The sequence below is a fragment of the Artemia sp. Qi Xiang Cuo genome, chromosome 8 (assembly GCF_049724085.1).
Source record: "Artemia sp. Qi Xiang Cuo chromosome 8, ASM4972408v1, whole genome shotgun sequence".
NCBI lineage: Eukaryota > Metazoa > Arthropoda > Branchiopoda > Anostraca > Artemiidae > Artemia > Artemia sp. Qi Xiang Cuo.
The window spans coordinates 50,147,026-50,219,114 of NC_142801.1; the positions used below are offsets into that span (position 1 = coordinate 50,147,026).

Genomic DNA, 72,089 nt, shown 5'->3' on the forward strand with positions numbered 1-72,089 from the left:
TCGTTTCTCTCAATTCGACCCCATTCATCTGAACCTTCGTTCAATTCAACACCCATTCATCTCACATTTCATTGAACTCAAACCCAGTAAACTAAACTCCCATGCAACTCAGTCCCTTGGAAACTGTGCCCCATAATTCAACTCAACCCTTACTGATACAATTGAACTCCCATTACTGAAAACTAGAAAACTGAAAACTCCAAAACTTTTCACTTTGTGAGGGAAAGCGCTCAAGGGGGAAAATATTCTATATGCCCCCTCTCCCCCCCCCCCCGCTCTGCGAGTGCCTCTACATAGACAAATTATGCAATTAAATATGCAGGCACAAGAGTTTGTCAGGAATTATAGAAGCCGAATGAGGAAAAACTATTTTGTGGACATTCAAAAGGTATTTACATTATCTGATCATTATATTCATATTTAAGACATTCTTTTACAAGCACTGAGCGGTTAATTTTTATCACGAAGCTCGGCTTGTCGGGGGGTCCAAATGTAAAATATACTCAACTGTATACTGTTTTTAGTTTTTCTCATCTGAATCCTTATACAAAAAGAAATTCCCATAAAACCTTCAAAAGCTGGATTTCACTTAGAGCTTAATTCCTATAAATTATTAAAACGTAAGATATGACCTTAAGCTTGGAGTACTGCACTATAAGGTGGAATCTGCGAGCGAAGTGAGAAGCAAATTCTGAGCTTCTAATCAGCAATGATTAAAACTTATCAAACAGTTTGTGGTAACGAACAGTAAGGAGCGATGCGGCTAAATAGTAACCAAAGCTCTAAAAAATGAATTTTATATCAATAGATATATCAAACGAATCGGATTATTATGTTGATTTCAAATATATAAAAATCATTATGTTTAGTGTTACCCATCAAAAGTCACGAGCCTGAGAAAATTTGCCTGATTTTCGAAAAAGAGGGGGAACATTCCCTAAAAGTCAAGGAATCTTAATCAGATCCAGCGTATCCGAGAACCCTATTATAGAAGGTTCAAGCTCCTATCTGTTAAAATATGGAATTATGTATATTTGCCAGAAGAAAGGTCACGGATGCGTGTTTATTTGTTCTTTTTTTTTCCAGGACTGATCGTACCGAACCGATCGTGTCGTATCGAATAGTCTTAGAATATCAAGAAAGGACTCATTCGAACGGAAATTATCAGTTCTACTGCCCTTTTTAAGTGACCAAAAAGATTGGAGGGCAACTGGCCCCCCTCCCATCCACCTTTTTTCCTTAAGAAAACCTGATCAAAATTCCGAGATAGCCATTTTGTTCAACATAGTTGAAAAGCCCAGTAACTATGTCATTGAGGACAACATAACCCTCATAGCCCCTAGGGAAAGGTTTGTAAGTCATGAAATTCTCCCATTATTTACATATTAATTAAAAAAAAACTTTTTCAACAAAATAAGATCGTAAAAAAAATTATAGAACTCCATTAAACCAAAATGAACAAAAATAGAATCAAATAATCTACCAAAAATACAACTACCACAAATCAGTATCAATAAATAAATGAAACCCAAAACAAACAGAAATTAAAATAAATAAGAGTCAAACTCAAAATGAGCAGAAATTAATACGAGTATGGTTCTAAACCCCAAGCTTTCTAAAAGCCAGAATATAATTTGTACTTTCCTGAAAAAAATTTCAAATGAATTTACTGGAAAAAATCTGCATAGTCAGTTTATTATATATATACTGATATTTATTCCTTAAAATCTTAATTGATTTTTGATTTCTTAAAGTTAGAAAAGTGAAAACTTTTAAAAGAATTTTTTTTCTTAAAGAACTCTTAAAAAGAACACTACAAATCCAATGAGCCCCCTCCGAAGTTTATATGCCAATGCTTTCTATAGAAACCTTATACAGAGCGTTCTGATACGCTGAACAAAATGGCTATCTCAAAATTTTGATTGGAAGTGTTTGGGGAAATTATGGGCATGGGGGGCATTTGCCCTTTGATCACTTTCTACTAATAAAAAAGGCACTAGTTCTCTAAATTCCAATCAAATGAGCCCTTTTTAAGGCTTCTACGACAAAACTTTCTATAAAAACCTTATCTGCCCGAAGGGCATAACTTTCGACCCTTGTCATGAAGGCTATGAAGGCAGGAGGTTGTCATCCACAAAGGCATGATTTCCAAACCTTACAACTACGTTGAACAAAATTGTCATATAAAAATGTTGGTTCGAAATATTTGGGGGAATGATGGGCGTGGGGGGGGGAGGATTCTCCCTCCGAATACTTTTGACTGTTAAAAAGGGCAATGTAGCCCTTTCAATTTCCAATCGAATGAGCCCTTTTTGAAATTTTTACGACAACGCTTTCTATAAAAAAAAAACAATATATGCCCCCAGGGCATAACTTACAACCTTAGCCTTGAGGGCTTGTCATCCTCAAAGACCTAATTTCCAGAACTTTCAACTACGTTCAACAAAATGGCTATCTGAAAATTTGGATTGGAAGTGTCTCGGGATGTGGTGAGCGTCATAGGGGGGTTAGTTACCCTCCAATCGCTTCCGACTATTAAAATGGGCACTAGCCCTCTCAATTTCCAATTTAATGAGCCCGATTTGAAATTTCTACGACAACGCTGTCTATACAAACCTTATATGCCCCCAGGGCATAACTTTGCCCTGGGGGCTCTTAAGCTTTGTCATCCTCAAACATATAATTTCCAAAACTTTCAACTACATTGAACAAAATCTCTTTCTTAAAACTTTGATCGGATGTGTCTGGAGAAATCGTGGGCGTGAGAGAGGGTTAGTTGTCCTTCAATCACTTTCGACCATTAAAAAGGGCACTAGCCCTTTCAATTTCCATTCGAATGAGCCCTTTTTGAAGTTTCTACAACATCGCTTTTTATAAAAAAAAAAACCTTATATGCCTCCAGGGCCCAGCTTACAACCCTTACCTGGAGAGCTGTGGGGGGGGGGAGGTTGTCATCCTCAAAGACATAATTTCCAGAACTTTCAACTACGTTGAAAAAAATGGCCATCTCAAAATTTTGATTGTATGTGTTTGAGGAAATGGTGGGCGTCAGAGGAGGGTAGTTGCCCTCCAATAATTTTCAACTATTGAAAAGGGCAGTAGCCATTTCAATTTTCAATCGAATGAGCCTTTTTTGAAGTTTCTACGAGAACGCTTTTTATAAGAACCTTATATGTCCCCAGGGCATAACTGACAGCCCTTACCCTGAGGGCTGTGGGGGGTTGTCATCCTTAAAGACATAATTTCCAGAACTTTCAACTATGTTGAACAAAATCGCTATCTAAAAATTTTGATTGGATGTGTTTGGGGAAAAGGTGGGCGTGAGAGGAGGGTTAGTTGCCCTCCAATCATTTTCGACTATTAAAAGGGGCACTAGCCCTTTGAATTTCCAATCGAATGAGCCCTTTTTGAAGCTTCTACGACAAAGCTTTCAATAAAAACCTTATAGTCCCCGGGGCATGACTTATAACCCTTTCCTTGAAGACTGTGGGGGGATTGTCCTGTTCAAAGATATAATTTCCAGAACTTTCAACTGCGTTCAACAAAATGGCTATCTTAAAATTTTGATTGGATATGTTTGGGGAAATGGTGGGCGAGGAAGGGGTATTCCTATCACTTTCGACTATTAAAAAGGGCACTAGCCATTTCAATTTCCAATCGAATGAGTCCTTTTTGAAGTTTCTACGAAAACACTTTCTATAAAAGCTTTATGCCCCCAGGGCATAACTTACAACCCTTGCCCTGAGGGCTGTAGGGGGTTATCATCCTCAAAGACTCAATTTCCAGATCTTTCAACGACGTTGAACAAAATGGCTATCTCAAAATTTTAATTGGATGTGTTTGGGGAAATGGTGGGCGTGGAAGGGTTGTTAGTTGCCTTCCAATCACTTTCGACTATTAAAAAGGGCACTAGCCACTCAAATTTCTAATCGAATGAGCCCTTTTCGAAGTTTCTACGACAACTCCTTCGATAAAAAGTGCCCTGGTTTAAATGAAAAAAAAAATATATTGTGCCAACATCGTTCTTTACTTAGGCAGCGCCATCGCGCTGCCTATGATATTTTTTATTGGCTAGTGTTCAGACATTTTTTCAGGGGGGGGGGTGAGTTTTCTGCCGGAAAAATTTTCCGTGGGGAGCAAAGTATAATCATCTACTGAACAAGTACAGTCAAAACTCTGCAAAAGTGACCGCGCATACCTCAGCGCCTCTCGAAGGTAAATGTTGTACTACTTAATTGCTCCGAGCCAATAAATCAAATTTAATACAGCTTTTACGGAACAAGTATAATCACCTATGGAACTTGTGATTTAGTCGCCAGGCTCGCATAGGTATGGAATCGTCTGCGGAGACGCGGACAAAGGGGCACTTTTTTTGTGTGGAGAGGATAGGTTTTGTCAGTACTTGTTTAATATGTGTTTATACTTTGGTGGGGAGTTAAGTTTTCGTGGGGAAAATTTTCGAAGGGAAATTTTGTACTGGGTGAATTGTCAGGATTCCTATACAAAATTCTTTTTATTTGTCTTACTTTCTCTTTGCCGACTCAATTATATATGTGTAGATATTAAGGAGAATTGACCGGGGGAAAAATATTTACCCGGGTTGAAATTGTCTATATTATCTTTCCATAGGTGGGGGTATTTCCCACGGGAGAAATTCTCCAGAAGAAATTTTTGCGGGGGCATCTTTCTATTAGGAGGCGGGGATGAATTTTCTACGGAGGGGAATTTTGGCATGATTCTAAAAACAATTCGAAATGTCTTTTTCAAATGAAAGTGGGCTAAGAAAATGAATTTATCCATAATCGTCCGCAAGAAATTTTCCGGGGGCAATTTTCAGCTAGAATGGAATTGTCTGGGGGGGGGGGGGTAATTTCCCGGGTCGGGGGGTATTATGTTGTAAGAACTTCACATGGAAAGAAGGAATTTTCCATGGAAGGGGAATCCGGATTTCCTGACATTATTTACAAAAGATAAAAAAACAGGTTTCTTCAACTGAAAGTGAGGAGCAACATCAAAACTTAAAGCGAACAGAAATTATTAAGTTTATGAGGGGGTTACTCCCTCCTAAATACGTCGCTCTTGATGCTACTTAATGAAATTGTTAACTAATTATTTCTTTGATCTATGAAGTTGGAAATGGCTCTAGAATTTGCCAGAACGACATTTCCTGAAACTATTTTAACAGGCATGCGATTATGTAGTCGTTTATTATCATCAACAACAACATATCTATCTGTTTTGTTTATTACAGTTTTACAGCAAAGAAAAACAATTTCATGAATTTATTATTTCAGCTTTTAGGAACATTGTTTTGTTAGCTTTTCGTGTGGTGCCAATAAAACTTTTTTGTGGCCCTAACTGATATTACAGAGCCTAAAATTAGTGAATTCTCCAAAGGAGATTTTACACAGGGGGGGGGGGGGTTGCTATAATCAATCTGCGAGTTTCGTTTTAATTTTTTATGTACGGTGAGCCAAAATTGAACCTTCATTAGTTGAAAAACAATCAGAAATAAAATAAAAATAAGTCTTTTTTAACTGAAAGTAAGGAGCGACGTTAAAACTTAAAACAAACAGTAATTATTCCATATATGAAAGGGGCTGTCCCTTCCGCAATGCCCCGCTTTTTACGCTAAAGTTTGACCCTTTGTCAAAACTCTACTTTTTAAAGTAATAAAAACTTATAGCATAAAGAGAGGGGCGTTGAGGAGGGGATAGCCCCTTTCATATACGGAATAATTTCTATCCATTTGAAGTTTGAATATCGCTCCTTATTTTCAGTTGAAAAAAAAGTTTTTATTTAATTCAAAAAGAGCCGTAGATTTATTCAGACAAGTAATACTTACTCAAAACTTAGGATAAAATTTATCTGAATGAGGGTGTACGTATGATATTGAATTGCAGAGCTGCTCCAAAGGGAGGTTGGGTATGAGATGAATGGAGTGGAGTTGTGGGAGGATTAAGTTAGACCACGCCCAATAAATACCCGGAACAAGACAAATGAAATATGTCAAAAATGAAAATACTAACATTAAAGCCATCGAGACTTAGAACCCAGTCTTTAAATGTAATGGTTCTACCAAGAATAAAATATTAAATCACTTACTAATGAAAAATTCAACCAATTGGTAAAATACAGTACTCTCTCATCCCTATATTTTGAAAAGTGATATTTCAGCAAATTGCTGGAAGTCCCAGCTTAATTTCTTATGAGTGATTAGCTTTAAAGGTTGTTCCCGAAAACAAGAAAATACAAAACTAAGCACAAAAAAATGCCGGTAAATAAAGAATTTAGCAGTGCCTTATTTCGGGGCGCATAAAGAGAAAGGAGGAGGGAAGGAATCTTTGATGGGGGTGGCCATGAGGGAACTTGATCTTTAAAATTCACGACATTTTTTCGCAAATTTTTCCTCCCAAATGCATCCACCATTTGACAATGAATCCATTTCATTTCATGAATAAAATACTTTTCATGAATACATTTGAAAATGTATTCATTTCATGAATACATTTCATTTCATTTCATGATTACAATACAATTCATTTCATTCACAAATTGTATGCCAGCTTACTTCTTCGTATTCCAGTATGACGTCAAAATTAAGATGTGCATACCAAATCAGCTACTGTGTATCTAAGGCCCTCCAATTGCAAACTAGGAATGGGGGATATGTTCACAAACAAGTAATTGGGGTTAATCGGTTATAAAATAAGCAAGAAAACGTCAAGCATAGGTTAAACATCTAAATATACTTTCAAAAATCATTTAACCGATTTGAATAGGAGCCTGACTAAACTAGTCAGTAAGTGTAATTGTATATAAAAGCATTGTTTTTTCTTGACCATGTCTTATCAATTCCGGATTCTATGCCTTTTCCTTTCAGGATACTAACTTTTTTTTGGGGGGGGGGGATCTAATGATGTGGAAACCAGAGGTGTTACGTATGAGGACGGGACAAAAAAAGTCTACATATATGGCATATATTCAACCAGTTGGTAGACTAGGCCATGCGCAACTCAGCTATTCCTAAACGTTTTTAGAAGAGCGTCCCAGTTGTGGGCCACAGGCCAACGGTTTGTAAAGATTTTTTTATTGGATCAGCCATTTATAAAAACAGACTTCATCATTCGCTCTGTTCAGGAGCATTAAAGACGTAGGTCTTGCCGCACTTTCCACAATACTGACGATCCTTGTGTGCAGCCATAAAAACACCAGCACCACAGGATTCACTCTTGCACTCGCGCCGGAGTCTATGGATTTTTCCATTTTCATCAACCTGGAAGATACAAAATAGGTACAAATTCAGATTCAAATTCAGTTCGTAAATTCGCTAGCTTAGATCCATTGAGTCTTAGTTCTAATTACTTCTAAGCGATATCTGTGCTATCGTAAATTTAAGATATACGAACGAAATACCTTAAAAATTCATACATGGGAAAACGAACATCATTTATTATAACACCTAAAAACACTTGCAAATACCAGGTACTTTAAAGAGTTCTCCGAAAAATTATCCTTGGCAATTTCACTTAATGCTGTCAAAAAGAATAGAAGAGGAAAACGTTTACCATGTGCACTTTCGATTTTACTGAGATTAGTTCTGGCACAAATGCCACGGGATGTTCAGAACCAGGGATGTACCAAGGTTTTCAGACTCAGTATCCGCCAAATATGATAATCTTATGGATAATGTCAATGGTTCTTAGAGGTTTTAAAATCTTTAAAACACATCTCCTTTCAGCTTGATGACGTCTGGAATGAGACTGATGACTTCGATCGCATGTCTCGTTTTAAATTCTGACATCCATCATTCCAGAATAGGCTGTGAATAGACTATGTTCTTCAAGGCTGAGCCTTGAAAAACTTAATTCATTTCTAACTTACTTTAGAATCAGACGCTTTACATGAAAGTATTTGATGACTCCGTTTTTTTAAACTTACATTTTCGTGAAAACTACTTCTGGTTGGGCTAAAATGTCGTTGATTAAATACTGTGGATTAAAATTTGAAATTTTTTTTTTTCATACCTAATGATACAACACCAACAAATAAAATTACCCTAACAATCTATTATTCCTGATTTTTTTTCTTTCTTCTCTTTCGTCATTAATCGATTAACACCAGATGTGTGCAGGGGAGGAAGTGACCAAGGGATCTCTAATTTATTTACAAATCTGTTTCATTATTTATTCGCTTTTTTTTTTTTTTTTTTCAAAATCGCCCCCATCGCCCAGACTAAACTCTTGCATTGGCCTACGTGTCCGGGTGCAACCTAATCCTACGGTAATTTACGTATCTATTCACGTCTTTTTTAATGACTAAAATATAGATTATTTTACAAAACTCATGTACTAACAAACTCAATGAATGCAGACTGAAACCTGACCAAATACATTTAGACTTCACACAAAGAAGTCTGAAAGTATGAACATTCAATTGAAGCATCGGGGCTTTGTCTTTCTAGCCCAGTGGTTATATTTTGACATTCTAATTTGGCTAATCAATGGAGTGAGCAAATTATAGTTGACAATCAATAATCATTGATACACAACTATCTTATCGCAAGAAGGTGATACTGCTACCTAAAGTCTTATACTTTTTTTCGATACTATAAAAATTACAAGTATCCATAACATCAGGAATTGCGACACTATATCACATAACCCTAGGATGAACCTAGATATAGAAACCCAGAGAATGAACCCTAGCTCATTCTCAAGCTTCCATCCCTTACGGGAAATCTGCACTACTGTATTAATCAGTTCTTTTACATAGGGGAGTACATCTTTTAATTTTTGGACTTGACTCGCTGCATAAAATGTCTTGTAAACGACATTGCTGATTTTTCAACAGAATTTTTTATATTACTATCATTCGAGTTAGTTAGACAGGTTTGCCAAACCTGTCCTGCAAAAATTAATAGTTAAGCCAAGTTGTATAAGCTCAGTGCGTCCAATTTTCTATGTTAAAAATACAACTACCTAAAAAATTTCCCATAAGCAATAAGAGTTCTTTAAAATTTCCGTCACCATTTTAGTAGCAATCAAGGTATAAATATAAATGAGGTGGAAACTTGATATGACAATTAAAACTGGGCTTATCCAAGGGGTTAAGTTAATAGCCATCAAAAGTCAATATCTTTCACTGAAAGAAAAATACGAGAGCATTCAGTTAATTCACTCCATACAAGTACCCTAACCCTCCCCCACCCAACAAAAAACAAAAAAGGTCACTCTTAATCAATTTTATCTTTATTTAACATAAATGTATTAAATTCAAATTACATTTTTTTTTTTAAAAGATCCTATTCAACATTTGCTGTGAAGTTTCTTCCAATATTGAATATTGCTCAGTGTGTTTAAATATATTCTAACAAAAATTTATTTCTAAAACCAGATTCTCTTTTTTGGTAAATTTCCTGATGAAGCATTAAAACAGATTCTCAGTTTACCCCTGATAGAGTAACTTAGTTTTACGCACCTTGTAGAATTTCAATACAGCTAGATTGACCTTCTTGTGCTTATGCTTGTTCTTCTTTGGGGTGGTGTAATTCTTCTTCTTTCGCTTTTTGGCACCACCACGAAGACGAAGCACGAGATGAAGGGTGGATTCTTTCTGAATGTTGTAGTCAGACAAAGTGCGGCCGTCTTCTAGCTGTTTACCAGCAAAAATAAGACGCTGCTGATCAGGAGGAATGCCTACAGGATATTATTTTGATTAAAAAACAAAGTATTTTTAAATAATATTGAAAGTACAATAGCATTGTTCTTCAGATAGAGCTAATATACGAATCTCTCAGGATATCAAGTATGCAAAAATTCATCATATGAATTTTCTTAAATTAAATTGTACTTTTCATGATGTCTTGGCTAACAAACAAATAAATTTCAAAGAATACAAAATGGCACGTTTTCACTAGAACTCCGGCTACACGACTCCAACACCAGCCAACAATTAGCTGATATAGAAAAATAAATCAGGCGGCAAGTGGAAGTCCAAAAAGAAACATCGGGTGTAAATGTATGACCATTCCACCTCATGTTAAGAAAAACATTTCTTACTTCATTATATGCAAAATAATCCTAGTTAACATATTTTCCAGCGTGGGAACCTTTTATCTTCACTTCTTTCCTTCTTTTTCTCAGATTTTTTTTTTTTAAGAAACTCATAATTTTTCACAATAGCATTTCGTTTAATTTTGAAAAATCGGCTAAATGCCGCGCCATCTTGAAAAATGATTCATATGAGCCGCTATCGAAACACAGTGGCGGAAGTACGGAAATTTACGTGCTATGGCAGATTATTACTAAAAAAAAAACTTTTAGAAACTTTGTGCGGCAAGGATTCGGCTATCTATAAAAAAATTTGTAGAATGGCATATCTTTCAGCATAAATTTGAAAACAGACAAAACGCTTATAAAAAGCATGGCTTTTTTCAAAAATTTTATTGCAAAACTGGAAAAAAAGTTAAGATTAAGGTTCTCCCGCTGGAAAGTATGTTAACTAGGATTATTTTGCATATAATGAAGTAAGATCTAGTTTGGCGAAACAGACTTTGACATATACTAACCCACTATGGTGTTCCTGAAAATATAGTCAACATAGTCAAAATTAAGTATGAAAATTATCGTAGCTGTGTTCAGCACCCGGAAGGCAAAACAGAAGAGTTCGGTACAACTTCGGGCGTGCTACAAGGCTGCATACTTTCACCACAGCTTTTCAAGCTCTTTTTTACATGCCATACTATCCGTGCTTGAGAAAAATGTAGGAGCGACCGTTAACGGTACAAACATCGATACTCTAGCTTATGCTGACGACCTCGGCAAGCAAGCAAGAACTGAGTCCAGTATACAAGCCCAAGCCTCTTTTCTTGAAACAGCCGCAAATAGCTTTGGTATGTTCATAAATCCAAAGAAGACCAAAACGATGCGCACCACAAAAACCCAAACCCATCCCCTGTTCATGTCATAGTAATTGGCGAAGAAGTCGAAACGCTGACCAAGTTCGTGTACCTAGGGAGCCTAATATCTTCAGACAACAACTGCTCCGACGACATAAAACGAAGACTTCCCTAGGAAGTACAAGCTTCAAGAGGCTACTTCCCCTCTTTAAAAATAAACACCTATGCAACTGAAACTTCGACTTTTCGAATCTCTAATCATACCTGTCGCCATGTACGCCTGCGAAACGTGGACACTGAAGGTTGAAGATGAACGCAGAATTTCGGCTTTCGAGACATAATGCATCCGATGCATTGCCGGAATTACATATCAAGACAGAGTTTCGAACGAAGTCCTTGAGAAGCAGCTGAAGCGGGAAACTACTATTCTCCAAAAAGTGGTCCCGCAGCAAATTAGGTGGCTGGGCCGCTTACAGCGAATGGAGAACTCGCGCCTGCCAAAAGTTGCCTTCGAAGGAAGGGTTCACGGTAGCCACCCACCTGGAAGACCTAGGAAGAAATAGCGTGACAACTTCGGAAGTGACGTCTTATGCCTTCTGAGACAAGCTGACGACCGGGCTTTGTACAGGAAACTGATCCAGGAACGTGTGAAGGAGATGGCCCCAACGCGACCCTTGAGGACGTCCGGGACATAAGTAAGTAAGTAATGAAGCAAGAATTGTTTTCTTAACATGTCTCCTTATGAGGTGGAATGGTCATACATTTACACCAAACATCGATTATAAAGGTAAGTGCAAAACGCTATCCCCTTAAGCCTACATTGTTTTTGGCGTTTCAAAGACAAAGCGGCCAACAAGCAAGTAAACTGAAAAACCAGTTTTTTTACACCCTTAAAAAAACATGTTTTTCAAAACCAAAAGGGATTCACACTAACACGAGCAGACACCTGAATTTCTGTTTGAAAATTTACTTGTTTAAAAAAAAAATTCGTACACTGTAATTCTTGATTAGAGCGCATTCATTTTCTCCAAGCTTCTTTCCACCTACTAGGTTGACAGCCCAATAATTTGAAAGAGATTTCTTAAGTTCTTTCAACCTTAAAATGCAAAGAAAAGTGATAATGAAACTAATGATTGGAATTGGTCAAATGGAAACTTACCCAGGCATTTACATTTTAAAAAATTAGAAAAATCGAGAATTAAATTTTTAATGAGAAAGATCTCCATATGCAGTTATACAATTGTTAGTAGTACAGCTATTTTGAAAGCAATCTATTGAAGTGAACAATTCAGTTTCTATTGAACAACTAAGCAATTTTTCATACAAAAGCAACAGCCATGGAAGAGACAATTCTATTTGATAATAACAGCAATCGAAATGGCTCATTGATGCAATTGCAACAACAGCCTATTGCAGAAATGGCTTTTCTGTATGAACCTAGAGCACAGGGGAAATATCACACTTCATCTGTAGAAACAAATATAACTCTATGATGTGTCAAATTTTCATTTTACTGGTATTAGTTGGTTACACAATACAATGCGGTTTATTACCAAAAAAGATTCGTTATGCCTATAATGCCACTTTTTACGCTGAGTTCGATCTTCCAGTTTTTGGATCGCGACCCTTCCCCCCACCCCCTTATTTTATTCATTACAAAGCTTGTCATGACGCGAAGTTTAAGGGTGAATTTAAAAGTATCTTCCTTAATCCTTTATAAGCTGTTATGTGATCATTTTTAAAGTATATCTTGTCTATAGCACTAACAATTCCCCCCCCCCCCCCCCCCCCAAAAATAAAACAAAATTGATTTTTAAAGAAAAACTGATTACATTTATGAATTTAGCAGTAAAAACCCAATTGAGAAAACTACACTTGACCAGTTAAACACTAAAATAGATACAATGGTGAAGGTACAATTTTTGGCAAATATCCAAATGCATCAACTATATTAAATTACAGATATCCCAAATCCACCAAAGATATTCTCAACAAATTTCCTTGAGTCCATTTCAGCTATTAGCGGCACAGCAACAAAAGTCTAACGACGGTAATTTCAATTCAGAAAAATAAAATTAGGGAGGAGGGAGCATTTCAAAGTTGTCTGGGGGGAGGGCAAGATTCACAAATGATACTTTGATCCACAAAAAACCGCAAGGTATGAAGCTAAGTCAGCTTGAGTCTAAGTTCCATTCAAAGTAAGTACCCTATCTCGTTCCTTTTACTTTCAGATCCGATTTTTACTATTCTATCATTCTTTTAATTTTGACAAGCTGATTACTTTTTGGCTTTCTAAAAAAAACTGTTTATTGCTGCTGGCGCATAGGTGTGCCTGCGCTGCCAAGAACAAATTCAATTATTTTATCCTATACCAGGTCAATGTATGATTGATAATTATCATGATTTTGCAAAATTTAGCAAAATGAAGAGAAAAACTACACACACCCAAAACACCAGTCATGGCTTGTTATAGATTTGACATTCAAATATTCAAAGCATTTGAAGTCACTAATTAAAAAAGTAAAAATTAAGAGAAGTAGAGCAATATTAAAACCTAAAACGAGCAGAAACAATCGTATAGAAGGCCAAAACTTAAAACAAACAAGAATTACTATGAACAAATAAATGAAATTTATCAAAATTCAAACAGAAAATGAGCAGAAATTCAGCCATTATTTGCCTGATTCCAGCTTTTCACAACATACAAAAACCCATATTTTCCGCTATACCAGACACTGTTAACCAGATCAGCCAGATAATATGCAAAGTGTGGGCCATTTGCATAATTATTGGCGTTTGCACTTGTGCTGCATGGATCATGTCCCCTTGGAGGCACATTTATTTACCCTTTGAGTATTCCAAGTTAAACAAATCTGATGCCAGTGGGACAATAGGGTCATGGGATTGGGCGGTGACTGTCCTCCAATCCCTTCTGGTCCATAAAAAATTCCCTTTAAATGAGCTCCCTGCTAAATTTCTACAACATTCCTTTCTATATAAAACAGCCAGGAAAAAACGTAATACATAAGGGACAGATATCTGCTTAGTCAACGACACTACGTTGAGTATTAAGTTAGCAAGTAAAAATAACAAAAAACTTCAAATGAAGGATTGATATTCTTATTAAAATTTGAAGTTTCAGTAGATTTAGATATGGGTAAACCAAGCTGGTGTTCCTAGTAATACGGATTGTAGTAGCCATTTTCCCCAGTCATAAAACCCCAGAGTAGGATTTCTTCTTGTAGTATACTCTACTGATGGTCCTGTTACCATCTTTGTAATTGTCAAAAAACAAAATAATCAGCAAAAAGTAGACCTGCTTCCATGTCAGGGTGAATTTAAAAAAAAGAAGCACATTTCCATGAAGACAGTTTGATTTTGTAAACTTTAATATTTTGGTTAGCAGTTCCGGTCTGGTTTACGTAAAATTGGGGGGGGGGGGGGGGGTGCATATTTGAATGATTAATTTCATAAACGTAAAGCCTCCCCTCCCCCTAAAAAAGAAGAAAAAACACTCGAATTTATTTTTCTTCCTATTGCTGTTCAGTAAATAATTTAGTATATCCAGCAAGAAAACTTTGCTTCCACTAAAAAAAACACAAGAGCCTTTTTAAGCAATTTGGGTTCTCTGCTTGAAGATAAATAAAAGCACAACAAATTTTACAAACTTTCACGTTAGCGAGATTCCCTTCTCATAAATCTATAAGGTTATTGATATTATTTATTATTTACACTTCTTGCATAGCATAAACGAGAAAGTGTCAATCTGCATATTGAACAGTCAAAATTGAGATCATAAAAAAAAATTACCTTCTTTATCCTGAATCTTGGCTTTGACATTTTCGATAGTATCCGATGGTTCAACTTCTAGGGTAATAGTCTTACCCGTGAGGGTTTTGACAAAAATTTGCATTTTTCCTTATCACTTTTCTAGAATAAGAGCAAAATAAAGAAACAAAATTGTATCAATCTAAAAATGAAACAATCAATATTATGGAATGAAGGAAAAATTATAAGTTAACTAAAAAAAATTAGAAATGACAAGCTTAAAACGAATTTCAATAAAAAAAATGAAGCAATTCAAATTAGAAACAAAATTTAATATATGTAAGGACAGATGGCATACTCTCTAGAATAGAACCGACCAATTCCTTGTTAAATCAGCACTTGTTTTTGAAACTGAATGAAAAACCAGGAATTTTGAACCCTTTGAACTAACCATAACTGACCAAGTCAAACTCATACAGGATCTAGTTTTATCTATAAAGTGGTTAGAGCTACCAGGCTTGATTGAAAACAGCCTTTTGCTGACTTTGATTAAAAAAAAACATTCTAAAGACTGGCTATAAGCCTTTTGAGGAAAGCGAATATGCTCTAAATAATAGAAAAGCATTGAAAATAAAAACAAACAGAAAGAAATACATTAACAAGATAGAAACAACAAAGGAATATGGAGCTGTTCTACCAAAGACTACAGTACAGTTTTGCCTACAGCTCACAAACCACCTGAGTAAGGGTAGTGAACATAGTCCACGTGTATCACGGTTATTACAAAAACGTCGCCCCTCTGCTATTTTGAACCAGTGATTGTGCTCACTCTCAAGCAAATGTGCACCTATGGCATATAAAATAACAGAGAATTAGATGAAGTAATTGCATGCCATACTTAGGTCACTTTTAGAGCCAAGAGTGAACGGAGGGCAGCCAACCTCCCTCCACCACGTCCTTTTCTCCCAAATGCTTCTGATCAAAATCTTGAGATGAACATTTTGTTGAAAATAGTCGAAATGTCAAATAACTATGGTTTTGATTACCCCTCCCCAACCTGGGCTATAAATTATACTAGTTGTCCATTGTTAATATATGAGGTTTTTGATGGAGGGTGTTGGTCATATAAACTTTGGAGGGGGCTCATTTGATTTGAAATTGAAAGTTCAGGTGCCCTTTTTAAAAGTTGATCGTTCAGACGGTAACCAGCACCCCCCCCCCCCCTCATCCCCCTTTTCCCCCAAATGCATTTGATCAGAATTTGGAAATAGCCATTTTGTTAAGAATAGTGCAAAAGTCAAATAACTATAACTCATGGGTTAACGAATCCCCTATAACCCCGAGGGTAAGTGCTTTAACCATAAAATTCATAAAATCTCACCATAAGTTAAGAGCCTAAACGACCTAAGCTGCATATAGATTACAGAACTCAAAACATATTCCCTGAAATTTCAGTTCCTAGTATCAAAAGAGCTACTGCAAGACACACAATCAAAACCGAGCCATTGCAAGATAAACAATAACCACTCACAGAACCCCAACTCATCTTATATGGAGTCAAAAGGAAAAGGGCTGAAAAGCCCATTCTGCATCCAATAGATGAAGACACTGTAGAATAGACATATACAAGCAACAATAACATAAATAGATCCAAGCGTTTTATTTCCAGAAAGTGAGTACAAAAAGAAATAAAAGAGATCTGAGACCTCAAACAAGAAGCACAGCATTGATGCATCCATCATTTTCTGGATTATTAGTCACTTGAGCATACTTCCCCCACACAACTTTTCCACTCTGTGTGACCAAACCAAGCTCACTAATGTTAACTTCAATGACTGTACCCTTTGTAATCACACCAAGGCTGGTATAAGTTGGTGAACTAGGATTCTTTTTTACACCAATAATTGGTAAGCAGAAGGTGGCCTTCAATTCTGGGTGGGTGACATGAGCTTTCTTTGCTCTCAATGCCATTGGACGAATGAATCTTTCATATTTAGGGGGTTTTCTAGTAAAATTGTCACCAACAAAAGTCACTTTGGTCACCATTCTTTTCCACCCCTTTCTCCTTGTCTTTCCACTCTTTACAACTTTGAAAACCTCAGCTTCTGATTGAGCTTTCACTTTTGGAATAGGTACATCCCATTTCCCTGCTTTTTCCTTACGTTTCTGCTTCACCATATTTGAAAGAATCTTGGCACGTGACTGACCTTCACGATCAAGCAGATAAGCAGGAACTGCACCCTCTGGTGTTTTCTCTTCATTCTTCTGCTTTGTCAATTTCTCCTCATGAGCCTTCAAAGTCTTTTTCATTTGTACCTTCTCAGAATACCTCTTCTTGCCATACAACTTTCCCTTCATTCCCTTAAGGCTTCTAGCAAGTTTTGCTTTGACCTTGACATCTCGAGCTTCTTTCTTCCTCTGTCTTTGGTCATGATCAAAACGTTTGCCATATCGCTTTTGGAAAAGTTCAATATGTTCATTCTGGGGCATTGCAAATGGCTGTCAGTCAGTTAACTCCCTGAAAAAATACAGGGCATTTTAGAAATCATACAAATCTATTCAACTGACAGCCATTAAACAATAGCCCTAACAGAGCAATCTACAATTTATTTCTTGGAAGAAAAATAGACAAAAAAGTAGCGGTTTCTTTCTTTTTAATCTACTGCTTGATTTAATTTCAATACCAAAACTTATCAATATTTTTAGTTTTTGTATCAAAATTTTTTTGATAACAAACCAGCAATAAAAAAAATTCTGTCAAAACAAAATTTTTATCCCTAAGTCTCAGAAAACATATTTGCCATGGTGCTAGGCTTATTCTTCTCAATTAAGGAGAATACTCACCCACAAAAAATGATTCCCACATGCAAAATTGAGCAGCCACAAAGAAAGTATGACAAATAAAAATAATGAAGAAAAGATGGAACTAAAGAATATTTTATCAATATTCCAAAATATAGGCTGAGTTTGGCACAAAAAATCTTATAGAATTTATTTTTACATTTTTATTGCAGTTTAAGTCTTTTTTCATATTTCTGACAGTTTAAAAATAATATCAGGCTAAGACTCAGTTTAACATTGGGGTTGTGGTGTTGATACAAACCCCAAATGAAACCAAATTAGACATTTCAAATTTTTTGAACAAAACAGATATCTCAAAAATTATTTCATATAATATTGGTTAGAGGAGGGTCAGAGAGCAGAAAAAGGACTGAGAGGGAGGCTAATAACCCTCTAGTAACTTTTGGCCTTTGAAAAGGCCACAAGAACTTCAAATTTTCAGTAAATAATCCCCCTCCCAAATTTCTAAAATAATCGCTTTGATTTGAAGTGAAAGTTTCTGGTACTTTTCTGGCCTTTTTTTTCTGCATTTTGAGGGGCCAATTTATATTCCTCCTGCAGTGGGGTCCCTTAGTCTTAAGTTTCAGGCCCATCCGAAAAGATCGACACTTTTTTTGGCCCCCTTTGTTAAAGGAGGGACCAATCCTTTGAATAATTTTTGCCACATTAGTCTCATTGGCCGAATGACTTACGAATGTGTTTTAAATTGATAAGTAAAAAGTTTTTGTGGCTCATTTCTGGGTCCCTAACCCCCTTCACCTTCCCACACAAAATACTGATGATTTTTTTTTACCAAGAAAATAATTCCTGTAAGTTTCACACCACTGGACTCCCAGGATCAAACACGCTCCTTTTTTCCTACTATAAAATATACCTGTAAAGAATTGACACTTTGCATAAGTTATGCCCCTTATCAATGGCATTGGATGCAAATTTATAGATATTTTCAAATATCCTGAACAAAATGGGTACCCTGAAATGTTTATCTAATGTCCTAAAGGGATACAAAATGAGCAGATATCAAAAACGGTTCAGGACAGGGGCTGGTTGCTATCCAATCAGAACAAAGAGCATAAAAAATCTGCTCGTTAAGGCTCCAATTTTACTCTTTACTTTCATAATAATATAGACCAGAAATATTCCTGGAACTCATAAATTATTAGATATTCCAATTTCTACCCTCCCCCCTTCTTTGGAGCTTATTCTATATCATGGGTAGCGCAATAGCGCTGCCAAAGTAAGTGTTGCCAAAGTAAAGAGCCATATGGGCACAATGTATTATTTTTTTCTTGTTTTAGACCAGGATTCTTTGTATAGAAGTTGTCATAGGAACTTCAAAAAGGGCTCATTTGATTGGAAATTGAGAGGGCTTGTGGCCTTTTTAATAGTAGAAAGTGATTAAAGGGCAATACCCCCCCTCCTCCGCCTACGCCAATCATTTCCCCAAACAAACCAAATCAAAATCTTGATAGTCATTTTGTTCAGCATACTTGAAAGGTCCAGAAATTATGTCTTTGAGGATGACAACCCTCCCACAGCCCTCAGGGCAAGGGCTGTAAGTTATAGCCTGATAAGGTTTTTATAGAAAGGGTGGTTGTATAAGCTTTGGAGGGGGCTCATCGGATTGGTTATCAGAGGATCTAGTACCCTTTTAACAGTCGAAGTGATTAGAGGGTAGCTAGCCCCCCCTCGTCTTATTTTCCCAAAATGCATCCAATTGCATCCAAGCATCAATATTGTTGAAAGGTTCAGTAATTAGATCTTTGGGAATGTCAACCTCCCCAGAGTCCTCAGGGCAAGAGCTGAAAGTTAGGCAATTGGTTCATTGTGTACATATAGTACATGTTATTGAGAAAGGTATGCATGTTTAAATTTTCCTTTCCAAGAAGACGAAGGGTATTCAGGTGAGCCTTTCAGAGAATGTTGAAGGGAGTGTTGACCTAAATCAAAAAGCATTATGTGTATACAGATTGTATAAAGGGTGCAACTCAGGAAAGACTGAGTATATTAATTTAGAACTTTCAGGAAATGATAAGGGAGATGATCAAAAAGGCAATATTTGCATGCTATCAATACTACTACACCTGCTACCACTAGTACTCTATTTACAATATTGAGCCGAAATTTGAACTATATCAAAAGACACTATGTCTCACCAAAGGACAATATGTTCACACTATTGTTAGTACTACTAAACAATGCTAAATTTACCACTACTACTTCTATTGCAACTAATTGTAAGGCTTAGAGCATTGAGATGAAAAGTATATGAACGTATGTGAGTATATGAAAGTATATTTAAGAAGTATATGAACATAGATTATCAAAAGGACATATCAGCAATGTCATAAAATTAACAAATTAAGCTGAAACTTCCAGCACTTGATGAGAGGGATATTCTACTGATCAAAAGACAATATGTTAATACTACTACTACAACTAGTGCTACTGCAATTACTACTAATACTATTGCTAATTATATAAATACAATTATTGTGATTACTATTACAATTATGGCTAAAGTATGAAGGTGAAATTTTCAATGAATTTTGAGGGGGGAGGGGGAGGTTAACTGAATCACAGCATGCCCGCTGTATTCAGGTTGTGAAGATGAAACTAACAGGGCTTATTGTGGGGGATGTTGAACAAACCAAAAGAAAATATTTGCATCCTATTGCTACTGCTTCTACTCATATTATTAGTACTGCTACTACTATTACTACTTCTACTACTATTACTACTAAAGCTATTATTGGTATATATATATATATATATATATATATATATATATATATATATATATATATATATATATATATATATATATATATATATATATATATATATATATATATATATATATATATATATATATATATATAAGAATTAAACTGACAATCCATGGTCATTTTTTTCTATGTAAAGTGCTAATTATTTTCTGGTCTTGAGAAGACATTGGGGTTATCAACCCTACTCATGTTAATTTTTGCTCATTTTGTGTTTGACTTGTTTATATATTGTAATTTCTGTTCATTTTGAGTTCCATTTATTTCTTCATAGTGATTTGTGGTAGTTTTACCCATGGAAGATTAGTTGACTTTATTTCTGCTTATTCTTGGCCTAATGGAGCTCTTTACTTTTCATTGACAAGCTTGTTTTGTGGAGTTTTTTTAATTAATTATCTAAAGGCTCTATAAGAACACTATAAGAACACTTGGAGGAACACATTCTTTGAACCCCTCTCCAAAACATAAGGGTCTGGTATTGGGTATATCCTAATTTCTGGTGATCAAGAGTATCCCTTGTGTCTGACAACAGGCTCATTACAATCTATAGGAAACAGAAACAGAATAGTAAAGTCAAGTCAATGCAATTCAACTCTAAGTTAAGCTTCACTTATCACCTGAAAAGCAAATCCAGAAGGGAATGACACAATTATTTTGCAGACAGTAAAAGGATTAGCTATTCCAGCCTTATGCACAAATTGCACATCAATGCTCCGTTTAGTAAGGAATAAGATAATATTTATTTTCAAGGCTCTAATAGAGCCAAATGTGTTTCAGATGTCCAGTAAAAGAAATGAAAAAAAAAGAAGACAATTGTTACAAAAAATCAACCAAGCAAAAAAATGGTCCATGAAAATATAACAAAATTCAGTGAAATATGTTAGAAAAAATTCATACCCAAGAAACACCATGAACTTTATACAATTAATGACAAAAAAACATGGGGGGGGGGAGCAAAATGATTCTTGATGAATGTATCAAGTGAATACATATCCTTATAAAGTAGGAATTAAAAAAAATTATTTCATGCAACCAAACATTGGTTGAGGTAAACTGCTGATGAATTCAGCAACATTTTTTATGTTTCTACTGGTTGTTTACATCCCATTCATACTTCTAGTTTATATTTTAACACGTGTTACTTAACTTGCTTTCTCTATCTGTATGTTTGTTTCTAAAATTTGAGATTATGTATTGAAGAGCTAAGTAGGCACATTTTAAACAATTAAAAGAGTTAAATAAATACTGTATACAAAAAGAACTTTTAAAAAACCTCATTTTAAAATTAGACTGCAAAAGGAAAAGGAAATTTTTGGGTTCTAAAGAATATTCTACAAAAAAACATTCAGAAAATTTTGAAGTATGTATATCAAAAGTATTAGAACCAAAAAAATTATTTCCCCCTTTTTAGTCCATTTATAAAATATAGTATTTTAGAAGTTTTTTTTTTTAATTTATAAGACTGGTGAAGAGTAAGTGAGATTAATAGTCTGCAAGGTAAGGAGAATGAATATGATATGTGAAGACTGTTTTTGAAAAGGGCTGACAGCACTGTGGCAAAACTGGAACCCCCCCCCCCCCAAAAAAAAGCTCTATGGTACATACTTTTGTAGATAATGTTGGCTTCATTTTCAATAATAATTAAGATGTATAGATAGATAGATAGATATTTATTGCAATAAAAGCCACTTTGGGCCATGGCAAAAAAAGGAAAATCACACAAAATAATAACATGATTATAACACTCATAGCAAAGTATGGTAGCCTACATAACAATAACAACGCAAAATTACAAAACATTACAAAAACATAATAAAGCACACGATATCATTAAACTAACATAAATAGATAGATGTATGTTACATCAATCAAGGGCCATGACTACAAAAATAACAAACAAGAGAACAAATTACACACATACAACAATCCTTCCACACTCACCCCACCCCTTTTTACAAAAATCTATCTCTATGTGACATACCCAATTTTATATACTTTGCTATCATTCTTATTGTCCCATAATTTTTTGATCCCATTACTGAAACCAACCACTCACTTGTCCCCACATTAACAAAAAATAAATCTTTCCTTAGATCCTGTAAATCCTGTAAAGGGCCATGAAGTGAAGCAGATCCTCCCCATTTTCTCCCCACAGAGGGCATGAGTAAGGACCGTCCTTTACCCTTACCCTCCCTAAATATTTCCTCCTTTCTCCAAGTGCTAGAAAATTACCCCTCCCTTATATATACCACATAATTTCTTTACTATTTAAAACCACTTTGAAATAAATATCCCAACCCCAGACTTCCTTCCATTACCAGTAAATGACGAGGTACACCGAGGCTGCAACTTCAAACTGCCATTTATGACTCTCGTGATCTTCAAGCATCTCCTTTACTAGTTTTGCTACATTTCCTACTTCCAGACTTCTCCCCTTCCCTTCATTCCAAACACCTGATAACCCACAACTATTTAAGATTGATTTCACCTGGGAAGCCCATGAACATTTACTTCTATCCTGCAACACCTCCAGATAAGCTGCATTTACTAACCTATTATTCTGTAAACCAATCACCTTTTCCCAGTATCCTATCATTCTAACCAATCTTTTTATTCTCAATGAAAACAATCCTAGATCACCCTTTAACACCAGATTATTAAATTTCCCGCTTAGCCCTAAAAGTCTCCTGAAATGTCCTAAATAAACTCTCTCTATTTTTTCCCCTTTTTCAAAACCCCAAACTTCCCCACCGTAACTCAATGCTGGGCCTACCTTCGTCTCAAAAATTCTCTTCTGTATCTTAATATCTGCCGGTCCTAGATGCCTAAGGGGACTCTTCAATAATGCCCATGAAGCCTTCTGACCCTTCCAACTCACTATTTGCACCTGATCACTCCATCTCCCTTAACTTGTGAAGTTACATCCCAAATAAATATAATCATTAACTTCCTTCATCTCTTTCCCTTTAAAATAAAACCTATTCTTTTCCCTTTCATCATTTCCAAAAACTAATATAACGGATTTTTCAATATTTAAAACTAATTTTTACTCTCCAGATAACTATCCAAAATTTCTAACATCTTTTGCAAATCCGGAGCCGATTTCGCAAGCAATACTATGTCATCTGCAAATAATAAACAAAACAGCTCCAGCGACATTAATTTTAATATAGGGACATTTCTATTTCTAAAATACTGCTCAATATCATTAATAAAAAGAGAAAACAAACGCGATGATAGAGTGCATCCCTGTTTGAGGCCTACATTACTTAAAACTGGCCTAGAATAAGAAATACCTACCTTCACTACTACTTTAACCACCTCATACATTTTCATTATAACTTCTACTAACCTAATTGGCAAGCCTAATTTCACCAACACCACTTTCAACAAACTCCTTGAAACTTCGTCAAATGCTCCCCTGATGTCCAAAAACGCCGTATATAGCCTATTTTTCTTATGCCTCGTATATTTACTAGCTAAAGCCTGTAAACAAAATATTTGATCAATTGTACTATAGTTTTCCCTAAACCCTGCCTGGCATTCAATTAATATACCTTTATAATGCAACCATTTATCCATCCTACTAGAAAGGACTCTAAAAAATAGCTTACTGATAGAACTTCCTAAACTTATCCCCCTGGAGTTCTTATGCAGGTTTCTTTCTCCTTTCTTAAATAATGGGATCATAATCGATATCTGCTAATTTTTTGGCCATAGAGGTGTACTTAGAATTGCCAAGAATATCAATGCAAGCGCTGGCAGTATCCACGCTCTTGACCAATTCAGCAGCTTAGTTGGTACTCCGTCGATGCCCGGAGCTGAAGTCCCTCTCATGCTTTTCAAGGCGTGCCATATTTCCTCCTGTCTAACCGGTTCCAGTAGTTTAGCGTCCTCTGAATCCAACTCAAAATCGGCTGTTTCTTCTAAGCTATTCATCTCCTCATCAGCTCTCTCTTCGTCCTCTTCGGTGTATATCTCTTTATATTTTGTTCTAAGTATTCTGGCCAGGTATCGGCGTGAGGGACTGAATCAGTCAACTTTCTATTTTCTGTTGATTTCCTAATTAACTTCCAGAACTCCGTTGTATCATTCACGCTAAATTTCTCCCGTATTTTTTGGCTCTCTTCCTAGTCAGAACGTCTCTTCTTCAACTTAAGTAGCCTTTTATATCCCCTTCGCTTGTCCCTAAAAACCTGCAAATTATTTTCCAGATCAACTGTACTACTAGCCTTAAGCAATCTAAAAGCTACTAAAACCTCCTTCTTCTTTTCCTCACAATCCTTATAAAAAAAACTCATCAAACCAGTACTTCTACCATTTTTTCTCCTGCATGCCACCTTAGTTCCAATCTTATACAAAACCCCCGACAAAAAATCAACCGAACCTGCTATATCCCCTTCCCTTCCAATATCCTCGCTCTTTTGAATAAATGAATCCCGCCCTTTGTCCTCAGCTAGCACCTTTTTCAACTTCTCCTCCCTATCATTATCAAACCTTAAACCTCCCCTCCAATCAAGCTCACATCCCATCTTTCCCTTAGCCCCAAACTACTTTTTCCTGCTATCAGCCCATCCTCCCCCTCCTAATTCAACCCTAATAGGCACGTGATCAGACCCTGCAAGCGCCATCACCTCAAAATCCACACAACAAGAAAGAAGCCCCAGACTAACAACCCCATAATCTATAACACTTGAAGATCTACCCGGAAAACATGTAAAATCCCCCACTCCTTTATATTTCCCTGTCCTCCCATTCAAAATAACCAAATTCTGTTTAACACAAAAATCCAATAATTTTTACCCCAATTATTCTTTCTCCGATGACCGTCCTTACTCGTCCTCCTCCTAACCGACGGCTCAATCATATCAACTCCCTTAGTTTTTTCTAGTTCGAGACCCACCTCCTCCTCACGGGCTCCTTCGTCCTCCCCTGTATATCCGTTAAAATCCCCTAGAAAAATAAAATAATCGGACGGAAACTGTTCTGAAAAACGATTCATATCATTTTCTAATATCTCACAGGTATCTTCATCACTAAAAGTGCTAGTTTCCGGCGGTAAATACACTGAACAAAAGATAAACGAGTTACTACCTAAAGGTACTCGCACCCATACTAGATTACATGAAACACTTTTCAATCGAGATAAATTTCGCCATCTATTTGTTATCAATAATGCCACTCCTCCATAAGTTCTACCATTCTGTGATCGCTTTCTTTGTGATCCAAAATAAGAAAAACCTTCTATTCTCTCCTCTTTTTCCAGCCACGTTTCTACTAATGATACAACTGAAAAATCACAACATTTAAGAAGACACTCTAATTTAAGATACGAAAAGCCCTGAACATTCCAATGCGCTAAACGACACTCGTAAATTGCGCCATGGCCCTGCTTATCCTATCCACATTTTGAGCCAATGGGTTGTGACGAGTTAAATAGCCGCCTAGGCTCCATTTTATTAGGGTCGTCAGCTCTAACCGACTTGCTCTTCTGTTTTAGGTGGTCATCTGGGCTAATAATTTGTTGGCTGTTATGTTTGGGAGCCCCCACAGGCCCAACAAAAGTTGATGTGGAGCCTTTTTTAATAACCGGAGTTTCACTGTTCACCCCATTTATTTCGTTATCACTACTAAGCTTCTCCACTACACTAAAGAAAGGTTTATGAGGATGAAGATCCAGAACGCGATTTTGAATTGCAAGGTTCTTCCAGGTTAAACCAATTATTTTCAGAAACAAAACTCTTTACTAAACTTTTTTGTGGCACTGATAAAGACCCAGGTTCACGGAGAAACTTTTGCCGAAAATTTTCCTTAAAATGGGTCATGGTACTCGCTGATGACTCTATATTAGGGGAATTCGTAACCTCAACTACAGACTGCTTATCAAAGCTCTACGTAAAACACTGTTGACCAATATATAACTTTGTCCCTCTTAGTCTTGCTTCTCAATTTTCTCCTCTAGCCCGTTCAAGAAAAGGCTTTAGGTGGTTACGAATAGACAATTCACGCTTTGTATAATCGGGACAACACCAAGACCCGCCCTTTTCAGGTGCGCACTTGAACGCAATATAGTATCACGAATGTAACCACTTGTAAACTTAACCAGCACCGGTCGCGTGCCTTGTTTAGCGTTTAGCCGAAAAATGTCTCTAATGTCCATCATTTTCAGCCCTAAATTTGGCACATGTAAGTTGACTGCTCTCATTACATCTTCTCGTAACGAAGAACCTTTGTTTGTAGGATCGAAATTATACAGGACCAAATTACACTTTTTAGACTCATTTTCTAGTCTTTGCAATTTTACGTTAGTAGCCTACAATTCAACTTGCAAACTTAGGTAATCTTTCTTCAATTGTGACGTATCCTCCGAGAACTTGCCTACTGTCGAATCAATTCGCGACGAAATAGCAGATAGGTCGTTTCTCAGTTCTTGAACCTGCGATGAAACTATTTCTATTCCGTTTAATTTTTGATTAATTTTTTGTAGAGTTTCAGAAAAATTAACAGAAGTCATAATTAATCCGGAAATATAGTTATAATAATTAGAAAGATTACTTATCTTTCTTTGAGGGCGAGCCTCACAAATGCATCCGAGTGACTATTCCAGTGCCTGTAATTATTCACACAAAATTTCTGCTTAACATAGCAAGTCTTATAAAGTAAGATTTCCACTTAACATGACAATTCTTGTCAATGGGAACTGCATATATTAGGCAAGAAGTAAGGTTTTACTGCATCAAAAGCAAATTGCTGGTGAAAAGACAAGTTACATTTTAATTGAAGCAACAACAAAAACATTCTAAAAAACTGTAACCCTATTCCTTGTTCATCAGTCAACCAACAGGTTACTTCTGTAGTGACAAAGAAAAAGAGGTACAATCCTTTTATATGGGCCTCTCTAAACAAGTCCAACAAGATGCGTTGAAAAACCCGTTTTTACAAGATGATTCAAGACTCTGCAATACATTGTGAAATACATTGTATAGCGTGGTTTTAAGATGTTTGAAGTTTTTTTTTTTTGGGAGTTTAGATAGGGAAAAAGGTACATAGGTTAGGTTACATATTTAATATATGCAATACTTTGCCAACTCCACCCCCCCCCCTAATGTGCAAATATATAGCCCAAATTTGCTTCTAAACTATTATATAGTCATCCTATTTTATTTCATTAGCATCAACCAAACTTGAGTTTTTAGAGAGGCCCATATAAAGGGATTGTACTGAAAAAGATTGTAAAATTCATCTGAGGATAAGTTGTAGTGGTATAATTGCACATTATTACCACATTGGGATCAAAGAGCCTCCTCTGTGATCAGTTAATAATTGTATGTAAAAAAAAATTAATATTGCTTGATGATTAATTCCTTATCTTAATTCTCCTATGATTGCTTTAGCCTGACTATTATTGGGTCAATTGTTAATACATCTACAAATTTATTTGTAATTTCAAAAGCAGATGTTGAATCCTGGAATATATTTATCTAAATTCATACATATTAAAATCCAAAATGCTGTTTTGACAGCACACCAAAAATGATAACCCAATGGCAATTTTTCAAGGTACTGTGTCACTCTTATATTGCAAATATTTTCCTAATTACATTACGTTTTCTCCAAGAAATGTACAAATTATAGAGCTCAAAACTTGTTTACTCTATTAAAAAGTGGATGCTCTATTAGGAAGTGCAATGCATAAACTTAGTTTATTGCCCAAAAACATATTTTACTGTGATAGATTATGCCCAACCTTGATGACCAGTTTCAGGGGTGGTATCTGGAAACAGGGGCTTTAGACATTTGTTTTAATTGTAAAGTTCAATTAATAATATTCATGGAAGAAATCAGTTTACTTGGCAAGAAATGAAGGTTTTCAAATACATTATTTATGGGTTTTCAGTTCAATTGATCCATTTTCTCTACTAGTGTACTTAATTTGCTGCTGAGTACTTACAACTCTTTGCATTTTTATATACAATTTGTATTTGTAATTTTGTCTATTTAGTACTGAAAAGCAGCACCTGACAACAACTAATTATGTTTTTATTTTTCCATACTATGTTACCTTATTATTAAATGTCCTTTTATATTTTTCTTCAAGTGAGCACTATAGATTATGAACAGTGGAGAATGGCTTTATAAAGATTCATGCAAAATGTTTTGAAACTTAACTTATTCACAAAGCTTATATGAAACAAAATTTCTGGAGGACTGAATCGTACAGTAGGGTTAAATTTGTTAAACTAAAGCTAATATTTAAAAATTAACACATAAATCCTTTAAATTCATGGGCAACAGAAACTGAGGCCTTGAGACCCTTCCCACCAGTGATCTTTCTAGATTTGAAATGGACTTTAAATAATCTAAGAAAAGTAGATCAAGTTAAATTTGCACAAAAAAGTATAATAAAAGCAGGTACATTTTTAATTAAACAGTGAAAAACTGTCTTTTCACTCATATTAAGTAAATTTACTTGTTTTAACATTTTTTGTTGTTCCAAATTTAAATTGAAAAGCAGTATAATTTAAAACCAGGCTTCTTAAACCTTTTTCATTCACAACCTCATAGATGATTCTGAGTTTCCTAGTAACCCCATATAGATATAAAAGAAAGATAAATAGGCCTGAATATTTCTTAATGATTTTTATTTATAGGTAATAATAAACATATACACATGAAACATGTAGTTTTTGAATTTGTTTTGATATATACAAATGTTTATATTGAAATTTCACAAAAGTTGTAGATTTGTATTTATTATAGGTAAAAAAAATTATATGCCTCATTTTTTATTGAAATTGCTAATTTTTTGCAATGAAATAAATAAAAGGGAATTCTTACCATCTTAGTTTGCTCAAATATATTTGAACACAGTCATGTAGTGGCAAGTATTAATTTAAACTCAAATAAAAATTTAATAGCATGGACATGCCTGTTTTTATTATTTTTATTGCATAACTTATTTATTCTTGGCGGATTGTCTGAGATTGCTGGACAAAAGACCTCTTCCAACATTTTTTTTTGTGATGAACAATATTGGGTTTTAATATATGTTAAAGCTGGGAAAAGAACATGAATATGACATGTTGAATGACAGAAGATCATATAATGCCAGATCAGTAATTGTTGGAAAATCAATTCTAGTGCTGGTCCAGAATTCAGTCAAAAGTTTTTTTGGAAACTGTAGTTTAAGGTTTGATTCATTCCAAAGCTCAGCAAACTCTTCTTGAGCTTTAAGTGGCAGTTGGCCAATCTCACTTAGACCAATCCAAAACTGCTTTTGGATCCAAGCTACCTTTTTGAAATCAATACTTAATATTAAGGTAATTTAAGGTAAATGTATTTCTAACTAATCTAAAATAATATTTCCAATAAAAGTTTACAATGATTACTCTCAATTATAAGATTATTGACACTGGAAAACATTTCAAACAAAATTCTATCCTGATTTCCAAATTTTATAATCATTCAAAGTAAATATATTACAATTTATTTCCTTAAAGGGACAAGTTGACATGGTTTAATAGCCATAAGTCATTTTGGAAAAAACAGCAAGTTAGTATTTTCCTTTATTAAAAATATTTTAATTTCATTCTTTAATGAAATTTGTAATCTGAACAGTATTTTGAAGCACTTTATTAAAAATATTTTAATTCTATTCTTTAATGACAATAATCTTAAACTTTAACCTCTTGACAACCATCTTACTTCTGTATATAACAATAAAGTTGGAATCTGCATCTTTACAGAGATTTGAAAATAAGAGACTATTAAGGGTATGACTCTTAAAAAATTTGTAATCTGAACAGTATTTTGAAGCACATTGTTTAATTTATCAAAATTATCAAGTATTTTGCAATAGGTTGCATCAAGACGCTGGGTAATTGTAGACAGAGAAAAGCCAGTGCTATTTTTTGCTGTAAGGGCCTCTCAGTGAATAAGGCAGTGAGCAAAAGTTATATGATCATAATGAGCTGCTTGAAAAAATGATTTAAAACCAATATTTTGTCAGTCATTGCTCTTAACCATCTGTGCATATTACAAAGCAATTTTTCCATTCAGAACTTCAAGTTTTTAAAAACTTGTCAATTTTACAGCATATGTCTTTACCTGTAGTATGGCCCGTAATAGGACAACAAAACAACAACTATTCCTGCACACTTTCTTTATAAACATACCTGACATATATTAACAACTTAGCCAATTTAGTAATATCAGTTGTTTTGTTCAATTGAATTGAAAATTTTGGGCTTTCTCCAATTCCTGTAACTAGTTGCACTAATTGGTCCATGTTCATATCAGAACTTCTACTTGAGACAGTATGATTCAACAAAGGAATATTTCGAAAATCATTACCATATTTACTCTTGTTTAGTATTTCTACAATTTTAATAGCAGCAGGTAGTACAAAATCTTCTCCAATGGTAAATGGCTTTTTATTTTTACCAAAGCAGTATGACACTCCATATGCTGCTGGTAAATATTTTTCATGAATGGTCATTTTTCAAAGATTTTTTCTTTATTCAAATATTTATACAGTCTTGGAAAATATTCTTTGGTTTATTAACATACAAAACATGCTTTGGTTCAAAATTTCTTTTTAATTTTAATAGTTTTACACTCTCTGGAGTCAATAATTTAGTACAGTTCAAACAAATTGGTTGTTCATAACTGTTACAATTTTGAAATGTAAAGGCAAATTGAAGAAAAGAACCATCATATATTTTGTCTTTTTGCACATTAGATGCCTGTTTTACAAAACTTTGTCCTGTCCAAGGAGACTTTATTGCATTATCATCTGTGTCATTACCACTCTTATTTAAGTTCAGTCATTTATCCATGGCCAAAAACTATTTTGATCCTAAAATCAAATATATATAAATAACATATTTCATTTAATAATTGATTGTTTCATAAAATGAAACATAACACAACAGCAACTGGGAGGTGTGAAAGTGAATAAAGGATTATTGACCAAATCTGTGAGAAAGAACATTTATTTCTACCCATATATTACCATACCTGCTTATATTTGATATTAAGTTTCATTTTAAGAGGTTTTCCCTGGTGTTTCACTTTATTTACCTGTTTTTTGATGTTAGAAAATTTTAATTTTCAATTCCCAAGGGACTTGTCCTTTGTCTGCTAATAAACAGCTGTTTGTTTGTATACAAGTCCAGGCTGAATTTAGTGTTCTTCTCCTTCTTCTAAATCTGCAGCCAGTAATAAAGCGCAGTTGCCAAACGTTAAATACTAGAACTAGCATTGATTACGTTGGCTCGTCCGTTTTCGTGTTTTTTTTAGTCGATCATTTGTGCAGAAGGGAGCACTAGCAAACAAACAAGAGGCCGAATTGGTACCAGCGGGATTTTAATCCTTAAACTGCTGGGAATAGGTGATTTGAGTATTGCACTTCCCACGTTCTGTCTACTTCGAAAATTGTCAAGGCAATAAATTCAGCGTTCTGAGCATCGACGAGATATAATACTTTCATTTGAGCGCCAGAAGAGGAAAAGCTAGCAGAAGAGTTGAAAGTAACTGTGGCAAGTGCTCTAGTGGTATCTGCCGAGAGTTATTTGTCCAAGAGCAAATCATTTGCAGCAAATTGTGTCGTTTATTTCGATTTTTGTCAATAATTTATCCTAAAGTTTGGACTTTACACTAACACTACCTAGCGGCGCTGCATTCTAGTGTTCCTGGTTGCATTCTGTTATCCAAGTTGCGTTCTATTACCTGTTACCTGAGTTGCGTTTTACTTGGTGTCTCCTTGATATCAGTGCCTGAAAGTTGCAGAATGCCACCAAAAAGGCTTCGAGAAAGCCCAAGAAAAGGCAAAGACATTTGCGCTGCTTGTGATGAGAGTCTGGATGAAGAATCTAGTGCAATGAACTGTGACATTTGTAAACAATGGCTTTGCATCGATTGCCTTGAAATTAGCAAACCCGAGTATAATCTTCTGACAAAAATGACAAGGAGATTAGGCTGCGAATGGAAGTGTCCTGTCTGTAAAGGTAATGCCCATAGTGGCGCTAGTGCAGCTGAAATACAAGCCATAGTTAACAAAACGCTTGAACCACTTGAACCTGTAATAACTGCTGTACAGGACCTAGATATTAAAATCAAGAATGCAGTTAAACAGTCATTTAGTGAGTTTAAAAAAGAGTTCAAGAAAGACATTGATGCCAAGTTCAAGGATGTGGAGACTCGTATTGCTTCGCTTGAAGAAGCCCCGGGGCTGCTAGTAATCCTGATCTGTTACAAAAGCTAATCAAATCTCAAGTAGAATCTCTTAAAGATGAAATGAACCAGCAACTCGAGAGCCATGTGAAAAAATTGATCGCTGAAGATAGAGACAAACAAAGACGCAAATTAAATATCCTAGCATTCGGAGTATTGCCGCTACCCAATGATGAGACATTCATTAGTGACTTCTTATGTAACGAATACCGACTACAGCGGATAGCTGTAAAAAATGTTTGGCGCCTCGTCAGTCCCAATAACTCTAGGAATGAAAATGATTCGCGTAAGGCGAGCCCCATTATTTTTTCGGTTGATGAATTAAAAATTAAGAAAGTGATCCTGCAAAAGTAATATGAGAGAAAAGGGACAGGCCAAATTCAGTTTAAAAATGATGTTTCAAAAGCCGACCATATAAACAGGACAAAGCTGTGTGAAGTACTTCATGTGCGACAAGCTAATGGTGAAGAAAACCTAGTCATTCGAGGCAACAGAATTGTTCCAAAAAACGTGCCCACCTTCACAGCACCGGCTGCAATGGACAAGAACTAGATGATTCTCAAAGAAATATAGATAGTAGTGTAAATAGCCCTGTGTCTTCTAATGTTGAAATAAGTGCTATTGATGAATCAAGTGAATCTTTTTACAGTGCAAGATCAGTAAGCTGTATTCTTTCCGAGCAGACTGTTTTCATGAGTGACGTTTCAAACCACAGCAGCATAGAGTCTGGGGAATGTAATGATCTGGATAATAGCCCAAATAAAAGTTGCACGCATTGGATGAACAATGGTCTGAAAGTTGTCTTCAGTAACGTAGATTGTTTAACGTCAAAGCTCCATGAGATAAAATATGCCGTTTCGACGGAAAAAGCAGACGTTTACACTTTCTGCGAGATTAAACCTAAATGGACCAAACTTCTCTTGGAGATACCCAGATCCAGATACCCGACTATACCTTGGTCACCAACTTATCTAGAGAAGGAGGAAGAGGAATAGCCGTGTACATCCAAAGCTCTCTAAAGCTAAGAAGCATAGATATTAATACAGATTATGAACCATATATTGAACAAGTGTGGATATCTGTCCTCCTGCCTTGTGGGCCATTTTACATTGGATGCATGTAAAGAAGCCCCAGTTCCCCTAGCCTTGAATCCTCTTACTTGCTATGAGTACTTCAATTGATATTAAAATGAAGCTACGAGGAAACATAATTATTGTTGGTGATTTCAATCTCCCAAATATTCAATGGGTCAACGGATTTGGTTTTTCTGAAAATAGTTTAATAAGACCATTCCTGGAGTGCCTATTTAATCATTCTTTGTACCAGGCAGTTAACTTCCCAACAAGATATAGAAATAGCCAGAACCCTTTGCTACTTGATCTACTACTAGCAAAAGACCAAGAGTCTATAATAAGCATCAAGCCCCTACCACCATTTGGAGCTAGTGACCACATTGTCATAATTTGCAGTTTTAGACTGCGTCTTCAAAGACTAGAATTTACAAAACACGTGTACACTGATTACAGTCTAATTTGTCAGGAACTGACTCAATGTGATTGGTCTTTCATTGAGAGTACAGATGTGGAAGAGTCATGGACAACTATGAAAAGAATATTATTGAAGGCTACTGAAAATCACTCTTCTACAAAATGGAAAAGGAAACCAAAAACCCTCCCGTATATTACAAAAGAAATAAAAATGGCTAGGAACAGAAAAAAGAAATACTGGAAGCTGTACACAAAGAATCAAAACCAGGCTGACTATTACACAAAATATAAGCAGGCGCGTAACAAGCTTAGAAGTCTCTCCAGAAATATCACCGAGAAATATGAGGAATCAGTGGCAGCTACAACAAAAACTAACCCTAGGAAATTTTGGAGGTATGCGTCATCGGGTAAGCCTGGAAGGCATTCTGTCGCTCAACTTGTACAAGATGGATCTAAAATCTGTGACCCAAGGTAGATGGCTAATGCACTAAATAAGCAGTTTATTTCAGTATTCACAGTTGCAGATAATACCCCATTTCCAGACCCCCCGCAGTACGAAATTCAAAAAAGTATGCCGCCCATTAATATTACTAAAGTAGATGTAGAGACTCGACTAAAGAAGATTAACCCAAATAAATCAACAGGACCTGACGGAGTGCCCCTTCAGCTCTTAAAGGAGACATATGCAGTACTATCATGGCCTCTCACCCTACTATTCCAAAAGTCCCTAAATACTAAATCTATTCCACAAGATTGGAAGGAAGCTTACATTACACCTGTTCATAAAGGAAGCAGCAGAGATGAAGCCAGCAACTATCGACCAATTAGTCTCACCTCGGGAGTGGGAAAACTTCTTGAAGGCATAGTTAATTCAGCCATTATTGAACACCTAAATGCGAACAAGCTACTATCTCCTAGCCAGCATGGCTTCCGCCCCAGTCGATCAGTTGATACTAACCTCATTGACGCTTACGAGCATGTCACAGACCTTATGGACACGGGATCCCCAGTTGATATGATATTATTAGACTTAGCGAAAGCATTTGATAAAGTATGTCATAGGAGGCTAAATTCTAAACTTCACGCAATAGGCCTCCACGATGAAGTCATAAATTGGACGATGCAATTTCTTACCAACAGGAAGCAGGTGGTAAGAGTATTTGGGGATGGTGGATCAATTTTCTTCTCAGAATCAGCAGATGTAGAAAGCGGAGTACCCCAAGGCACGGTTTTGGGCCCAACTCTATTCAACATCTATATTAATGATGCGTCTTCAATCATAAAGAATAAGTTATGCTTATATGCTGATAATTCCAAAATAATTGGTCCAATTTGTGACCCCCAAAGTACCAAAGACATCCAAACAGATCTTGATGCACTCTCAATGTGGACAAAAACCTGGTAACTAGAATTTAATATCCAGAAATGCAAGGTCATACACTTTGGAGCAAACAACCCTCTCAGCCAGTATTTTATGGACTCCAATGGTGGTTTTAAACAACCACTTACAACCAGTCACTGCGAAAAGATCTGGGAGTCTTGGTTGATAACAAGCTCAAATTCAACTTACACACGCAGTCTGCAGTAGCCAAAGCCAACCAAACTCTTGGTATAATAAAGAGAACGTTCTGCAGTAGATCTCCAGCAGTGATTACTAAGCTCCTAACGGGCCTGATCCGACCAAAATTAGAATTTGGGATGTCCATTGCCACGCCAGTTAACAAGCTTGACCAATCGATTCTGGAATCGGTGCAGCGGAGAGCAATGAAATGCATAAGGGGTTTTCAAAATTTGCCATATTCTACCAGACTTCAGAGGCTCAAAATACCATCTCTCACATACCGACGTAAGAGAGGAGATGTATTGATGACATTCAAATTGATCTGCAACCACAATATCATCCCTGACTTATTCCAGTTAGATAGTTTGTCAAGAACAAGAGGGCACCCCCTGAAGCTCTACCAGAAACGTGCTTATACCAGGCTGCAAAACAAATTTTTCTCCAACCATGTGGTTGGCCTCTGGAATTCCCTTAGCCAGAATGCAGTCAGTTCCCCTAATACTGAAGCCTTCAAGTCAGCTGTTGACAGAGATCGGTGCAGCAAGCCATGGCACACAGTTTGGGATGTGCCCAATGAGCTGAGCCACCATCATCATTGACCGACGTCTACAGGATTCGTCCTTATTGCTGGCTTGTGCGATTTAAGGTCATTTAAGGTAATAGTGTTACAATATATTTTTGTTATATAATTGATATATTTTGTTACAGTGAAACACAGACAGTTGAATACACCAGAAGAGCCAGTGTTGCCAAGAGGTGAACCAAAAAACAAGCCAGATTGTTAAAGAAAATAATTTTTTCCCAAAATAGCAGTTAATGCCAAAAAGTAAGTCAAATCCCAGTAACATTAGCCAATATTTAAGGTGGTTGGTAGATTCTAAAGTTTTCCACCAGTCACCATCAAAATAAGCCAGTCTGGCAGGAAATAATAGCAACACTGAGAAGAGTATTTTTTTAAATATTTGACATCAAAATCTCTTACAACCTCATAATTTTGCTATGCAGCCACATTTGGGGTTATGACCCATAGTTTAGGAAGGCCTTATCTAAGGAATTATTTAAGATAAAGGGGAATGAAGTCCATTGAAAAAGGTAATTTTTGAATATAGGTAAAAACTAGCATGTACACATTCCTGGAAATACATTTGAATATGGTGTAGGTTTCAAAACCATCAGTAGGACAATTCTTCATTAATTTAGTTTTATTTTAAATTGTTATTATTGACCTTTTAATCCACAAGAATACATTTGAAGTTTTTTCCCATTTCCAAAAATATTATAAAATAAACTTCTATGTTTCCAGGGCTTGCAAAGGTCCAAGTATAACTTTTCAGAGTAAAACAAACCTCTTAAATAAAAAGTGCAAGCTATCTCTCTATTATTTCAAATTTGTTGTCATCAATTTAGATGCTTTATTGTTACTTATTTGCATTTTGGCCTTGGGGTTTTTTCACATTAATCTTCCTCATTGAAACTGGTAGCCCAGCAAAATTTCTGAAAAAAGAACACTTCTTAAAATAAAGAATGTTGATCTTCTTTTCAGATTTAAATTCTTGGCTAATACTTCACAAACCCATTAAATTTGCAGGTTTTAATTTAAAAAAGCATGTTATCAGCACAACTGGAACAGCTGAGAAAATCCAAGAGGTAAAATTGAATAGGAGTGGCACATTTTTAACTCAGAAAATTGGTGCAGTAGATAAATATAATGTTCACTAATAATTCAATAATCCAGAACAGAACTAGAAGTCTTTTCAAGTTCACACCTCTGTCAGAATGTGCATAAGTTTTTACCTTAAATCATGTGTCTAGCAAGATAATTTGGTATTGAGGCTCATGGAAAAAATCTTGCTGGTGGTGGTTTGAGGTATGATCTGACATCTCAGTTTAGCCCCTATTCAGCATTGACACAGTATCAACCAACTCTTTTCTTTAAGGCTTCTGTGATTGGCACTGGATGGTGGTTTTGGACTGGCTGTTCAAGAGTAGGATACAATGACCTGAGAAGAAGTGCTGGCACTCTTGTCTGGTGCAACAGGAGACCTGTAGCTTCCGGTTTGTCCTCTTGTGGTAGTTGAGAGGGACAAGGAGAAGACATTACTTAAGAGGTCCCTTTGCAGCAACTTATAAGTTGTTAATGAATCTGCTCTTTTTCCACAGTGTACTAAAGTAGGGAGTTAAGTCAAACTCCAGGTGAGCACAGACCATGGCTTTATAAAGCTTCATTATCACACATGGCTTCCTGGTGGTGTATGTTTGTTTTGTGAGGCCAAGGGTTCAGTATACTTTTACAACTTGAATTTGTTTGAGACAACATTGATTGACAGAAAATAATCTTATGAAAACCTCTGATAAAGCCCTTAATTCTACCCTAAAGGGATATCTAGGCTAATTCTAACAATTCTGTTGCAATCACCTAGACATAGAATTCAGCATAGATTTCAAATGTAAAGAATTCAGAAAACCCATAGTAATAGGGAATACCCAACACATTACAATACAGTAGCCTATCAAATTAGGCTGATATAGGCCTAGGCTACAGCTTGTATAGCTAAAAAAAGCTAATAGGCCTAGAGGGGATTGAACAAAGTTGTGAAGCTGAAAATAATTTTGTGGTACTTCATTTAAGCAGTAGATCTATTCTACAAGATTTCACATTTAAAACAGATTTTTAAAGGTCATCAAGGGTCAGGAGCCTCTAGAGGTAGGTACTTCAAAATACCTTCCTGTGACATAGGCTACTTTAACCTGTAGACCCATCCCTGAGTTTCATTTTCCTAACCTAACCCCTTTCCAAGACAGCCAAAGTAGAATTTTACTATTTTATTTTCCTAACCTAGGTTAACCCCTTTCCAAGATAGCCAAAAGTAGCTAAAGTAGAATTTTACCAGTTGCATTTATAACAAAAATAAATATTACCTCTTATTGGTATATTTGGAAAGAACATAAAATTGAATAGGCCTAGACTATGCACAGATAAGTGTTTTCATATCCTAGTCTGGGGCCTAGGCTACCCAATACAGTAAGCTAATGGTGAAACTCCAGCTTTGCCATTTCTTTCTCCTATCTGATGTGTCCTATAAGTAACCTTAAATGTATATCTGAACCCATTACAGGAGGAGGGCTGGAATACAGTAACACTAGTCATCAGCCACAACATTTTGGAATGATCTTAATTGGATACAAATGAAAGGGTAATTTTTTTTTATGGTGTTTTGTTCAGAAGGGAGCTTGCACAATAATACTACCCAAACAGAACTAACTCAAGGACTACAACCAAATTGTTTAGCAAGACTTGCTTGATGAACATTAGGCCTGTTTATTAGCCTAGCACTAAGATCTTACATCTTTCTGCAAAGATTATTGTTTTTTAACTCATCTTTGTTCTAAGATCTTACAGCTCACTGATGTTAGCAAAAAGTGTGAAGAACGCCACTGTTCTGCCATATAGAACAATGATGAGAGAACTTTAATGATCTACTCATCTTTGTTCTCAGACCGCTGATCAGAGAAGAATGATGAAAGACGTTTGCACAAAAACGACCAAAGATGTACGATCTTTGTTCAAAGATTTCACTTTTAAGCATTTTCTGACTAGAGATGTAAGATCTTAGCACTTTGATGAGTGAAAAAACGCCCCAATTATTTGGCAACCCTAGTCTGAGATGGAAGAAAAATCAAAAGAAGATGTATGACCGTAATAATTATAAATGACCTGAAACAGGATGATCACGTCATTTCCACTTGTTTCACGAAAGAACTACTAATTTTGACAAGTTAAATAAATTTTTGATATTCTACCTTATTCCGGATATTTTTCACAGCTGCAGAAGAAATTTCACAGATAAAAGTGAAGAAACTTTACTATAATACTATGCCATCTATTATTATTTTTTTATTACAGGGAGCGTCATAGTTTACCGAAAAGTATTTTTGTACAAATTTCGAAACGATAATGTTACGTTGAACATGAAACGATGTAGAGCTAAAAGGCAATTAATTTAAATTCCTTAGTTTACACTTCACAGTAAATTAGTTTCTATAGCTTTAATATTGTGCCACCAACACTAAAGGTAAATGTAATCAATGCTTTGAGGCTTTGTGGCACAACTAAATAATTATGACGAAGCTCCTTTATCAAGCTGTTTTTAAGGGTTACAAGCAATGACACGAAATCTTTCTTGTCACTTAGACTGATCCCAGTCACCGAACTTCCATAGGCGTGAATTTTTTCCTGAAGCTTTTAGATGACAGTTGGTTTGAAACATACATTTTTTTAGGTCTACTTGTACCGGCAAAACTGTGGTTAGGTCTAATTATCAAAATTAAATGATTGGCGCCGTTCTTGTTTGATGTGCGATGGCTGCTTACGCACTGGAAAACTACAACAAATCATCGGTATTACCTGGTAGGTACTTATTTAGGTTTAAAATTAATGACTATATAAGGCATGACTCAAGCAAAAATGGTATCTATTCAGCTTGTTGTTAAGTTACATTAATATCATTTTTCATTTCAAATTGCTCCGTTTCTGAGGATATATGTTCAAGGAAGCAATTCCTGTTAGTTTGTATCCCGCAAAGAGAAAAGTTTTAAAATAATCTGCATTTCATCATCCAGCACCAAGTTACTTTAAGAGTAACTAATGGAGCAGATGTCAAAATATTTCGGGTATGATACACAGACTTTACTCATTTCACCACAGAGAAAAAGAGATCTATAGTCTTTCGCTGTTTTTGCAGTAGTTATTAAAATTCTTTTTTTTAATGTACATGTTTATTTTATATATTTATCTCTGTGCATGTCTAAAAGGAAATACAGATTGTTTTAGCCTATTCAAGCCACAGGAAATTTCATTCCCAAATAAAAACGCTTCAATAATCAAATTTTTCAGAAAATTAAATGATCAAATCTACAAGCTAGCCTATTCACTCTTAAATTTACACATTCTTAAGAATATTCCCTAAGAATAGGGGAAAATGACAAAAAAAAGCTTTTCTGTCCTCACATACCAACTCATTTTGTTAAAAATCAGTTTGACAAAGTTTTGTCCATGTTTTAACGCCACAAAATCCTGGGTGTTTTTTCTACTAGGCTAATTGATTAAAATCAATAATGGCTTTCGTTTATTTTGATCCACTTGTTACCTTATAAACTGGCTCACATAATATATTTTATGAGATTCAAACTAGTAAATCAAAAATTTAAAAGCTTATAATATTACAAAATCAGCTCTTGTCTTTTTTTGTTATTTCTGATCCCACAAAGTAATTTTTATATCACATCCTTCTCTAAAAAAAATAAAATAATTTATTAACTAAACATTACATTTACTAATAGAACAAAATAATTCATACAAGAGCAACGCTTAAGTTTCCTTTCTTGTTTTTGTTTCCCTTTTCCTTGGCTGCCGATTTCAGTTTATTTCGAGCTAGTGGTAACGGTCTATTCTCTGAATTTAAACAGAAAATGTGAACCTCTGACTAGATTAATGAATTTGACTTTATGTTTTAGAAAGAGCTTTTTTCTGGGGTCCAAAATCTTAATTTTGGTTTGTTCTCAAGCCAGTTGAAATAGAGTTTTGTAGTCCATATCAGAAAGGACTATATGAAACTTTTTATCCAAGGTTTTGTTTCCTCGAGCCATGTATCTGCTTTCTAATGGGGAGCTCCAGTCAACTAATTCAGCTGCAGTAAGTTTCAAATTAAATAAAATGTTAATAGTTCTTCAGATGCATGACGGTTCTTAAGCTCACTGCCAGAACGTTTTTAATGATAATTAATGGAGAAGTTAAGAGATTCAAAAACGAACACTTTTCCGTAGGTCCAAAAGTATTGCCATCATATTTTGCCAACCATTTCTGTTTGTGATTTCATTAGCTGTGTTTGGGATCGAAAATACTTTAATAGTTCTCTTTCTACTGAATAAAATAGAAATTTCACTAGTGTATTTCTTGCCAATGAGATTATAAAGTTATTCAACAGCAAGATAATCAATTTCGAATTAAGTAAGACAGATTTTTCTTTTTAATGTTGATTTTTCAGCGGGATTTTCTTTTAGCTACTTAAGGAGCAGATATTGCTTCATTTTTCTTCCTCGTAAAATTCCATAGTTACGATCTCAATTTGTTTTGAGAATGCAGGTGACATTGAGCACTAAAGTACTTTGATGTGGTCTTTAAGCAACATTCCATCTATTTTGTTTACCTTTATTTTAAGAAAAAATTCTTTATGGGACATTCAGGTTTTTAAGCTTTGAGGAATTGACAACTACAGCATTCAATCGATGCCGAGGAAACAAAATGAGAGTGCTGCTCTCCTAATATATTAATCAAAGACTGGTGTAAGACTTCACATTGCCCTGGCAAAGAAAACCTAGTTTATACTGCCACAAGCCTTTTGCTTATAGCCTTTTGTTTCAATAATCCAACCTGTCCCTTTAGGTCAACATAACTTGCCATAATAACTCAACATAACTGAGTGAGATTAAGAGGAACAAGTCTGTCAATTATGACAGGTGAGCGGTGAATTGCGATGCAATGATTTCTACGATTTTTCCAAGAAGGACAAATTGTAAAGAAGTGAATGAAACAGTACCTGTCTGATTTTGGTTAAAGCATATTCTTTTATTGACAGGAGAAATGTAAAAAGAAACCAAATTCAAGCAGCAGTTGAACATGCAAAATAATCATAAAACATGTACGGAGAGTAGACAATATCCAGAGGATAGAAAATCGAAAGGATTTCTTTATCTCTTGATTGTGGTTGATAAGAGTGATATATGACAGGATTTTTTCTTCGGTTATTCCAAGGAAAAATTTGAAAAAATTAAAACATAGAAAGTAAGCAAGTAAGTAATGTATTTGATATCAGAATCTCGAATTACATAAAACAATATACGCTAAACAGCATCACTTTCCCAGCAGCGAGAGAATTTAAAGGTGCACCGTCATAATTATAATATATAAAATATAATGCACTTTTAAACTTCTGATCAAAAACTGAAACCCCTCAGATAAATAAAAAAAAAAAACGCCATTGCCAGAATATCAGAGAAAGATGGCCTGACTATTTAAGGGGGATGCCCTACTGGGCATATAAGAGAAATTTAGTATAATTATTGATTAGTTTTAATGAACTCAACAATAGTAAAAGGTCCGAGTGCTAAGTAACTCGGTAGTGGGAAGATTTAAAATAACACAAGATACAACTTGATACTGTAAGAAATTACGGACACTTACAATGATCAAGCAATCCTAGAGTTTGGTACAGATCAGTGGTCAAACGTGCATCAAGAAGACAAAAAGCAACAGTTACAATGGAAAGTTGCTTATATAGATATTACATAGTTGCTTTTAATACGAGTGTCAACAATTTCTTTGCTGTCCAAAATAAATGAAATTGTGTGAGGTCAAAGAGTTCACACAATTTCATTTGTGTTTTAGCGTAATATTTGTTATAAAACCGTAATCTATAAAAAAATTACAATTCTATTGATTATCCAGACCATAGAAATTTTCTTCTACTGACAATTGGGGTCATGGATTCATAATTCAAATTATAAATTTGGCAATTAAGCACGAAAATAAGATTGCGGATTTGGATTCTATGTTTTACCAAGTAGTGGGATGGGCTCAGAAACTTTGTGGTTCTATCGATCGAGCTTCAAATAAAGGTTTTATAAGGTTCTTTGTTCCAGTGAAAATTTTCAGCCTGGAGTAAGAATTAATTTAAGAGGTGTTTTCCGTTGGAAAGTTTTCCAAAGAAAAGTAAAGAGCCAAAGCAAAGCCTAAGATGACCAGAAACAAATTATTAAAGCGATCCATATTCAAGACGACCAGATGTCTCTTTCAATGTATAAATGAAACTTATAACGAATAGAAAATAAAATAAGCAGTAACATCAGAAAAAAATAGCATATACAGATATAGATGAATAAATAAATCATAAACAGGCTATCCAGTGGTATCCCAATTTTTTTTCCGTCGGTGACGTACAGTACTATCTATGAAAATTTTGTATAAGACATTTTATTCACTTTCTTTCTCCATTTCTTCGTTTTTCTTTCTCTTCTAATACAGTACATTTGCTCCTGACAGTGCTTAAAGAAATTGTTCAGAGTAACATATATTACTACAGTAACATTTTACTACACACCAAATTTTAGTCGTTTTTTGGTCATTTACGATCGTTTATAGTACCGTCCCGACGATTGGTCCTAAATGACGATTTTAATACAAAACAGGGGCTAAAATTGAGTTTTAACTTTTTATTCTTACAGAATATTGCCGAAAAGCAGTTGCTGGGATCTATTTTTCCATTTAATAATAATAATAATTTTATTAACCCATTCAAAAAAAAGTACATACAAAATGCATGAATGGAGCAAAAGAGAAATAATAGAAAAACGAAAAAAAAGACACGAATCAACAAATTCACACAACACATGAAAACAATCAATTAACAACAAATAGCTATTAAAATAAAAAATAGCTCAAGGGCTAATTGCCAAATTTAGGCTATTAGATGGATCTAAGGACCTCAGAAACTTGGCTCGTCGTTTCAAAATGGCAGCAACTGGCTCCGCAGCACCATACTTATTACTTAAAAAGGAATTTTTGGCCCATAGAGGAACATTCAATAGAAACTTTAAAAATTTATAGAATGTATACCGAAGTTTTCTCTTATCCGTTAAAGAAAAAATATTCCAAAACGGATCCAGTGCTAAAACATGGGGCATTACTAGCGCATTATATAGTCTAGCACGAATTCGGCGATTATATTTTACCTTTGTTGAAGCAAGAGTTCCGTACGCTTTCCTGGATTTTTCTGAAAAATTACAAAGTAGGCCAGCGCGAGTAGAAATCATATCTGGGCTTATTGGTAGTCCTAAATACATGATGGAGCTAGATCCTATAACCTGCTGATTTCCAAATTTACAAACAGCATTAGGGGAATCACCATTAAAAACAATAAACCCACTTTTACCAGAGTTAAACAACAGGCCAATCCCTCCATACATTTCATTAAGAATATCAAAATTCTCTTCAATACGAGTTAAAGATCTACTTATATTAAGAATATCGTCTGCATAATTTAATAACGTAATATCTATACCAAGAAATGTAAAACTTGGTTTAACATACTTTTGCGCTTCTATAATGCAGTTATTATAAAGTAGAGGCGATTATATTGCACCCTGCCTAATACCCTTCTTCACTTGGACTATTTGGGAAGATAAAACTGGACCCTCATTTGACGGTATATTAATTTGTACTTGAAGATTTTATACATATTTCTAAATGCTAAAATCACAGACTGCTCGACCCCGCGCTTAAAAGCCGACAGGAGTAGCTGGGAATGAATCCCCGAATCGAAAGCCCGGCGCCGTCGTGACTTGCGAGCATAAATCTTTCATTTGTCATGTGCTTCTGCCATTACATTAGCAAAAATATAATGCACATGCCCGCGGCTAACCTCCTTTTTAATAAGAATGGTGATACGGTTATAGGACAGTACGATAAACATTCAGATGGATTTTCCCCCTTTTTTAGTATCGATGTAATTACCCCCCTACAAAATAAATGTGGAACAAGACCGGAGTTAAAGACCATCTGTAACAGTAGCTGCAGATGACAAAGTAATTTATCACTGGCATGAACTAAATGTAAACCACATAGCTTATCATAACCTATAGATGTCTTCTTTTTCAGCTTTAAAATGGAACAAACAAGATTAGAAATACCTAGAACAAAACTGTACCTAGACCTACACAACATAAAACACTTATCAAGCTCCCCATTAGACTTTTTGTCAAGCACAGGATCAGGGGGTGAGAATTCAGCCGTAAAGTGAGATAGCCAATCAGGTTAATTTGGGGGAGTAGTTTCAGACTTTATAATACTACTCTTTCGTTTAAGTAGTTTCCATACCATATTTGGCTCCTGACTAATCTTCTCACTATGCTTATGAATAACGTCACATTTATGCTTAGATAAAAGCTTTCCAAATTCACGTTTACTATAAAGACGAATCTGGTTAACAACACCAGATCTAGGCCGATCACATTCATTCCATATCCCAAGCCAAAATTTTGCTCGACGACAAGCTTTACTCAAAACTGGGTTCTGCGACCACTTAGGAATTTCAGTACCAACTTTGACCTTGCGTGTTGGGACAGCAGCCGTTTCAGCACATAATAAAGCATGAGTTATTTCACTGCAGTAAATATTAAGTAGCACTTGTCTCTCCTTATCTGGTATATGCACACTCTGTTGAAACAACTGAAAAGGCACTTTGATCTTATCTAGAATATTATCTAACATAGCTTGATAGAGGATAGGATCAATCTTATTCCAATCTTCTCTAGTAATCCACTTTTTGGTGTAACCAGCATTAGCTGCTTTAATTATTTTAAAAATGTTTATAATTAGAAAATGATCTGATGCGCAAACACTCCGATCTACATGAGAGTTGCCATGCGTCTTAATCATCGATGAACTTAAAATCATGGTTCCAGCGGTAGCTGCAACCTAGTAAATAGCGAACCACAGCGTATAGTAATCAAAAGTTGAAAAATGTGTTTTAAAAAAACTGTCTAGTGAGAAAAAATAGTCATTTAACACTGAATCAGGAATGGTAACTATTGTTTCGGTTAATCTTATAAGTAAAAGTTTATTGCGAAAAGAAATTAATTGTGATTTCGAAAAAGAGCCTGAAACCCATTGAAAATGGCGTCAAATCGAAATAAAAAGTACACATTTGGAATTAGCATGGTCGAAAACCTTTTGTAGCATAATTACAGTCCCCCACCTTGAACACCAAGGAAAAGGACTTTTTTGCATGGGTAGCACTAATCTGTCTCCGTTTTTTGTTCTTCTTTTTTTTCCAGGGCTAGCGGTTTACCAGAAAATCTTAGAGAGATGCTTAATGGCGCATTAGAAAGCTGTTTCTCACATCTACGTGCTTTTTATAAATTCCACTATCTGCAGGTCTCATATGGCACAAAAAAGGCACATTTTGTGCCATTTCTCAAGGGTGGCTATCGGGCTACAAAAACCTCGTATACAGATGTTTAATAGCTCACATTAAAAGCTATTTATCATATCTATGTTTTATTTATGAATTTCACCACCTGCAACTGCCAAATGGCACTATAAATGGCACTATTGGTGCCATGTCTTGAGGGGGAAAGCTAGGGGCTAGTGGGCTGCCAGAACTTCTTAGAGAGATGTTTAATGGTTGATTTGAAGGCTATTGCTTATATCTACGTGATTTTAATCAGTTTTGCCATCCGTAAGTGCTAAATACCACAAAAAATGGCACCTTTTGTGCCACTTCCTAAGTTGAAAAGCTTCGAAGCATAAAACTCTACCATTGTAATAATTATGGTCCAAAATCCTTAATTGGAGATTAATAAGGGACCCAAACCGTATACTCCCCCTCCCAGCCCCCTTAGTAAGTCTCATTAGTCTGTTGGAAGAATTCACTATGAACTCTTTAAAATTTAGGAATGGTAACTATTATTTTGGTTCGTCTTAGAAGTAAAAGTTTATTACGAAAAGAAATTTATGGTGATTTCGAAAAAGAGACTGAAACCCCTTGGAATGGCGTCAAATTAAAATAAAAAGTGCACCATTGGAATCAACATGGTCGAAAACCTTTTGTAGGATAATTACAGTCCCCCACATTGAACACCAAGGAAAATGACTTTTTGGCCTGGGTAGCATTGATCGGTCTCCCTTTCTTTCCTTTTTTTTCCAGGGCTAGCGTAGCCTCTCGTCACCAGATTTTCAACAGACCATGGTTGCAGCGGCAACTGCAAGCTAGTAAAGAGCGAACCACAGCCTATAGTAATCAAAAGTTGAAAAACGTGTTTTGAAAAAAACTGTCTAGTGATACAAAATTGCCATTTGACACTGAATCAGGAATGGTAACTATTGTTTCGGTTAATCTTAAAGGTAAAAGTTTATTGCGAAAAGAAATTAATTTTGATTTTGAGAAAGAGCCTGAAACCCCTTGAAAATGGCGTCAAATCGAAAGTGCACCATTGGAATCAGCATGGTCGAAAACCTTTTCTAGGATAATTACAGTCCCCCACCTTGAACACCAAGGAAAGGGACTTTTTTGCATGGGTAGCACTGATCTGTCTCCCTTTTTTTTCTTTTTTTTCCAGGGATAGCGGTTTTCCAGAAAATCTTAGAGAGATACTTAATGGCGCATTAGAAAGCTGTTTCTCACATCTACGTGTACATTTTGTGCCATTTCTCAAGGGGGGGGGGGGCGATCGGGCTACAAAAATATCGTATAAAGATGTTTAATAGCTCACATTAAAAGCTACTTCTCATATCTATGTTTTATTTATGAATTTCACCACCTGCAACTGCCAAATGGCACTCTAAATGGCACTATTGGTGCCATGTCTAGAGGGGAAAAGCTAGGGGCTAGTGGGCTGCCAGAACTTCTTAGAGAGATGTTTAATGGTTGATTTGAAAGCTATTGCTCACATCCACGTCCTTTTATTCAGTTTTGCCATCCGTAAGTTTCAAATAGCACAAAAAATGGCACCTTTTGTACTACTTCTTAAGTTGAAAAGCTTCAAAGTATAAAACGGTACCATTGTAATAATTATGGTTCAAAACCCATAATTGGAGATTAATAAGGGACCCAAACCGTATACTCCCCCTCCCAGCCCCCTTAGTAAGTCTCATTAGTCTGTTGGAAGAATTCACTATGAACTCTTTAAAATTTAGGAATGGTAACTATTATTTTGGTTCGTCTTAGAAGTAAAAGTTTATTACGAAAAGAAATTTATGGTGATTTCGAAAAAGAGCCTGAAACCCCTTGGAATGGCGTCAAATTAAAATAAAAAGTACACCGTTCGAATCAGCATGGTCGAAAACCTTTTGTAGGATAATTACAGTCCCCCACATTGAACACCAAGGAAAATGACTTTTTGGCCTGGGTAGCATTGATCGGTCTCCCTTTCTTTCCTTTTTTTTCCAGGGCTAGCGTAGCCTCTCGTCACCAGATTTTCAACAGATCATGGTTGCAGCGGCAACTGCAACCTAGTAAAGAGCGAACCACAGCCTATAGTAATCAAAAGTTGAAAAACGTGTTTTGAAAAAAACTGTCTAGTGATACAAAATTGCCATTTGACACTGAATTAGGAATGGTAACTATTGTTTCGGTTAATCTTAGAAAAAAAAGTTTATTGCGAAAAGAAATTTATGGTGATTTCGATGGTGAATTTATGGTGGGTAGCACTCATCTGTCTCCCTTTTTTTTCTTTTTTTCCCAGGGCTAGCGGTTTACCAGAACATCATAGAGAGATGCTTAAAGGCTCATTACAAAGCTGTTTCTCGCATCTACGTGCTTTCAAAGGCGGTATTTTTGCATAAACGCTAATCTGGAAGATATTAGGAACTGTAGTGAACCAGTGTTTTGTGTTTTTTTTATTAGTTAGCTGGTTGCATCATTTATTAAACTGAATCATGAATCTACGTGCTACATCGTGAAAAATAACTAAATTTTAGGTAAAATTCACTAGCTTTAGAACGAAAATTACTAACTAGAAAAAAATCACCAGCCAACATAAAAAATCACTAGAAATAGTGGTAAATCATTAGGGTTGGCAAGCCTGCCTCTCCTGCACATTCCCTTCATAAGAATATTAGTGATTTCTAATTATATTCAATGTTTTTAATGATATTTTGTTTGAAATTTTATTTCTTCAGAGAGAGAAGGGGAAATTCTTTATGGCATCAGTGGCTGCCTTAGTAAATATGATCAAATATTTGAATAGAACAAGCTATCAATATAAATATTTTCCATTCGCAACCCGAGGAAAATAATAACAGACTTGCCATTTTTTTTTGAAAATCAGTCGTTGAATCCATGGAATTAATTTTTTCTTCTATTTATGTACTTAGTGAATATGAGCTAGTTCAAAATATCAATGATGAATTGTTGAAAATTCGGTATTTTCAGTGCTAATTGCTAAACGTCTAAATGTGACCTACTTTCTCCATATTCTCTAGGGAGTGTTTCTACTATTTATCAATTGTTTTGGTGAATAGCCGAAATATACTGTTATTTGATTTAAGGGGAAAATGCAAGTTTTTGGTAAGCTGAGTAGGGAAAGAAAAATGTAAAAACTATTTATATAAAAAAAACAATAAAAAAGGTAGGATGGTACATAGGATGCAAAGTGGTTACAAGTTCTCTTTATAATGGTTTAAAATTGAATTTGCTCCAAAAACAATTATTATATTCAGAAGAAACCGAAAAAATAGGCATCGAATGGTATGTTCACTTGAACCATAGGTCATATTTGTGAATATTTTCAACTGAAATTCAGAAGTGACATTGAAACTTAAAACGAGCGTAGATTATTCCGTATAAATAAAAAAGATCATGGCTGCATTGTTTCTGCATTAAATTTTAATCAAAAAGAAAAAACGATAAATTTAAAAAAACTAAGTTTTCCCGAGGGAAGTAAAGAGCGAAGTTGAAACTTAAAATGGACAAAAATGATTACTTCACAGCCTATTTGATATATATTAATATAACTAGTACAAATAAACCAACTAATTATGTTTCCCTATGCTTTTAGGATTATACAAAACTAGCGCTTTACAGAAAACACAAAAGTAAAGTATAAAAAACAGGATTATTGATTTAACAATCAAAAGTGAGTATGTAGCCTGACAACACTAAACGAATCTATCAAGCTTTTTATAGTCTTACACCAGTTTCGACATTAGTAACTTTCAGTATACAATTAAAATTATTTTAAAAACATAAGCGTAAGACTAAATGTTTTTTAATAACCGCGAAGTAATTGAACAGCGTACAGAAATATTGGATTGATTTATAAAGCAGCATTTTGCTCTCACCAGTTATAATACCAATAGTGGGTAATATACAGTGTTAAATTGTAAAAAATGTGCTTTAGTATCACTTGAAATGAAGATCAAATAAGACATAATATGAACTCTGGAAATCCAATTATTTCTCTCTATACAAGAGTGAATTTCAAGCTATGATGCAAATTCTAAGGCTAGTCTATAGTTCTAATCTAGGGTATATATTTCTTTTTGGTGGGGTTTCGTATATTTTATACCATAGTTTGAGGGGGAACTTCGTCTAGCGGGGGATTAAAACAGCGAGTCAATCGGGGAGCATACTTTAATGGCCATACTGAGTCGAAATCAGATTACTTGGATTCGGGTTCTCTAGAGAGCGAATGGAACCACAAGGACTAATTATCTTGAGAAATACTAACATGAAGAGACAAAATTAAGAAAGTAATGTATTTATTTTTACTCACATTAGCGGTACAAAGCTGGCTCAGGAATATCAAAATTATCGGTACTACAATTCACTGTCATAGGCACTCGGAAAATGTTACACACTGGGGCATATACAATGCAACATGGGTCTAATACTGTTCTGATAATAATTGTCAAAAGTTAGATCACTTACATTAGACTGCTCTCAAACTCTACTCGAAGACTCATTCTCGACTTGCGCAAAATTGCTAAGTTCTAACTATCTATCCTCTCCGATTTAGCCAGAGGTTACATTCAGGCGTTGCCAAACAGTGTGTTACATTGATCCTATTGGTTCATAGTATGTCCTATGTTTCTATTGGACAGGGAATACACCAATTGGCTACTTTAACTTCTATACGATTTATAGCTAAAGGAAATCACTTTGGAATTTTTCTTGACAAAACAAAGTGTTACTTTTGTAGTTTTATTTCTAACGACATGTCACTTAGTTTCAAGATGGCTTATAATTTATCACGGTGAAACTTGTCAAGAGACAAAACAATTTAGTTACATTGGAATACATAATCCTAAAATTAGTTTTCAAAACAATGCTACTAGATTGCACAAAAATGCTTTGTACCTCCGGTGACTATTTTTTTGTATGAGAAATTCTACCTTCTCTTGACAGTTTCGGACTTCAAGATGTTAAAATTTACACTACATTGTTGGTCGCCTGTCATGTAACATTTGGTCACACTGATTTTTATTGCATATTTTGGCGACACAGAGGCGGATTTATTTATTGCTATTACACTTTCTGTGGGAAAGATTTTTACATAGTTTGTCCGACTAAAATACATTTGTTTTGCTACTTTTTAAATTGGACGCTTAAGCCTTACTCGATCTGTGGGTTACTTGAATTTTTAGGTTCATATTTTGGATAATTTTATTTTACTTGAGTAACTTTAATTGGAAAATTTTGGGGTTTTGAATTTTGATCCCGTTATTTAATTGGAAAATTTTGAGGTTTTTGAATTTTGATCTCGTTACATATCATCCTTCCCAGGGTTAACGATGTCCTCATCGTTGTGTTTACTTCTCTTTCTATTTTTTGAATTTTGTTCTTGTTTTATCATTGTTGAAAGAATTTTTTTTTTAAATTGGCACTTATTATTTTAATTAAATCAGATTTAGTAAGATGTTTTTTTTTTATATATTCCTGATCGCTTTATGTGGCTATATATATAAAAACATTGCTTAAAATTCCATCACCTATTCACTCTATTTGGCGAAAGGGCCAAAGAGTTTCTACTGACTAACGCATTTGATTATATGATTAAGTACGTAAATTTTACTTTCCTTCACCTAATACTGAAAATACCTTCACCTGTTATGCTAATAATTCTACATGGTTTTAATTTATAATTTCTGCCTTTACAATTATTCTACTACCTGACATGATATTGATTACTGAAAATACACGTTTATTACTTAAATACTACACTGTACTTTCACCTGACGCTATACTAATACAATAAGCTATTGAATTCTAAATTAGCTTCTTACATATAACTTATAACACACAAACATATTAATAAAAAAAAAACTTGTAAAAAATGATTCTATACACATATTACAAGATTCTAACTTGATATCTGGGAGTTGCACTGGAATAATGTTACTTATTTCATCTATTTTATGAAACGTTTGTCAATATTCATTAATGTTGCGTGTTAGATACATAAGATTTCACACTTACTTCATCATTCTACGTGTCCATAATACTCACATACATTGTCACTTTATTTTGGGCTTCTGTTTAATTAATTACTGTGTCGGCTAATTGTTTATGGTTTGTCTTCGTGGTGTTTCACTTTTTGGCACTTGTTGCTTGGGATATATATATATATATATATATATATATATATATATATATATATATATATATATATATATATATATATATATATATATATATATATATATATATATATATATATATATATATATATATATATATATGTGTGGGGTTTTTCTGCTTGACAATATTGTTTGATGTAGTGTTACCTGGTACTAGGTTTTGGCGACTGGGACTGTCATCAGGGTATCGTTTTCAGGGATTACTTGGTGAGTACTTATCGGTGATTGACGAATGATGAGAGTAGATGCTACTAAGTTGTATCTGTGTTGCGTGCTGGTATACCTTAATTGAATTTCCACTGATTACTCCACTTTCCTAGAATATAAATATCTAGGTAGAATCATAGGTTCTTTACAATTACGTAAATTAAAACACATAAGGCAATAATACATAATTCATAGACTATTGTGAAAGGGACTATTATTTGAAGCAATAGTCGTGATCAATCACACTAACGATATCGAATTAATATGAGTAAAGTCAACTTTAAAGATAAAACAAATAAAGACGATTCTTATGCTTTTTTTTGCGTATTGCCGCGACACTAGTTTACTGTGAGATAAGCTCAGTAATCATAAGAAAAATGACTGAGTATAAGAAAAATAACACAATACGAAAATTTCAAGAATAATACTTATATATATATATATATATATTTAGCATCTGTTTTACCTTTTAGTATATTTTAAATACTCCTCAACACACAACTACTTTCGCATTTACTTTTCAACTATCTAATTACGCATGAGGTAAGTTACATGGTTTTATGAGAGGTCTTGATTTACTATAAATTTTCAAGCCTTTACAGTTTACGCACGTCCACGCCGCTTAAGAAATGCATATTTATCTCTACAGCCGCATGGGCTCACGCAAACAATAAATAGAAAGTTGGGACTGGACGTGGCACGAATGAGGACCTCTACTCCCATTCGCTCGATCATGTCTTCCCCTATTTTTTGGCTTAAGGGTTATCAGGGAGTTCCGCGCTTAGCTTTTGCGTCTCACTCGACTGGATGTGATCTGTCTTTTCTCTTTTTCTACGTGTTCTCATAATAATTTAGACACCACTGCCGTCACCCTGACCACAACTTCCCACGACTGGGGGTTAGTCCATTTTTACAAATCTCGCTTCAACTCCAATAGCCATTTTGAATAAGTCATTCTGTGTTGATTTCTGAGTATTTCGTGGGGCTTTTACAGATTATTTGGTTATTTGGTTCTTATAAAAGAGTTTCGCCGTGTATATTGAGCTTTTATCACTTATCAAGAGAAAAAAAATTCTATTGTCATTACCTCCTGGAATGGCTGGGGTACCCCTACTGATTTTTAGCTAAAAGTGTCTTCTTACTTAGTCTTGAGAGGGTTCTCGAGTGTGAGTCGTAAAAAAGGAGTAGTAGTGCTTTTTACGTGAGGCATCGTTAATTTCTTTGTTGATTTAGTAAATTATAAGATTTCAACCAGATTTGTGTAATGGAAAAAGTCTCTACCCTAAACGATATTATGATGTTTTCGTGTAAAATTATTAATTATTTGTGGCCTGGCTGTAAGTAACATCCTTAGTTTAGTAAAGGTTAGCATTGAACCTGGAGTGATCGCAGTTATAGTCGAAATTAATGACAAATTGAGAATTTTTTTATATTGTAGTCTAAATTGCACGCTATTCCGCGGTATTGGTGTCAACATTCTTCAAATGAAATTAAAATGTATTTACGCTTTGTAGTAATCTTATTGGTGAATTAAAGTTAATTTAGTCTCAATTTAAATGTACTAAGCTACAATAAGAAGTAGCATCCTTGTCGTAAAGTCATTGGAAATGTGACTGAAAGATATGGAAATTAAACTGTGCAAAACGCGATATATAAAACTTAATTGTTTTATATTATTGTGAAGTTAAAAATCATACCGAACGAGAAACTTATCTAGGTGACGGTGTCACAATTTTGTAAAAGGAAGGTATTAAAACGTCGTAAACATATAATATTTTAATCATAACTCTACTGGGCTATGTAGGGCACATCGTATTCCTATATTGGGGATGAACAGACAGAAATCGGGGTGTTGACCTGGTTTTCGACTTCGAATGCGCAAAAAGCTGTCCTTATTCTTGGATTTTTACCCCTTTATATAATCAATATCTACTGTGTCGACCCATTCTGCACCCGTGGCATAGAGAGTACCACGTGGCTCGATCTTCGGTCCCTGGGCAGCAGAGGAAATCCGTCAGCACACCTCAAAGCGGTGGAAGGGTGTAAACACCACTGAGCTCCACACCGAGCGATTTGGTGGCCAACGCGCTCCGGGTGACCCGCAAGACTGGGGACCTTGCGGTCAACTCTATACCCAAGAAACATCGATGGATCTGAGACCTAGAAGAAAAGTTGTAACGGCTACGGCGTCCCCGGCAAGTGACGCGGCCCCTGTATTGGCGCGGGTGTCGAGAAGTAAACAAGCCAACCATACTACGGCGTTCCCGGCAGGCGACGCGACTTCGAATATGGCGGTGAAGTCGAAAAATCCTTTTCATGCCATAAATCTAGGAAAACCCACTAAAGTCATTAAACAGGCAAAATCTAGAATAAATGTGGGATGCTGGAATGTAAGGTCCGTCAAACAAGAAGCCACGCAAGTTTTTCTTGTCCATGAGATGGAGAAGTACAACATAGACATACTTTGCATATCCGAGACCAGAATTTCAGGTTCTGGCTCCATAGTTATTACAGCTCCTGAAACGCTACATCAATTCCATTTTTTCTACTCCGGAGTAGAGGATAATTCGGGACTCCACGGAGTTGGTTTCATCATGAACCAAAGAACCAGAAATGCTCTCCTAGAATGGGAACCAGTCTCCTGTAGACTTGCCAGAATCAGACTAAAGGGAAACCCCGCAAATGTGTTGATAATTTCTACCTTTGCCCCCACCCGTGACGCTGCTGATACGACCAAGGATGATTTCTACGGCGAGCTACAGCAGCTGTCTTCTTCTATTGCCGCACGTGATTACTTGATTGTTGCTGGAGACTTCAACGCAAGAGTTGGTCCCTCTGACCAAACCACAAGACAAGTCCTGGGAAAATTTGGACAAGGTCACAGATGCGAGAATGGGCAAAGGTTGTTAAACTACGCCTTGCTGAACCCTCTTGTTGTCACCAATACCATATTTCAGCACAAACCTAGCCACCTTTTAACTTGGCATTCAAATGACAGTGTCACTAAGGCTCAAATAGACTTCATTCTCGTACGCCAGCGCTGGAGAAGCTCCGTACAGGACTCTCGCTCTTACAACGGCACGGACACAGGCTCGCAGTCTGGATCTAACCACAGGTTTGTTGCTGCAAAAATTTTGCTACGTCTTGCAACTCGGAGAAAAAACAAGCCCAAGGCCAGATTCGACATCGGTAAGCTCCAATACAAAGAAGTTCGGCAGGCCCTCAATTTGGAACTGACTAACCATTGGACGCCCTCAGTTCTTATTAAACCCCACCCCCCTAGACTATTGGGTATACATTTAAACCTGTGTTGAATGAGACTGGTTTTTATAGCCTAGCCCTCCAAAAAAAAACACGACAGCACTGGATTACCGCTAGGACCCTGTCAATAGTTGGTGAGCAAAGACAAAAGATGAGTGGCCCTAAAGAAGAAACAAAAGAGCTGCGCAGACAGGTAAAACGCTCTGTTCGTCTGGACTGCCACCAAATGTGGGAAGATGCAACCGTGTTATTAAAGAAAGCAGCACGCTCACATGATACCTGCAAGCTTTACCAGATCCTGAAAGAGTCCGTTGGTAAGAAGGCTGCTGTCTCAGAAATAGTCAAAGACAGATCAGGAAAAATCATGAGTTGTCAGAAGGAGCGCTTAGCAAGATGGAAGGATCACTTTTAGATCCTCCTAAACCCATCCCCATCATCCTCCCCTGATGCTTTCCCACCTGCCGTTTCTAGAGAACCCTACGACGTCGAGCTGGACACACCGACCAGAGCCGAAATACTAAAAGCGATCAAAACCCTGAAGAACCACAAAGCCCCAGGTGAAGACGGCCTCCCCCCGGAAGTGTACAAACAATGCCCTGAGGTCACTGCTGAACAGCTCCATGGCATTCTCGAAGAAGTGTGGAGGACCAATTCCTTCCCAAAAGATTGGAAGACATCAGTCATTCTCCCTTTCTATAAGAAAGAAGATAAAACCGAATGCAAAAATTACCGCGGAATAAGTCTTATAGACATTGCGGACAAAATTTGGGATCATACTCTTGAACCACTTCAAAGGGGCAAGGGAGGAAAGAACCCGAGGAAATCAAGTCGGCTTTCGGCCAGGTAGAGGCTGTACTGATAATATCTTCGTTTTTCGCCTCATTATCCAGAAGTTTGAAAGGTACAATCTACCCCTGATCTTGATGTTCCTGGACTTCATTGCCGCCTTCGACTCTGTCACTCGCCAGAAACTTTGGAAGATCCTAGAGAATGACGGAATGCCGTTGAAGCTTGTTGAACTGATGAAGGCATACTATGACGCATCAGTGAGCCGAGTTTGAGTCTATGGTGAAGAAACTGAAGAATTCCTGGTTGAGTTTGGAGTAAAACAAGGGTTTGTCCTCTCTCTGACTCTGTTCAATTATTGCGTCGATTGGATGCTTGAAAACGCACTGTCGTCCTATCCAGTAGTTCAGATCGGACAGAATCTTTCACTGACTGACCTCGATTATGCGGATGATGTTGGCCTCCTGTCAGAACCCGTAGAAGCTCAAAACATGCTTGACAACTTGGTGGCCTGGGCAGACCTGATCGGCTTGAAAGTCAGCACAGAGAAAACGAAATTCATGGCTATTAACCACGACACAGGACCATTCACACTAACTGTCAATCAAGTTCAGTTGGAAAAAATCAACTGTTTTACATACTTAGGCTCCCAAATATGCATTGACGGATCCTCCGACGCTGATATCCAACAGAGAATACAGAAAGCGCAGACAGGAAAGCGCAGGAAGCACAGAAAGCGCAGGTCTTTGCCTCCCTTCAGAAACCCTTATGGAATCGCCGCGAAGTCAGTGTCCGAACGAAAGTGCGAATCTACATGGCACTAGTTCGCACCGTTCTCCTTTACGGATGCGAAACATGGTCGGTAAAACTACAGCATGAGAATACGCTGAAGGTGTTTGAGCATACCTGTCTGCGAAGAATTCTCAGAATACAGCTGCGTGACCGTATCTCCAGCGCGGATCTACGTCGAATGTGCAATATTGAGAGAGATGTTGCGCTTACTATTAAAGAACGCCGTTTGAAATGGTTGGGCCATGTTTTACGGAAGCCGCCAGAATACTTGCCTCGTCAAATACTTCTAGTCGAGCCTATTAGCTCCTGGAAGAGACGCCAAGGAGGACAGAGGAAAAACTGGTGGAACCTGGCCAAATCAGACCTTGAACCTATCGGGGGATTCAGAAAGTTCGGACACAGATGGTCAACTCAGTGGCTTACTTTTGCAGAGCAGCTGGCAGAAGATCGCGCAACATGGTCCAAGAAGGTCTTCAAGATCATCGACGCCGGGCGAGGTGGAAACGCCTGATTCCCGCCACAAGTACAAGTAAGTACATTACGCTATTTAATTGCACGAAATAGGGTGCCATAAATATCAGCCTTTTTGGGCTTACGAATAGCCTTTCTCACTAAACTGCCTGTTCTATATGAATAACATATGATTGGTAGCTAATCTGAAGGCGAAAATTATTGAACTAGTTTTATTCAAGGTGATTGTCACACTTAACTTAAAAGGTATGTGAACTAAATCTGGATTATACCATTCAAGAAATACATCAAACCGAAGGGATCAATAGACTAAGGCAATAAAACTTTTCTTTTCATGTCTTCTTGTGTTTTACGTATTTCTGGGGCTTATTTATTTTAAACCTTAAGAATTATACTGCCCTTCAGGTTTTAATTGTATCTACGGACATGCCTCCTAGTAAGGATTATATCACATTTCTCTAGGTTGAAATTTACGGGCCCAAAATTAGTATTTTAAAAGCTACAACTATGATTTATTTTTACGTTCAGGGTATTGATTTTTTTTCTTTGTTTTTGTGTTGCATCAATTCTCTGGCGATTATTCTTCTTTGTTCATTTAGGTTTCGGAACAGAATAGTGTACTACTTTATGTATTTTTTTCGATTGACTATTTTGGCACGGATTACCTACAATTGATTCCTAGAATCCGAGGGACAGTTATCGAAACATTTTATTTAAGGCGTATGTCACACTTTACTTGAGGTATGTGAATTAGCTTTGGATTGCCCACAAAAATTACAATGAAAGGGCGAAATCTTTTCTTCGCTTCTTTTTTTTGCTCTGTGAAAACCACCGGTTTCACACTAGATCAGTGGGTTTTTTTCTACTTTTCCACTTAATGTCCCTACTTTCCATAAGCTCCGTAGCGTAGCCTACTTACGTTCTATAACGTAAGTTACAGAACGTTCTGTAAGTAAATTAACGTTTCTATTATCTTTGATGTTATGTGAATAGATTACTATTAATAAGGATATTAAAATAGTTTAGAATATACAATAGTACACAGGTCAATTAATCTAATTGCTAATATTACAAAAATGAAAAAGGGAAAGTTTTTTTTAATTTGAGGGAAAAAAACATAAATTACCGACTAATTTGCCATAGATTTTTTTGCTGTTTCTCAGATGCCTTCCACCTTTGCCTCATTTTTTAGGTAGACACAATCTCCTATCTTAAAATTTATGTTCCCTTTGACTTTGGGCTGGTTTTTCAACTCTTGGTTTATTTTACATTTTTCTAACTCCTGTCTAACTATCTTATAGGATTTCCTCATCCTATTTATAAACTCTTGTTTATATTCCTCCGTGTTATTGTAATATTTTTTGGATTCTATAACTTCCTGATACAGTATTTTGAAATCGCGGCCGAATAATAAATAAAAAGGACTTTCTTTAGTAGTTTCTGAATAGGAAGTGTTGATTACATTGGTTAATTAAGGTAGGACTTGATCCCATTCATTTTTGTTGTCTTTGGTATAAATGCTTAAGATATTGGAAAATAGTTTATGCCTGTTTTCGATTTTTCCATTAGCTTGCGGATGATAGGAGGATGTTACCAATTTCTCTACGTTAAGAAAACTCATTAAATCTCTTGTTACCTTAAAAACAAAGTTACTTCCATTATCGCTTATAACCTTGTTAGGAATGCCAAATTTTAAAAATATTTTCGCTAATGCTTTACTTGTAGCGTACGCGCCGTGATTTCTCAATGCTTTTATAATTTCTGAGACCACACTGGCTAATCATGATAAACAAAAAATCGCGAAGAAAGGAAACGAGGACAATTAACAGCCAGTGAAAAAATTGAAAAATTATGCAAATATTTCGGTCAAGACCTCCGCTTGAACGTCCTCAGTGCAGAATAAAAATGATAAAAATATAAAAACCAAAACTTAAAATAAAAACACCAAACTAAAATTGTACGACCCTTTCCTAGTAACGGTGAAAGGGTAACTGAATAAAAAACACAAGTCTAAATGGCATTTCAGAATTTTATTTTGCGTAAAGCACTTTTAAAGGCTGATCGCTTTCCAGTTTGATTGTTATCGGAGACTCTATTCGATTGCACAATATAACTTTGCTTTACTTTAATTGAAAAGAATCCTTAAGAAACATAAACTTAACGTCGCCTTTAAGAATTCAAATATTACACAGAACTTTTTTAACAACGGCAAAGATAAAACCAGCCCCATTCTGGGTAGTGGTGTTTATAGAATTCCTTGTTCTTGTGGCTGTTTTTTTGTTGGTAGAACCCAACAGCAATTGGGGGAGAGGCTATCTGAACATAAGTCCTCAATCGACAAGGCAATGAGGCTACGCCAAAGGCCTGAGGTTTTTGATTCCGCCTTGGCGCAACATGTGTACGAGAGTCCACACCATTTCATTTTGTTTGACGAGGCCTCCATAGTTGCACCGTTAAAGGTCTCTCGCAGGTTTTCAGGGAGGCAGTTGAAATAAAAAAGCACATTCACCAAAAGGTAGCTCTCAATAGGGACACTGGAGAAATTTTTCTAAGTCCCATTTATGACAAAATTATTAATTCTGATCGTTTTTACATACATCCACAAAGTTATATTGTGCAATCGAATAGAGTCTCCGATAACAATCAAACTGGAAAGCGATCAGCATTTAAAAGTGCTTTACGCAAAATAAAATTCTGAAATGCCATTTAGACTTGTGTTTTTTATTCAGTTACCCTTTCACCGTTACTAGGAAAGGGTCGTCCAATTTTAGTTTGGTGTTTTTATTTTAAGGTTTGGTTTTTATATTTTTATCAGTTTTATTCTGCACTGAGGACGGTCAAGCGGAGGTCTTGACCAAAATATTTGCATAATTTTTCAATTTTTTCACTGGCTGTTAATTGTCCTCGTTTCCTTTCTTCGCGATTTTTTGTATTTCAAATCTTTTGCAAAAGTGAACCCAGAAAGTGATCTATAACTGAAAGAATGCAGGTATGGTCTCTGTTGGAAACAGGTAAGCTTCCAAGGGTTCCATATAAATCAAATGAAACAATGTCGAAAGGGAACCTCGCTACCGGGACTCTTCCCATTGGGGGATTAGGATAAGCTTGGGGATATTTTCTTAAGTTACACGCTTTACATGTACTTTTAAAATCCTTAAGTTTTGTTAACACCGACGGTACATAAAAATATTGTTTCAACTTAAGAAAGGTTTTAGTTATTCATAAGTGTCCACCGATACCAGAATGAAAGTATTCAAAGGCAGGTATTATTCAGGTTCGGGGTAAAACTGGGATTATTAAGGTTTGATTTCTATTCGTATCGCCTGTTAATATCCTGCAAAGGATTTCCTTGTCTAAATCATAATAAAAATTATCTATTTCCCTTTTTAGGGCTTTGAACTTATCGGGCAGGTTATCAAAATTCACAAAATAATTAATGAGAGTCGAACACGTCTCATCCTTAATTTGGTTACTCTTAATGTTTGTCAGCGATAAGGGGCAATGATTAACCTCGATTTCTTTAATTTGAATTTTAGATTTTTTCTTTCTGTGTTTTCGTTTACTGGAATGGATGGCATTTATTTCTTTGTTTCCATTATCGGAGGAGTTTTTGTCGGGGTATCAACTCAGGTAATCACAGGGGGCATTTTGTTTACACTTCAAATGCTCAAATTCGTAATCCAGATCTTTGATTTTCATTATCCATCTAGCTAAAATTCCCGTTGGATTTTTGAATGTGCTTAGGTACTGTAAGCTTTTATAGTCCGAACGCAACTTAAATTTTCGACCCACTAAATATTGTCTAAATTTGTATAAGTGGTAAATTATAGATAGCAGCTCCAATTGCGTTGCAGAATAACTGCTTTCGTCTGTCGATAAAGTTCTACTTGAATAGCATATGATTTTCTCTATATACTTGGGGGGTTTCTATAGGGGGTTGGATTAGTCTTCTATGGGGATAAACTGGAAAAGGATTCCACCGATGCCCAGAGACGAGGCGTCAGCGGTGACCACAAATTGTCCTTTTTTAAAATCAGGCAGCGACAATACTGGTTTAGAAGTAAGTGCTTTCTTGAGAGTGTCTAAGGAAGTTTGAGCTTCCTGCGACCAGGTAATATTTTGGGGGGGTCCCTTTAGTAAGGTCCGTTAGGGGTTTTGCAGTTTGGGCATAGTTACTTATAAATTTTCTAAAATAACTGGTAAAACCAAGAATTGCTCGCAATTGTTTTATAGTTTTTGGGGTTTTGAGGTTTTCTACGCATTTTATCTTTTCAGGATCTGGTGATATTTGACCTTGGGTCACTATCATTCCCAAAAATTTTATTTCGGATTTTAGTAAATTTACTTTTTCAGGTCTACATTTCAGATTATCCTCTCTGAACTTTTCAAAAGCTCTTGCTAGTTTGGCTAAATGATCTTCTGGGTTTTCTCCTACACAGATTACATCATCCACAAAATGAATAATGTTCTCTACGCCTTGTAATAAATGTGACAACGGTCTACATAGTACAATCGAACTAGTTTTAATCCGAAGGGTACTCTTAAATATTCATAAGAGCTGCATTCAGTTGTAGAAAATGCCGTCTTATAAACGTCATTATCTGCTATCTTGACCTGATGATGACCTTGTGTGAGGTCGAGGGATGTAAAAAATTTATTTTTGTTTGAGATGGAGTTTAGGATTTCGTCTCTTCGGGGCAGGGGAAACTTGTCGCTAGCTACCTGCTTGTTCAGGGCTCTATAGTCTGCTACGAGTCTAAGGTCCTTGTTCTTTTTTGCCACTAGTATAGCAGGGGCTGAATACGGGCTTATACTTGGGCGTATGATATTATTTCTCTCTAATTCGCGGATTTAATTTTTTAACCAATTTTTGTAGGGATAAGAGATACGATAGGGTTGTTTAGCTACAGGCAACCCTGTAGATTGGATAGAATGTTCATAGAACGGTATCAATCGAATGTCCTCTTCACATGTAGAAAATATATCTCTAAAGGTCCAGAGCAATTCGCATAATTTTTCTCTTAATTCCGTATCTTGGATATGATCTAATTTAAATTTTTCCAGAAATTGGGATCTTGTTAGTGGGTACCTATTCCTTGGATTACTAACATCAATAGTATTAACTAAGCTCCTTTTGGAGTTTTTCCACTCGTCTAGCTCGCGCTCAGAAATAACTTGTATTTCAACGAGACACGTTCCCTTTTTTTAATGTAATTGTATCATTTTCATGTGTATTTGTCAACCAAATAAAACCTTCTCCTTTTTCATATAAAACGATCTGTTCTTCACAAAATAGATTTTCGGAGATTTCTCCACACGGCGATGCAAACCAAATTTTGGAGTTGTCGTTTACGGGGGTGACCATTTGTGATATTTGAACTCTGCATTGTTTTTGAGGAAATCTTTGTCTTACGCACTGCAAATCCATAATATTTTTCATCCTAATTATTTTCTATTAAGTTAAGATTGGGGTTTGGGTGCGTCAAATATTCCGCTAGAGGGGTCGGCAGTAAGAGGACCACGTCGAGGTTAATTACCTCATTCCACAACTCTGCTATTTTCTTAATTTCTGCCTCCTATACTCCTGCATTTTACCTATTTTTGCTTTTATTGACTCGATCCATTTGCCACTGGAATTTCTCCTACAGGACGAGAAATTGGTACAAAAGATTTTATTCTTTTCACTGTTGCTTTCCCTTTCTCCACACGTCGGAGAATAAGATAGGATGGATACACGAGTCTGTGATTCACTATATCTAACAACACCTTATTATATTTTAAAAAATTAGCACCGATTATGGCCTCATATGAAAAATTCTTGTATATTGTGAAGTTTGTAGGAAAGACTCTATTATCTTTTGTCACATCTAGGCGTATTGAGCCTATTGCTTCCAATCTATGCCCTGTAACGGTAGTCAAACTAGGAATGTTAAAATTTTTCCGTCGCTTGCTATATACTGATAATTTATTGAATACTTTCGAGTTTATTATGTTAACTGACGCACCGGAATCTATAAGCGCCTTGAAGTAAATACTTGCAACACTAAAATCATTTAATATTGGCAATTAAAAAATACTGTCCTCCAGGGTCCCTGTTAGTTTTCTTGGGGCCTTATTCGTTTCCCTGTGCATTTATTTGATAGGTTGGAGTTTGACATTGGGGTTCGGCGGAAACTTCCCTAGCAAGCTGATTGACATTTGATTGTCCTGGTTGCCACGTAATATTACACGGGTTGGAATTTCTTGTGCCGACGGCTCGCGGCGTTTGTTCATTTTGCATTGACTAAAAATTTCTACCCGTTGAGAAAATATATCCTCTGTTATCGCTCGTATTCCTGTTAAATCTAGTAGGATACACTGTCCGTGAATTAAATTGGTACATGTTTTGCCGCGTATTTGGGTTTGGGAACCGATAATTATTTTGTCTGTTGGGGGGATGGCTTGCATATTGCAATCCCTGTTGGTAGTGGTTGCGGAACAATGGCAGACGTGGGGAGTTACTCCTATAACTTCCTGGCCCACTGGTATTTAAGTTTGTTCTCCTGCAAAAACGGTTATTAAATCTGGGGGTTGTTGGTGCATAGCTGTTTCTAGTAGGGCAATCCCTGGCAAGAAGCCCTTGTTTATTACATGCGTAGCATATAATTGGGGGGTTATTTACATAGTTTGTCGTGTTCATGGGTACAAGACGTATAGTTCTTTGTCTGGTAGGGGTTGAAGATCTATTTTGATTCGGTTTTGGGGATTTATCTCTTGAGAAAAATGCAGGTGAAATTTCTCGAGATCGTCCCGGAATTGATTCTCCTACATTATTTATTTTCGACTTGTTGTGGTTGGCCACAATCCTGTCAATTTCAACCATTCTTTCTACTTCTTGAACTGCTAGCTCTAATGTTTGATTATTTTTTTACATTATCATTCGATATAGTTTGGGGCTCAGTCCTTGTAAGAAAGCGTTTAGTAAAATTTTATCATATAAGCTACCAGATTCTTTCCCATATTTTGCCTCTATAGATACCATTACCTTATGCAGGTAGTCCCTAACATTTTGTGTTTCGTCAAAACATACTATTCCGTGCTTTGATTTGTGTGTTGAACTGGTTTCAACGAATCTTTCTTGGAATGCTTTTAACAATTTTTCTATGGAGTTTATTGGAAGGTTGTTGTCTTCCCCTATGGTGTTCTCTTTTTGTTTTGAAAAAGTTAATGCTTGCCCTCTTAGTCTCATTAACAGCATGCCCACCAACGTTTTTAATTCCGTTTGAGTTACCTCTACAAATTGGTTTAATTGCATACTAAATTCATCTACGTCTGAGTCTCCATTATATGAGAGAAGGGATTTTGAAATTTCCGCTGTTTTAGCAATAAGTTTTTGTTTCAGCAATTGTTCGTTTGGATCTAACGATATAATGGCTAGTATTTTCAAAAATAATTAAAATTCAGCACTAAATTTTTTTTTGATATTACTCAAATTTGTCACTTTCAAATTTCGCTTATCTTATGAGGGGATTATATATGTTTTTTTTTCTTAGGGAGTATACTCTTTTTTTACTATCTTAAGGGGACTTAGGCCTAACAAAATATTGCACTTTCTCTATGCGTAGTATTTCTCAATAATCTTTTCTAAGGGGAAAATTTTGTCCTTGTGTTTTGCTCCGTTAAACAGTGCCGCGCCAATTCTAATGGGGGTTTTATATATTTCTTTTTGGTGGGGTTTCGTATATTTTATACCATAGTTTGAGGGGGAACTTCGTGTAGCGGGGGATTAAAACAGCGAGTCAATCGGGGGTTAATGGCCATACTGAGTCGAAATCATATTACTTGGATTCAGATTCCCTAGAGAGCGGTTGGAGCCACAGGGACTAATTATCTGAGAAATACTGACATGAAGAGACAAAATTAAGAGAGTAATGTATTTATTTTTACTCACATTAGTGGTACAAAGCTGGTTCAGGAATATCAAAATTATCTGTACTACAATTCACTGTCATAGGCACTCGGATAATGTTACACACTGGGGCATATACAATGCAACATGGGTCTATCACTGTTCTGATAATAATTGTCAAAAGTTAGATTACTTACATTAGACTGCTCTCAAACTCTACTCGAAGACTCTTTCTCGACTGGCGCAAAATTGCTAAGTTCTAACTATCTATCCTCTCCGATTTCACCAGAGGTTACATTCAGGCGTTGCTAAAAAGTGTGTTACATTGGTCCTATTGGTTCATAGTATGTCCTATATTTCTATTGGACAGGGACTACACTAATTGGCTACTTTAACTTATATACGATTTATAGCCAAACGAAATCGCTTTGGAATTTTTCTTGACAAAACAAAGAGTTACTTTTGTAATTTTATTGCTAACGACATGTCACTTAGTTTCCAGATGGCTTATAATTTATCATGGTGAAACTTGTTAAGATACAATACAACTTAGTTACATTGGAATACATACTCCTAAACTTAGTTTCAGAACTATGCAACTAGATTACATGAAAATACTTTGTATCTCTAGTGACTATTTTTTTGTATGATAAATCCTACCTTCTCTTGATAGTTTGGGAATTCGAGCTCTTAAAATTCAAACTACATTGTTGGTCGCCTGTCATGTAACATTTGGTCGCACTGATATTTATTGCATATTTTGGCGACATAGAGGCGAATTTATTTATTGCTATTACACTTTCTGTGGGAAAGATTTTTACAAAGTTTGTCCGATTAATATACATTTGTTTTGCTACGTTTTAAATTGGACGCTTAAGCCTTACTCGATCTGTAAGTTACTTGAATTTTTAGGTTCATATTTTGGGTGATATTATTTTACTTCAGTAATTTTAATTGGAAAATTTTGGTGTTTTGAATTTTGATCCCGTTATTTAATTGAAAAATTTTGAGATTTTGAATTTTGATCCCGTTACACTAATGCTATCAATATGGCCTTACTTCGAACTTGTGTACAAACAAATCTTGATATGTCCTTTTAATAATCAAAACGAGAGCCAGTCATTGGACTGAGCCATTGTGCAGAAGTGACACCAAATTAAACGTAAAATAATAAAGGAAATCTTAAAATGGATTGTTGCTTTATCTTAAAAGGGATTTATCCTAAAAGGGATTGATAATTTTGATTCTATAAAAAGTGTTCTAAATTGGTTTGCTCTTACTGTACCATACTCCTATATTATTTTGTGTTTTCAGTAAAGCGCTAGTTTTGTATAAACCTAAAAGCATAGGGAAACATAATTAGTTGGTTTAGTTATACTAGTTATATTAATTTATATTAAATAGGCCGTGAAGTAATAATTTTTGTCCGTTTTAAGTTTCAACTTCTCTCTTTACTTCCCTCGGAAAAACCTTGTTGCTTTTTTAAATTATAAAATCAAGAGAATAGGTAGAGCCAGAATATTGTGCATAAGTAAAGTCAGAATTATTGATGGTCAGGCACAGATCGTCACAGGAGGCTAACAATAATTGGGTTCTTGCACTATTATTATTTCTTAAATCACAATTTGTATCTCCGGCAAGAACACATTCGAAACCTTGACTAAGACAGCTCCTAATAGAATTAGAAAACTTACTGCATGCGCCAAGAAATTTCACTTCAGATTCACGGTTTCTATAGTCAGTAGGCATATACACAGAGAAGACGATTGTCTTATGGATGTTAATAGCGATGAAAAAGTCAGATGTCTTATAGAGCACAGGGTTTAATGCGCCACTAACTAAGATGGCCACCTCACCAGATGGTCTACCTTTTGCAGATGACTTTGCAGGAACCGCAAAAGCTTTCACTCCTTTGGTTAACTCGAGGATACTGGTGGCTTCTCTATGAAAGGAAATGTTCCTGTAAACAGACTATATCATTAAAACACAACAATCTCTCCAATAATGGTAGTTTTTTCATCACACCACCATTTAAGTTCCATGAGGCTACACGTTGTAAAAATGTGGGAAAGTCATCATAACCTGAATAAATTGTAAAGATAGCAAAGTATGACTTTTGCGTAATGATAAGAGTAACGAAGTATTAATTTTCTTTGTGTAAGGAAACAAACAACATTAGCTATATTTTGAACAATTGTACTCATGACTCAACAAGGACCATAAAATGCAAATACAAATAGCGGACTGCCGTTTCAAACTCGAGGGGTCAACGACAAAGATATTACGTGATTTGAATCACATGACCAAAAACAGGGTTTTTAATAGAGAAAGCGGATACTAACTTTTTGAACAAAGAACTATTATTAGGATGACATCAAACTGGTCTCTGACCAATGACAGGAAAGAAGAACAAAATAGAGAGAACTTAAAATAGGGATTGAGGAACGAAAACAGGGTAGTCTTTTTTTGGAAATCGAACAGAGAGTAAGTGTTTACTTTGTAATAACGATTAGCTACCACTGTCTGTCTGAAATTCTCCTTGGGGATAAAAGTTTGAAGATAAAGGTTAAAATAAGAAGATAAACCTCTAAAAGGCTTTCTGTCACTTGGAGATAATTTGAATACGTATATAAGAGAAATTGATGATTTTGAGACTTATGGTTTCATTCGTATTTTAACCTAAACAAGGCTTGAGCCATTTGGACAAAACAGCATTTTTTTTAAGGTTAGAATAAGCCAAATTAAATTTCTTCCCAGAAATTTAAGCTTTGAATAACTAAGAATTTAAGGAGGAAAGAGAACCTCAACCAAGAAGAGAAAGCTAGGAGAGCCATTTGGGCTTCCTCTTTTCAGCCTAGAGTCCCTTGAGACTTAGCTTGACTTTATAAAGACCTTATATTCGAAAATTGGAGTTATCGGACAATACAATACTTAAACCCCCCCCCCCCTTTGTGCAATCTTCAGACGTTTATACGAAGAGGAACACACCGTTCCCCTTTTAATCACTCTTTCATTTCGTTAATCCCGTACTGCATGTTTATACAAAGGTAACCTCAATGTTTATACAAGCAGGTTAAGGGAAAAAGGGGAACAATATTACCAGCCTAAGAATTTCTAAGCCTTTATGTTCAGATATTTTCAATTAAGTTTCCCTGCTAAAATTAAAGCTTAATAAAGGTCAAAGGAATACACAACCCTTTCAAGAAATAATAAAAGAATCTCTTGGTTTGGGTTAATGAAAAGTTGAATTAAAAGCAAGTACGGTTATTCTTGGCTTAGTTCAAAAATAACTTGAACTAAAGGATTTTTATAACCCAGAACTCAAGCCTTGACTAGCTGTTCAAGTGTAACCTCTTTAAGTTGAAACATTCGTTAGCTTAGGATTAACTTAATCTTTTTCTTTTCGGTATACATTGGTGGATTTGAACAAGTAGATCATTTGACCTTAGAAGAGGTTTGGAAATAGTCAACATAAATAGAATTAGAATATTTTTCCTTTTATCTTATTTTATAAATAAAATCAGTTGTCACTGAATTCTGACTACCGATTCTTACCCAACGCCTCAGTTTGTATCACGCTACCAAATTTATTAGCCCTGCTAGTAGGGGCAACCTTACAACGTAATGTATCGAAATTCATTGCTTAGATAGGACATACTGGGCTTCTGGCATTACTGTAGCTTGGATGCCTAACAGACCCACACAAAGCACATTTTTGAGCAATTGGGCAAGAATTAGCCCGAGAATTTAAATGACTTCCACCGTACCTCGAACAGATTGGAGGACTAGTACACGATTTAGCTGCACGACCGAATGATTGACAATTATAGCATTGCATAGGCTTAAATTTGAATGCCTTTACTGACAGCCTTTCGTAACCAAAAATTGGCGGAGAATCCATCACAGAACTTAACTGAAGCTTGTTATCGAACTGTATCTTAAAGGATCGAGTACTACCCATCTATATTGCCTTAACACAATTTTGTATCATTGCACAAAGCTCTTCAGCTGAAATTTCATTTGGAAAATGACGAATAATTCCAAAAAACGAAGGGCTTTTTACTTTTGCATTTACTGCTGTATCTTTTACACTCACTATTTCAGCGAGTGATTCCGCTGCGCTTTTGCTGTTAAAAAAAAGTTTCCATTCAGTTTTTCTCGCTTTTAATTCGACAATATTTGAACTATTATCTCCACATATACTGTCTAAATATGCTTTTCGCGCTTTAGGATTTGTAGATCTTTGGGGGGATTCTTCAAGACTACAGCATATGATGATTTCGCTGCAGTAGAATGAGGCTCAGCAACACACACAGGAGGAGCAGGAACATGAGGAGAGGGACTAGACTCAACAAAGTTGTTAAACATGAAGCCCAATTCATTTAATTTTCTGGTAAGAGTAGCCGTGATCTCGCCTGTGATTATTGGAACTTCGTTGGGCTCGAAAATTACAAAACGTGGCAAAAAAGACTTTTTATCTTCAAACGCATGAAATAATTTTATTATATCCAAAACATTGTCTATAATTTTGTTCGCACAGTAACACGAGTAGAAATTCCTGCCAGAGGCCACAACAATTCTTTAACATTAACAATCGAATCCTCTAAAAAAAAATTCCACTGCTTTTTGTGCTATATCGACAGAGCAATTCCCGGCTTTAATTGCCGGACAAATGTAATTTAGAATAGGATTCCATATAAGATTATCGTCACTCATTATTGTAATAGCAGAAACACAGTTTACAATATATATACCACAGTCCTATATATGCTTTTGTTTTCAATCTTATAGCTTAAACGTAATAGTTTCTCCAATAAATAGTCGGGGATTTTAGAGTGATTCAATCAGAGAAGTCCAAAAACAAGCTTAGGACATGAGTCAATACGAAAAAAACTGGTTCAGCTGGTAGATCTAATAATCCAATAAATAATCCAACGACTTGTTATCACCTCGAATGTACAAATGATACTGATCGAATGTACTAATAGTTTGCATACAAATCCCCCTTTTCTCTGGAGGAGATGATCGCTGCTGTAGCCCTTCCCTAATATACGCTACTGCCTTAAAATAATACAGGAAAAAAATTGTTTTTAAATTAAGACTGATCAAAGAAGTGTTTTTGGGAGTTATGGTCTAACACGTACTAGGGATATTAATGTTGAAACAGTACTTTCTCCAAAATGCCTTTAAAAGACCCTTCACTCACCTTGTAAGGTCTAGTTACATATATCCTCACAAATGGTAAAATAGAGACCATCTCTTTCACTATTTTTTAAATCACCTTAAATATCTAGATAACGGCATCTTTTATTTTTGAAACTGGAACTGGCTTTAGGAACTTTGAGTTATCTGATATTTCAAATACTGTTTACTACAAAACTATAAATAAAAAATGATTAAAAATATGACATTAAACATCACTATCTGAGTTGGAAGCCATGGCAGCACTCGCAGTTGCAGATTTTCTGTACCCTTTTCCAGTATTTCGCCAGTTGGGGTATGTCATCTTGCTCGTGGGGGGGGGGAGGGTCAAGTCCTTGGTAACGACTCGTTTAGCACCCATAACGTCATTAAGAGCAGTAAAGCCGAGTTTATTTCTCAATTTTATTTTGAATTAAACTTACAGCTGAAAACACCCTCTTGACACAAGCAGAAGAGTGTGGTAGGATAAGCATTTTCATCATGACTTCACCCAAGAATGGAAAACTTTTGACTTGAGGACCGTCGTTCTAATACTTTAAACCAGAAATAAACTGGGCCAGAATCTGCAGATTTCTTAAGATCGGCACAGAATGACAGCCATTTCCATTGTTTGGCAATGTTTTCCACATCAGTCTGCTTTGCTAAATTTGGAAACTGGACAAGTGGTGGGACAATGCTTAAGTTAGAATGATCAGGAGACATAGCTATCTT

At 35.8% G+C, this 72,089-nt stretch overlaps 2 protein-coding genes across 3 annotated transcripts; both read right to left on the minus strand.

Annotated features, from left to right (window-relative positions):
- Positions 1 to 7,074: 7,074 nt before the first annotated feature.
- On the minus strand, positions 7,075 to 39,402 carry RpS27A (ribosomal protein S27A). Its single transcript, XM_089093533.1, has 4 exons — positions 39,379 to 39,402; positions 14,711 to 14,830; positions 9,481 to 9,698; positions 7,075 to 7,276 (listed from the first exon to the last, which is right to left on the minus strand). Exons 2-4 carry the CDS (start codon positions 14,811 to 14,813, stop codon positions 7,124 to 7,126), a joined length of 474 nt encoding a protein of 157 aa, XP_088949659.1. The 5' UTR covers positions 14,814 to 14,830; positions 39,379 to 39,402; the 3' UTR covers positions 7,075 to 7,123.
- Positions 16,312 to 39,436, minus strand: Ip259 (NSA2 ribosome biogenesis factor-like IP259). Of its 2 annotated transcripts, none has more exons than XM_089093531.1 (2): positions 39,379 to 39,436; positions 16,312 to 17,186 (listed from the first exon to the last, which is right to left on the minus strand). In XM_089093531.1, the coding sequence occupies exon 2, from the start codon at positions 17,156 to 17,158 to the stop codon at positions 16,376 to 16,378; it is 783 nt and encodes a 260-aa protein (XP_088949657.1). In that variant the 5' UTR covers positions 17,159 to 17,186; positions 39,379 to 39,436; the 3' UTR covers positions 16,312 to 16,375. The 2 variants fall into 2 exon arrangements, with proteins under 2 accessions (XP_088949657.1, XP_088949658.1); XM_089093532.1 differs by lacking the exon at positions 39,379 to 39,436 and adding an exon at positions 39,293 to 39,317.
- Between the last annotated feature and the right edge of the window lie 32,653 nt (positions 39,437 to 72,089).

What these genes read in the sequence shown, in the direction of transcription:
- RpS27A (XM_089093533.1), bottom strand. Translation starts at nt 14,813, where the DNA reads ATGCAAATTTTTGTCAAAACCCTCACGGGTAAGACTATTACCCTAGAA. An exon ending in CAAGATTCAGGATAAAGAAG is followed by an intron (nt 9,699 to 14,710) that starts GTAATTTTTTTT and finishes AATATCCTGTAG; the next exon opens with GCATTCCTCCTGATCAGCAG. An exon ending in CTGTATTGAAATTCTACAAG is followed by an intron (nt 7,277 to 9,480) that starts GTGCGTAAAACT and finishes TGTATCTTCCAG; the next exon opens with GTTGATGAAAATGGAAAAAT.
- Ip259 (XM_089093531.1), bottom strand. Translation starts at nt 17,158, where the DNA reads ATGCCCCAGAATGAACATATTGAACTTTTCCAAAAGCGATATGGCAAA.